General features: G+C 41.2%; 1 protein-coding gene across 2 annotated transcripts; it reads right to left on the bottom strand.

Moving 5' to 3' along the window:
* Positions 1 to 31,625: 31,625 nt before the first annotated feature.
* Positions 31,626 to 59,684, bottom strand: LOC128115850 (zinc finger protein 431-like). 2 transcript variants are annotated; one of them, XM_052746952.1, is made up of 5 exons: positions 59,515 to 59,684; positions 55,917 to 57,943; positions 36,445 to 36,571; positions 36,184 to 36,244; positions 31,626 to 34,436 (listed from the first exon to the last, which is right to left on the bottom strand). In XM_052746952.1, the coding sequence occupies exons 2-5, from the start codon at positions 55,947 to 55,949 to the stop codon at positions 32,807 to 32,809; spliced, it is 1,851 nt and encodes a 616-aa protein (XP_052602912.1). In that variant the 5' UTR covers positions 55,950 to 57,943; positions 59,515 to 59,684; the 3' UTR covers positions 31,626 to 32,806. The 2 variants fall into 2 exon arrangements, with proteins under 2 accessions (XP_052602912.1, XP_052602913.1); XM_052746953.1 differs by lacking the exon at positions 55,917 to 57,943 and having other exon boundaries at positions 59,515 to 59,672.
* Positions 59,685 to 72,089: the final 12,405 nt, after the last annotated feature.

The following is a 72,089-nucleotide window of genomic DNA, read 5'->3' as shown; positions in this document are numbered from 1 at the left end:
GAGGTCCCTGAGTCACTTACCTGCATGGCCCTCAGAAACGAGTGGCCTATTCTGTGTTTTCAAAGTCCAGGATATGGAGGCTGTAAGACAGCAAACATGATGACAGTGTTTGGTGGTGAATTTCAGGACTGTAGAGTGGGCTTTATAAGATGGAAGGCATACAGGCAAAGATGCTGGTGCCTATCCCACATCTATATAACATCACAGTAGGAGAGTGGACATGTGTGATTGTCATCCACCCTTAATCTATGTGGAAATCTCAGTAACACACATAAGTGTCATAGGACAGCAGTGTAAAGACTCATACAGGACATCCAGCACCTTAGCCCCTGTGGGAGTCACTGCCCAGATAAGATCCCCATATTCTCAAAGGTGAGAAAAGTCCACAATAAACTGTTCCCATCACAAGGGAGCTCAGTAACATGCTGATGGCAATAGAACCGACTCCATATTCAGTCTGGATGCTGTGTAAGCACTACCTGAGCAGGCCCGAGGCAATGCCCATACCACAGAGACAGACCTTGGTGTATCCTGCTAAAGGGTTTATTTGACAGGCCCTCCCTGTATTCATAATTCTTTCTCACTTAATTACAAATTTCTTTGCTTTCTTTCGTTCTTTGTTTTTCTTTTCTTTGCCATCACAGAGTGGAGTTAGTTGTTTAATCCAAAAGAAAGTGCCTAAGAGATAAGAATTTCCATGATAGCTTAGAAGTTAAGAGCATTGGCTGTTCTTCCAGAGGTCCTGAGTTCAATTCCCAGCAACCACATGGTGGCTCATAACCATCAATAATGAGATCTGGTGCCCTCTTCTGGCCTGCAGGCATACATGCAGGCAGAACATTGTATGCATAATAAATAAATAAATAAATAAATAAATAAATAAATCTTTAAAAAAAAGAATTTCCATGAAAACTCTTTGTTACCATTTTAGCCAAAGGAAGTTGTGCAGAGATAACTTGATAATTGGTAGGAAGTTAATTGTGAATTCTTTGCTTCCTGCTGTCATCCTATCAGTGTGGTGAAGGAGTTCTATTTAATTAATGGTTGGACTAAAACATAGCTAGCTATTTTGCTGGACTTTTTAGTTTTGCTGCTTTTTATTTTTCATATTGTTTTCAGTTTTCTTTTAAAAAGTTCTGAATTTAGGCCATTGAGACATGTGAACACCCATGCCACAATGAAAGGAAAAGTATCAGGTCAGGACCCCCAAGGCCAAGTTCTCAGCATAAATATTTATTTGCTCCAGAGGGACAGAAGGCAAGGAATAAAAGACAAACACAGGAGATAGAGGATGAGAGAGAAGCATTAGGGAACAAGAGAAAGGGGGCAGAGATATTTGTCCCAAAGAGACAAAGGACTGCCTCTGGATCCAGGGGAAACAGATGTAGCACATAGGAAAATGGTGGTTTATAAGGTAAAGAGGAAAACCTCATGTCAGGATGAGGTGTTTAATTTTAATTGAGCGTTTAAATTACATAAGCCAAAGGGGGCTTTTGATTGCTGGAGTTCAATACTTTGATAGCTGGTCCTTGATAGTCAGCCTCAGGAGGAGGAAGCAGACAAATAATGTGATTGTCAGCTTTAGGAATGTAATCTAGTGGATTTTGGTAAGGCAGAGACAATGGGGAAGAAGGGCAAGGTCTGCCAGAGCCATGTTTGCTATGCTCAAGGTGGCCAGAGTCCCCTCCCACGACACACAAGTGGAGGTCAGAGAGCAAGTTAGAGGAATGGATTGACCTCTCTTGGGTTGACCTCAGGCCCTCAGACTTGGTTGGAAGTGCCTTTACTCACTGAGTCAACTGTCTGGTTCCTGTTATAACACTTCCTTCTAATTTACCTATTTCAGTACATTTTTTGTAGTTGCTCTGTTGTCATTTTTTTGGGTAGAGAATGCTGGGTACACATTCTAGAGCTTTCCCATGCTTGGCCAGCATCTGTCCACTGAGACTTAAGCAAAATTATTTTGAGGCAGGGTCTGGTAAATTACTGGAGTATTTTGTCAACTCAGTCTGTAGCCACTCCAGGTCTTAAATTTGTGATGCTCTTGCTTCAACCTCCATGTAGTGGGATTCCCAGCATGCACCACTACTCTAAGCTAAAAATTCATGTAAAAAATTACCAATTTGAGTCTGCCTTCTTTTTAAAAGTAATATCACTAATGGTGTATCACTTATGGTTTTTTAAAAATAAACTTTTGGTGTCCAAGTTATTTTCTTATTTCCTATAGTGTGGATTTCATCTCTAATCTTTACTAGTCTTTCTAACTCCTCTCTTTGCATGCATTAATCCCTTAGTTGTTGCACAAATCTTTTTTTTAATACTATCATATTACCTTTATTATCTTAACTGTTTCTTACAATAACATTTAATTGACAAAAATTACACATTTTAGTTGCTGAATAAAAGGGTTATTTTTTTTTAAAAAAATAAAGAATAGTTCAAAATTGCATATCACATTATTAAAATCCCATAATATATACATGTCATAACAAATCTTGATTTTCAACTTGACATACCTACAAAGAGGGATCCTCCAGTGAGGAATTCCCAGTTCACACTGGACTGCAGTTAAGTCATTGAGGCATTTTCTTTTTTTTTTTTTTAAATTTTTATTTTGCAATACAATTCAGTTCTACATATCAGCCACGGATTCCGTTGTTCTCCCCCCTTCCGCCCCCCTCACCTTCCCCCCAGCCCACCCCCTATTCCCACCTCCTCCAGGGTAAAACCTCCCCCGCGGACTGAGATCAACCTGGTAGACTCAGTCCAGGTAGGTCCAGTCCCCTCCTCCCAGGCTGAGCCAAGCGATCCTGCATAGACCCCAGGTTTCAAACAGCCAACTCATGCAATGAGCACACGACCCAGTCCCACTGCCTGGATGCCTCCCAAACAGATCAAGCCAATCAACTGTCTCACCCATTCAGAGGGCCTGATCCAGTTGGTGACCCCTCAGCCATTGGTTCATAGTTCATGTGTTTCCATTTGTTTGGCTATTTGTCCCTGTGCTTTATCCAACCTTGGTCTCAACAATTCTCGCTCATATAAACCCTCCTCATTCTCACTAATTGGACTCCCAGAGATCCACCCGGGGCCTAGCCATGGATCTCTGCATCCAGATCCCTCAGTAGTTGGATGGGGTTTCTAGCACGACAATTAGGGTGTTTGGCCATCCCATCACCAGAGTAGGTCAGTTTGGGCTGTATCTCGACCATTGCCAGCAGTTTGTTGTGGTGGTATCTGTCCAGTGGTGAAAGTGGGGTGTTGAGGTCACCCACTATTAATGTGTGGGGTTTTATATGTGATTTAAGCTTTAGTAATGTTTCTTTTACATATGTGGGTGCCCTTGTGTTTGGGGCATAAATGTTCAGAATTGAGACTTCATCTTGGTGGATCTTTCATGTGATGAGTATGTAATGCCCTTCTTGATCTCTTTTGATTGATTTTAGTTTGAAGTCTATTTGCTGGATATCAGGATGGGTGTAGACCCACTTGTTTCTTAAGACCGTTTGATTGGAAAGTCTTTTCCCAGCCTTTTATTTTTAGGTAGTGTCTATCTTTGAATTTGTTGCACAAATCTTAAAGGGTCTTATTAATAAAAACAAACCTGAAGCCAGGTATTGGGGTGAATGCTGGAAGATCAGAGAGACAGAACAAGGCACAGCTACCTCACCCCACCAGTTCCTCAGCTGATCCTGTTTCCTCAGACTGGAAACCTCTGTGTCCTCATCCGAATGGGTCTCAGCTGAACTGCTGCTCAAAAGCCTAAAAGCTTAACCCTCTAGTTCCTGGTCCTCAGGTCTTATATACCTTTCTGCTTTCTGCCATCACTTCCTGGGATTAAAGGTTCACCTCCTGGGATTAAAGGCATGAGTCACCATGCCTGGCTGTTTCCAGTGTGGCCTTAAACTCACAGAGATTCAGACGGATCTCTGCCTCCCAAGTGTGTGCCACCATTTTCTACCCTCTATATCTAGTGGCTGTTCTGTTCTGACCCCAGATAAGTTTACTAGGGTGTACAATATTTTGGGGAACACAATATCACCACATTTTATTTTCATATGTATTTTTGTTTGTTTGGGTTGCAGGTGAAACTTTTGGGAGCCAGGCCCATGGAAGAATTACTCAGAGGCCCTGATGAAAGCACCAAGGAAACTTTACTTTTTTTTTTTTTTTTTTTGGTTTTTCGAGGCAGGGTTTCTCTGTGTAGCTTTGCACCTTTCCTGGAACTCACTTGGTAGTTCAGGCTGGCCTCAAACTCACAGAGATCCGCCTGGCTCTACCTCCCGAGTGCTGGGATTAAAGACGTGCGCCACCACCGCCCGGCTCGAAACTTTACTTTTTTGTCCTGACCAAAGGCTGACTTGACAAGGTCTAGCCAGGTGCTTGTATGAGCATGACTCAAGGGAACCAGCTCTTTAGCCTGAGAGGCTGTGATTATCAGTTTCATTGCCACTGTGAACTCAGTCTGAGGTATCCTGTGTTCTTCTTGCCAGCATTGCTAAATTATCTTTCTGCTGACTGTCCCATTCTCCATCTGCAAATAATGTATCAGAAGTGTATATTTTAGTGAATTTGCTTAGCATGAGCCATCAGCTTATGTTAGACATGCTGATCCCAAACTTTCTGCTTTACTTCTTACCTCATATCCTCACCCTAGTCACCACACCTTTGGGGACCCTAACTATTGTTTCTTGGTGTCATAGAGCAAGCCAATTTAACCTTTGGATGCCTATCCTTGACCTTACAAATGCTGGCATGATAGATCAGTGCCACAACAGAAGGCTGGGAAAGTGTTAGAGTTTTGGCTACCAATGTACAGCTGACAGAAGTGTGAGCATTCGTAGGTGTACCATATTAAAATTGCTGATGCCCGGTGAATAGCCACTAAGTATTTATTAAATTTGACCTGGATATATTGGGTACCTTTTAAACTGTGAGGCAGAGGAATTGCTCCACTGCACACTGAGTAATGGTCTGTATATGCTAGAGACCCTGCACCCAGGAGGAGTAAGAGGAAATGCCCGGGAAGAGTAAGAGGAGTGCAAGAAGACAATAGGGCCAAGCTTTGGGGGCCAGGCAAAAGTTATGTAGCAATACCAATCTCTGCAGGTTGAAGACAGTTCTGTGCCTGGGTGGAAACCAGGACTGAGAACCACTGTGCTGCATCTTTTCACAGCACTATCCCTAAGGGAACTGCTCCTGTTACTTAGGGCCTTGCTAGTCAATCAGGGTCTCCAGTTGGACCTGTTAGGTCTACTCAACATTCAGAATTGGTTGGGGGTACTTCTGGTTGGTCATGCTACAGACTAGAAGACCCAGGGCCTGAGGGGGACTCTGGTGTTTCTGTGTTTAACTGATCTGCTTATGGGAGCTGTGAGGCAAGCAGGGCAAACTCAGAATCCATGCCATGGGGAGTAAGGGGCCACCATACCCATAATGGGAGGAGCTGTTTGAACCCATGTGGGGTTCATGCTGGGGTCAGGAATGCTGATGGGAACCTGTGGCCAAACTTGGAATCCTGTGCCATATTGTTTGGTGCCCTAATGTCCTCAATTCCTGGGCAGAAGCTTGACCTCTGATTTAGTTTCACTGCTTGTGCTCTGTAGAGTGTGGGGACTGGGACCCCTTGTGTGAAAACATCCTTGTTGCTGGTGTCATCATGCAATGAGCTTCAGCTGCCTTTACAGTTGCCAGAGAAGGTAGCTTTACTAACTCAAAGAGCTGTAGTGGCTCTAGTGTCCTCTTGAAGTTCTGCACTTGGCACTTGAAATTCAGGGCACAAATTTTGTGCAGGGCATAAAGTCTCTGTTATTAACACATTTGCATGTAGATGCCTCTGTGGTCCAGTGACATTTGTTAGTAAGGCTGGACTTACTGGGTTTCCTGGACTCATTTGTAAAAATTGACTTTATTTTTACAATTTCTTTTAAAGTTTTTTCTCATGTTCTATTGAGGTATTTATTTATTTATTTATTTGGTTTTTCGAGACAGGGTTTCTCTGTATAGTTTTGGTGCCTGTCCTGGATCTCGTTCTGTAGACCAGCCTGGCCTAGAACTCACAGAGATCTGCTTGTCTCTGCCTCAGAGTGCTGGGATTAAAGGCGTGTGCCACTGCTGGCCGGCAAGCTTTTTATTCTTTCCAAGACAGGACAGCATTGTATGCAATGTTTTGATGTCAGAAGATGTCACTGTGTGTACTGTTCATTCAATCTTGTATTGATCATTTTTCATTCATAATGACCTTTTGTCATCAGTTCTCTGTTAGCAGAATAAATTGTTTTTTATTGGACTTTTTATTGGACTTTTCTTGAATCTATAGCTCAAATTCTGTATTGTCATAGTATAATATTGACATAATGCCAAGATGGCAGGAAATGACATGGTTGCTTTCTACTCAAGATTAGCTCTGTTCCTTGCTAAGGCTAGGACATTCTCCATCAGACACAAGTTGCTGTGGGATCCACACTTCTTAAAAGTTAAGTGTGCTCTGTTACACTCTTAAAAAAAAGACACTTTCATGAGGTTACCATCAATATAGTAGTAGATGATACCTATGGCCTAGGCAGGTAAGCCCCACACCACTAAGGAATAGAGGAAAGAGTTCCATGGCCTCAAGCAGAGACAGTTGAGTCCATCCATGTGTTTTACCACACAGATTGTAACTGTAGAAACCAAGCCTTATCATCAGGTGTTTTTACCTTCTTGTTAGTCCCCAAACACAAGTAGTTACTTGGCTCCATTTTCTACCAGTTGAGTATGGTCTGGACTGTGAACAGGCAGATTTTTGACTCTCCATGTTGGCTGGAATTAATACTTTCATGTTTCAGCTTATTGAAATAGTTAAATCAAGTATTTTTAGTAGCCTTGTGTGTCACTTTTACCCAGTTAGAATTATAGCTTCTGGGTGGCATCAACTACAGCAGTCACGCTGAAGACACCACGAGACTGACTGCATTGCTTCCCCCAGACCTGATCCAAGATTTCCCAGGGTCTCTGAGGGAACTGAGTAGGGAGAGAAATAAGGGCTAATGTCATGAATTCAGAAAAAATAGGGACGTAAACTTAAATTTGGAGGTCTTGAATTGCTTGCTCTCTTCTTAGATGGTGTAGGAAAGGTTATATTAAGGAAGCCTGTAACCCAACTAGAGGAATTGGCTTCCTACTATTTGGAGGAAATATTTCTTCTCTATCATCTATCTGTCTGTCTGTCTGTCTGTCTGTCTGTATCTATCTATCTATCTATCCATCTATCTATCTATCTATCTATCTATCTATCTATCTATCTATCTATGTATTCATCCCCCCTCTCTGTCTCTTTCTCTCTGCTTCCCTCAGTGACTTTCACTCTGCTCCTTTAGAGCTATTAGGTTGTATTCCTGTCATGGTTTATATTTGCCAAACAGTCTAAATTATCCTATCTTTGAGTGCTTGGTCCCCAGTTAGTGGAAATAATTGTATAAATTGAGAGTTATGACCTTGTAGGAGTAGATTTGTCTTGTTTGTATAGGTGAGTCCCTATAGGTGGGCTTTGAGGTTTCAAACACTAGCGCAAGTCAAATATTTCTTTCTGCCTGTCTATTAGGATGTGACAGTCAGCCCCATGCCTGCCCACTGTGATGCTTTCTTTCACAATGATAATGTACTAACCCTTTGTTCCTGTAATTAGTCCCTAAATCAGAAGTATTCCATTATAAGAGTTGCCTTGGTCATAGTGCTTATTCCCAGCAATAGAATTGTCTCTAAGACAGATTGTTTTAGTAATATTTTAGCTTATTATTTCTCTGTACTCTGTGCATGTCCTGTGAAATTGAGTATGGCTAAATGAAAGATTAATGGACTGAATTGTTGACAAAATGTTCAGTCTGTAGCATGGTTATTACTGATGATTCATGCAGGTCTATGGAGAAAAAGAGCAACAATAGAGGCAGAAATTAATGAATCCTGTGTGAGTTGGAAAGAAAAATAACACCAGCTAGATTTGGATGGCAGTTATGTGCTGAAACAGTCAGAAATTATCAGGGCATTAGAGCCACTAATAAAAAGGCACCTGCACTTCTTTGGAAATGTAGAAGAGGGGTTGTAAGGGTACTGCCCCACCCAGTAACATTTTTAACTATGAAAGGAAAAGCCAAGATGATTCCTACTCCCCCAAAGCTACCCCAGAACCTGCTGCAGCTCTCTTCCAATGGGGCCAGGTCCATCCAAAGCTAGAAACCCATGAGGTGATATCATCTATGTGCTTCTTTTTCTTGAAAAAAGAATGATGCAAAATTTATAGATCATTTATTCTTCCTCTCTCAGTTTAGCAGAGTTGACACCATCTGTTTGGCAAAAACATTGTTCCAGTGAGGAGACCGTGAGACTTCATTCATAAAACCATGTAGATAAAGCCTGAGTTGTATTTGAGGTCACAATATGTTAGGATACTCAAACTGAGAAACCCGGCATGAAAAGTGCTGGGGATGTCTTTCTGTATGCTGTGAATGTGTTGCTCTAATTGATTGATAAATAAAATGCTGATTGAGCCGGGCGGTGGTGGCGCACGCCTTTAATCCCAGCACTCGGGAGGCAGAGCCAGGCGGATCTCTGTGAGTTCAAGGCCAGCCTGGACTACCAAGTGAGTTCCAGGAAAGGCGCAAAGCTACACAGAGAAACCCTGTCTCGAAAAACCAAAAAAAAAAAAAAATGCTGATTGACCAATAGCCAGACAGGAAGTATAGTATAGGTGGGATAAGCAGAGAGGAGAATTCTGGGAAGTAGAAGGCTGAGTCAAGAGATGCTGCCAGCTGCTGCTGCCATGAGAAGCAAGATGTAAAGTACCAGTAAGCCACAAGCCGTGTGGCAATTTATAGATTAATAGAAATGGGTTAATTTAAGATATAAGAACTAGATAGCAAGAAGCCTGCCATGGCCATACAGTTTATAAGTAATATAAGTCTCTGCATGTTTACTTGGGTCTGAGTGGCTGCAGGCCTGAGCGGGACTGGAGGAAACTCCAACTACAGAAAAGCTGCATGTAGAAAGTGGTAGTAGCCAAAGAAAGGGAGAGATGTATGAGAAGTTACAGTGAAAAAGAGCCAACTGAAGCCCCAGGTGTCTAACACAGAACTGCAGGAGTTGATGTTTGCCCTGAAGATTTTCAGATTTGCCTTCTTCTAGTATTTCCTTATTTATTTGAAAGAGAAATATGTATTTTGTGCCACTCTTTGAAGGGTAGATATAATTTGTGTTTTGATTTCACAAGCTGTGATAGTCAAGATCTTGCCTTGAGCATTGGCAGAAACTTTGGACATTACATCAGTATTGGGACTGTTACATCATATGGGAATCTTTGAAATCAGACTAAATAAATGCTTTTTTTGCATCATGGGTTGACTATGAGCATATCATGACCTGTATCAAAATGTGGGTTGAATGAAAATTCTCCCATGTAGGATGATGAATTTAAACATTAGTTTCTGGTTTGTGGCCTTCATTGGGATGCTTATGAAACCCTTAGAAGTAGGAGCCTTTTTAGGGGAAGTTAGTACCTGGGAAAGGGCATTGAGTGTTTATACCCTCACCACACTTCTTTGTGTGATTCAAACTGAGCAGCCCCTTCCCTTCTTGTGTAGCCATGTAGGCACCTCCACTATAGGATCCATATGTATTTAATGTAAGGTAAAATAGCAGCAATTATTTTTCCTCATTAATCCATTTTACTGACATGATATTTTTATGTTCATATTTTTGGCTGATTGAATTAGATTTTTGTACATGTCAAGCATTTGCTCTTGTGCTGAACTTTATCCACATCATGACTTTTGAACTTTGGCAGAAGTTATCATTTTTTTTAACCAAGATGGCATACATTCATGACATTAATAGTGATCTCCTGAATCACTGAATTGCTGGTATGTAAAATTGTCCCTACCTTTGTGTGCATTTTTACATTTTTTAATTTTTTAAATATCTGAATCTTTTGCCTATATACATGGATGTGTACCACTTGTCTGACTGGTATTTAGAGAGCACTGGATTCTCTTGACCTGGAGTTAAGAAGAGTTAGGAGCCTCCAGTGAGTGCTGGGCATTGATCCAGCATCTTTTCAAGAGCAACATGTGATCTTATATGTTGACCAATCTTTATATACTCCATCATTTTATTTTTTGTTATTGTTTTATTGTCTTAGGATCAGCATTTACTTTACTAATGTCTTTTGTGAACTCTTTGATCTGTTAGTGATTAATTTATTAAAAATGCATTCCTTCATAGGAATATTATATTCCCCTTACCATTTAAAAGAGGTCATTTCAGTTTTCTGATGGGCAAGTGTCAGTGAATACCAAGTGAGAAACAAATATCAAGTGAATGTTTACCTTTTTGTAGGAACTTTGACTGAACCCCTGTGTTCTTTCTATTTGTTTGTTTGTTTGTTTTAGACAGAGTCTCACTATGTGCCTTTGGCTGGCCTGGAAATCTCAACACAGACCAGGCTGGCCTAGAAATCACAGTTTCACTCTTCTCTGCCTCGTGAGCTTTGAGATTAAAGGTGAGAACCACCACATCCATACTGTCCATCCTTTTTGAAGTTAGTGATTTTGATACAATTTTGATGATGTATATTAAGTAATGTTGCTCTGTTTGTATGTCACTCTATATATGTTAATAAGCATTTCTCCTCCAATACTGTATTCTATTCAGTTGGCACAGAAATGGGAGGTGTCATTCTTCTTTTGTGTTCCCTTCTGAAATGAGTCAGTGACTGCATTTGAAATTCTTCAACATGGAATTAATGTATGAAGCACAGAATTATGAAAATAAATTCTCAGTGTTGGGTACTTTTTAATGCACTTACTCTCACCATTGATATTATATAGATATATGGGATATTTTGAGTTTTAGTGATCTATAAGGATGTGCATGTGAACTTCACTCACAAAGAGTGGGCTTTGCTGGATCCTTTCCATAAGAGTCTCTACAAAGATGTGATGTTGGAAACCTAAAGGAATCTCATTTAATAAGTAATAGGTATGAATGTGAGTTGTTCATTTTTTAACTTATGGGGACAAGCATTCCTTGGAGATCAGTGATCTCCAACTGTGAAGTAGAAATACTTTGGTAAATAAAGCAGGCATTGTCCTAAGGTTCATCAAATATAGTAATTTAAATTTTGCATAATTTCCAGTAATACATCATAAATTTTCTGGTACTGTATTTTAGGCTGCAAATGGGAAGACAGCAATATTGAAGGACATTTTTAAATTTTGTAAGACATGGAGAATAATTTTCATGTGCATGCTGTTACATATGCGCCCCTGAAGAAACTTCAATGTACTCTGAAGATTTAATGAAAAGCAACAGTGCAAATTAGCCCAACTTCATGATGATTATTAAATCCTCACAAAATGTTTCATGCTCAGGTCGCTGATCACTGTTCCCAAGATATTCCCTGGGGTCCTGAGCACAAACTCCCACCAATCTCTGAGCTTTCCCCAAAATCAGGCTACAAAAACCCACCAATCCCAAGCCACCCTATAAAGCTCTGCCCCCATCTACAAGAAACCCCATATAAGCTCTGTTCCCTGTTCAATTTGCTGCTGCTTCTCACCCTAGAGGCAGCCACCCTCCCGGATTCTTCCTTCCCAATAAATCTTTTGAGTGAGTTTTATTGTACCATGGGATATTTTTGCCAGAGTGGAGCCCAGCTGTAACAACTTTTGCTGGAGTCAGAGCAGAGCAAAGTGGAGCAGAATCGTAGCACTTTCGCTGGGGAAACTTTGCCCTCGTCAGTAGAGTTGTTACACTTTGGGGGACCTGAACAGAGCTGTAACACTTTGCTGGAGCACAGCAGAGCAGAGCTGTAACAACTTTGCTGAGGAAATCCTTCCCTGCCAGAGCAGAGTTGTGATACTTGCATTGTGGAAACCTTTCCCTGGAGCAGAGCTGTAAGCTGCTATGCTTACAGTGACTTTGTGATATTCCTTGGCTCCAGACTGCCAGGATACCTTTTCATCCAAGTTGCAATGCTTACATTGTAGAGAGCTGGGCTATCTTGGAATCCACACCATAATAAGCAAGAGGCCACCATTTCCATGTGGGGAGGAGCCATGAGAGCCAGTGTGGGATTCCAGGGATATGGGACCAGGTAGCTGGACTTGGTGGCCTGTAAGGTCCATGAATTCCTTAAGGTCCCTACTTTCCCTGAAACCTGTGTGTCCAGACAACCACTGAATATCTTTTATCTGTGGTTGTGGCTGTGCAGAACGTAAGGCTAGGTGTACTGTGACTGGATATTTTTTTACCGGGATGCCACCATGCAGTGCACATTCATAATCCATTTTCATCATTGCTTTGGAAAGCAGATTTGTTAACTTGCAGATCCTTGTGTTTTTTTTAGGGTCTTCTAAAAGTTCTGCAATTGGCACTGAACTTTCAGGTGTAGGATCCATCTGCAGTTAATTCTGTTCAGGGAATAAACACATTTGCATGTAGATGCCAGGGTGGCCCAGTTATGTGAGTTACTGGGTTTCCTGACCTCACATGTCAAAATTGACTCTATATTAATTGTGTTTTTGTTTCTAAGTTTTCTCTTATGTTCTGTTCATCTCTTTACTGTTTCCCAGACAGTGAATCTTTATTGCAGTTGTATGCAAAGTTTTGAAGTCAGATGGTGTCACTGTGTTGGCTATTTACTCAGCCCTGTATTAATTATTTTTTATTCCTTGTTTGTAATTTGTTTTCTCATCAGTTTTCTGTTAGTGATAACAAAAATTATTAGACTTTTCATTGAACTATTGTTGAATCTACAGCTCAAATTTTGTACTGGAATAATATTGAGATTTTCTGCCCACAATCATGGAAATTTTCTCCTTTTATAGAGTTCCTTGATACTTGTAATTACAAAGTTGTAATTTTGGCTACAGATATTTGTCACATTTCGATGTATTTCTGGATGTTTTATTTACAGTGACATGTAACATTTTTTGTACATTTATTTATTTTATGTGAATGGGCGTTTTGTTTGCATGTATGTATGTTCACCTCGTGGGTGTTTGGTGCCCACAGAAGACACAGGGCATCAGATCCCCGGTAACAGGATCTATGGATGATTGTATGTAGCATGCTAGTGCTGGGAATGAAACTCATATCTTGTACAATAAACTGCCTTAACTGTTGAGCCTCTTTCCAGTTCTAAACATAATAGATTTTCAAATCTTTATGCACACACTGAAAGGCAAGTGTTAACAGAGTTGAGGTTTGCTTAAAAATCTGTCTTAGGGTCAGCTTGACACAAACTAGAGTCAGATTCACCTGTAGGCATATCTGTAGGATATTTTCTTGATTAGTGAATGATATAATAGAGTTCATTCCACTGTGGGTAATACCACCCTGGACAGGTGTTCCTTAGTTGTTTCATAAAGCAAAATGAGTTAGCACATGCTTCTTACTGCCCTTCTGTTATCATTGCTTACTCATTTGCTTTATGAACATGGGAATAGGGAGAAACAGAGTGCTAGGGAGGTTCCCAGGAATCCACAAAGATGACTCCACCATAGACTACTGGCAATGGTAGAGAGAGTGCCTGAGCTGACCTACTCTGGTGATCAGATGGCTGAATACCCTAACTGTCATCATAGAACCCTCATCCAGTGACTGATGGAAGCAGATGCAGAGATCCACAGCTGGGTCCCAGGCAGAGGTCCAGGAGTTCAATCGACAAGAGAGAGGAGGGATTCTATGAGCAAGAGATATTGAGACCATGATTGGAAAATGTACAGAGACAATGAGTCAAACTAGTGGAAACACATGAACTGTGGACCAATAGCTGAGGAGCCCCCATGGTACTGAACTAGGCCCTCTAGATAAGTGAGACAGTTGTTTAGCTTGAACTGTTTAGGGCCCCCCCCCCGATGCAGTGGGATCAGGACCTGTCCCAAGTGCATGAGCCGGCTTTTTGGAGCCTAGTGCTCATGGTGAGACACTTTGCGCAGCTTTGGTTCAGGGAGGAGGGACTTGGAACTGTCTCAACTGAATGTACCGGGCTCTGTTGACTCCCCATGGGAGACCTTGCCTTGGAGGAGGTGGGAATGGGGGGTGGGTTGGGGGGAAGGCTGGGGGGTGGGAGGAGGGAGGACAGGGGAATCTGTGGTTGATATGTAAAATGAATCGAAAATCTCTTTTAAAAAAAAGAAGCATTTATCCAGATTGATACATATGTGGAATGCCTAAGCTTATGCTGTATATAAGTTAGCAAATCTGTTCCTGGCCAGCTCCTTCCTCTATGTGTGTTAGGTAGAGCTGGAGATTTGTAATTACTGAAAAGATTTCTTTTTATTAAGCTCTAAGAGTGTATTCTATGGTTGCCTTAATCCCAGTCAGGGCATTGACATTGCTGTCCCCCTGAATCCAATCCTTAATTCTTGGATTAATGGTTTGTAGCACCACACAGTCCTGAAACTACCCATTTGAGTAATGGACTGGGCTCTCCATTGCAGTAACAGGAAAAGGATTTGTGTGTGGAGCATGGTTTCTTCCTTGGGACCACAATAGAATGAATAGTTTATTGTATATACTGCATGGGGCAACACAGAAAGTCACTCATTCTATCCCATCACATCCTTCTTTATAACAGAGACCCTTGCAGCTCATTTGACTTAAACAACTTGTAATCCAGTCATTCATTGCCCAGCCTGGAGGTTAGCTTGAACTCCTCAAATTTCCAACTGGGCCACTCTCTTATGCTGGTATGTACAAATCTGGTAAGAGGATAGACACAGGGCATTTGTTGTAATTCGTTTGTCAGCATACAACATTTATCAGCTAACATTTTACAGGAGACAATCTCATATAGTCTCTTGTTAATGGCATTACCTCTTCCAGGGAAGGGCCTATGGTATTTTAATGCCAATATAGCTAAGTGTCCTTTTAGTTACTTTTATCTCTTTTAAAATGTCTGTGATGAGTCATCACACCCATGGCAACTCCTTTATTTCAACTTGGAAGGAAAGGGTTTAGTTTCATTTTACAGTTGTAGTCCATTATGATAGAAAGTCAGGATAGAGACCTGATTACAGGAACTGAAGCAGAGTATATGGAGGAGTGCTGCTTACTGGCTTGAGCCTCATGACTTGTTCATTCTAGTTTCTTTTTTTTCAACATTATGTGTTTATTGATATTTTTTTTTGGAATTTCATACACTGTGCCCTGATGACAGTCACTTCTCATTCCTCCTAGGTCCACCCTACCACCTTTACACCCTACACCCACCCCCTAAAAAAACAATAAAAGAAATATACCAAGTAGTATTTGTCTTGTCCATATACTCATTGGAACCTGGCCATAGTCCGGCCATCCCCTTAAAGATAATTGAGTCGCTTCCTTACCCCTGCCCACTAGAGGCCATCAACTGTGAAGAGCTAAGTTCAGCATCATTATCACAATTTTTTTTTGATTTTTCAAGACAGGGTTTCTCTGTGTGGTTTCAGTGCCTGTCCTGGATCTCGCTCTGTAGACTAGGCTGGCCTTGAACTCACAGAGATCCGCCTGCCTCTGCCTCCTGAGTGCTGGGGTTAAAGGCATGCGCCACCACCACCTGGCTTCATTATCACAATTTTTAAGGACTGTCTTCAATGGCTTTCTGTTTAAACTGTTTCATTTTTTGAGGTCAGGGAGAGGTTGTTGCTGAAGCCTTCCCATGCCATGAGCAGTGGTGGAAGCTGATGTGTGCTCTTCCTGGGGCTATGGGAACTGGAGGCCAGATTTTCAGCCCCTTGAAGTCCTTTCAGGTCCCCTGTGGTCCTGTGAGGTCCTGAGTGATCCACTGGTGTCCCTTGTAGTCTTGAGGTTCCATGAATCCGGTGTTGTTCCTGCCATTCCCAAGGCATGCTAGGGAACCTGCAGCTTCTGAATGTAGTCACTCCACAGGCTGCACCTGGACAGAGCCTGGAAGACCAGATGTGAAAATATCCTTGTTGTTGACCTCACTCTTCAAAACATGCACATGGGCTGCTTTTATATCATCATGGAAAGGAGATTTGCCACCTCTCAAAGTCCTAGTTTCTCTAGTGTCCTCTACAATAGATGCACTTGGCTCTGAACATTCAGGTGTATTCTGTGCAGGGTGTAAAGTCTATTTCATTAACATATTTGCATGTAGATGCCAGGGTGGTCTAGTCACATGTGTCAGTAAGGCCAGACTTACTGGGTTTCCTGGCCTCAGGATTTGTTAAAATTGACATTGTTTTAATTGTGATTTTTGTTTCTAAGTTTTTGCTGATGTTCTGTTGATCTATTTATTCTTTCCCAGAGTACAGACTTTATTGCAGTTGTATGTAGAGTTTTGAAGTCAGATTGTGTCACTGTGTATGGTATTTACTCAGGTTTATGTTCATCATTTTTTTTATTCATGATGACCTTTTGTCATCATTTTTCTGTTGTTGATAGCAAAAGAAATAGATATACTTTTAATTGGAGTGTTGCTGAATCTATAGCACAAATTGTGCACTGAAATACTATTTAGGCTTCCTGTCTACAATCATGGAATTTATCTCTTTTGATCACGTTTCTTGATTTCTTTAATTACAATGTTACAGTTTTGGTTACAGATACTTGTCACATTTCTGTCTATTTCTGGCTTATTTATCTATTATAACATATAAGAGAAATGAGGGTATATGTTTTTAATTATTGTACATTATTTTATATCATGTGTATGAGTGATTTGCTTCCATGTATGTATGTTTATCACATGTTTGTTTTATGCCCATAGACGACAAATGGGAGCATCAGATTCCCTGCAACAACATCAAAGGATGATTGTGTGCCATCGTGTTGGTGTTGGGAAACAAACCAAGGACTTTTACAAGAGAAACAGGGCATGTTAACTGTTGAGCTATCTCTCCAGTCCTAAACTTGACAGGTTTACAAAACTGTGTGTGCGTGTGTGTGTGTGTGTGTGTGTGTGTGTGTGTGTGTGTGTGTGTGTATGTGTGTGTGTGTGTGTGTGTGTGTGTGCACAAGTATATGCCAAAAAGAAAGTGTTAAGAGAGTTGAGCTTTGCTTAAAAATATGTCTTAGGGTGTTGGGGTATGACTCAGTAGGTATGCTGGTTAGATTTAGTCAGCATGACACAAACTAGAGTCAGACTCCCCTGTAGGCAAGTCTATATGATATTTTCTTGATTAATGATTGGTGTAATGGGGCCCATGTCACTGTGGTTGTTGCCACCCTGGGTAGGTCATCCTGAGTTGTGTAAGGAAGCAAACTGAGCAAGCCATGATAGCAGGAGGGCAGTAAGTAGCATTTCTCCAGGTTGAGAGCATGTGTGGAATGCATAGGCCTATGGTGTATATGTTAGCAAATTTGTTCCTGGCCAGCTCCTCTTTGAGTGTTAGCCAGAGCTGGAGGCTTGTTATTACTGAACATATTTTTCTTAATTAATCTCTAAGTATATGAAATGATTTCTCATTGGGAAGGCACAGCAGATGGAGAGGAAGCAACATAGATGGAGAAAAGTTAACTAAACCATGTAAAAAACATAGATTAAAAGATATGGGTTAATGTAAATTGTAAGAGCTGTTTAGATACAAGCATAAGCCATCAGCTGAGCTTTTATAATTAATGTAAGTCTCCCTGTGAAAACTGGGGATCTGGCAGTCTCAAAAAAAAGGTCAGACTACATGAGTATGTGCAATACTTAAGACACCAAACTTGGAAACCAGGGTGCTAGGCATATAGGTCAGGGGTAGAACCCTTGACCTAGCATATACAAAGTTCTGGGTCCCATTGAAACACCTCATAAAAACATCTTATATGAAATAGAATCCTCGATGTTAGTCTGGAGGCTTGCATTACAGGTATATGCCACCTAGTCAGCTTGATATATTGTTTAAAATTTTTCTGAAGAGCCTGGGAAAAGAATTTTCTGAAGAGCCTAGTCAAACAGAAGTACTAACAGCAGAATGCATTTATACTTCTCTTACCCCAGGAGTTAAATCCAGCAGGACATAGGCTCCAGCAGCTCCTTTCTGTGATCTCCATCATCAGAGGTCACTCATCTGGGTTCCCATTTATTCCAATTAATTCGAATCATCACTGTGCTAGCTAGTTTTATGTGAACTTAACACAAGCAAGAGTTATCTGAGAGGAATGAGCCTGCCTTAAGAAAATGCCTCTGAAAGTCAGGTTGTAGGCAAGTCCATAGGGTATTTTCTTAATTAGGGATTGATTGGGAGGGACCAGTGATTATGGTTTAATCTCAATACCAACCATAGAAGACCTGGAGGTTTGTACACACAGGCAGTGATGAGGCGGTCATATGGTTGGGTTTACAACCAATGAGAAGGCAGAACAGAAAGTCTATATAAAGACAAACACACAGGAAGTAGGTCTCTTGGCTGAAGAGGATAGCTGCAGCAGTGACGGGTAAGGCTCTTAGCTCTGACCTCTTGGGCTTTCATCCCTGCATTGGCTCTGTGTTTCTTATTTAATAAGATGGTTGGTTACATCTACAGTCCAGGCCTTGGATTCTGCCTGATCATCATAGGCTGATCTCCAACTGAGAAAGACTGTAGGCTCCAACACAGCTTTAAGCAAATAGTACGAATGGAAATATATTTGTAACTCCATCAACCACTGAGCAAGGACCTGCTGAAAGTAGGGGGAATCTGAGCGTGACTCATTGGCTGCCTTCCGGATGATGGGGAGATCAGCTATGGGGGTAGGAATCCATGGCTGGTCAAAGGCATTTGACCCATATTGACTGGGAAGGCTTCTATGGGCCAACGGACTGACAGTGGCACAGGCTGTGAGGGTTGAAAGACATCTGGCACCGAGAAAGAGTAGCCACCTCCTGAGGCAGGCTGGTATTGGGGTAGATTGCCCCAAGAATACTGTGGCAGAGGGTAGCTGCCAGTGGTGGTGGTGGAGCAGAGGGGGTAGCGGCACATGACTTAATGACAGTTGCCTTCTCTTTGACAGATTTGGCGGGACCGAAACTGACAGCTACACTCTCTTGACAGATTTCAGGGAGACCATATTGAAAGCTGTGTTCACCTTGCCAGATTTTGGGGGGCCCAAACTGACAGTTATGTTCTCCTTGACAGATTTCTGAGGGCCCAAACTGACAGATATCTTGGGACACAAACTGACAGATTTCTCAGGGCCCAAACTGACAATTACATTTTCCTTGACAGATTTCTCAGGTCTCAAAGTGACAGCTACATTCTCCTTGACAGATTTCCTGAGGCCCATACTGACAGCTAAGTTCTCCTTTGACAGATTTCTCAGGGCCCAAACTGACAGTTACGTTCTCCTTGACAGATTTCACAGCCATAAAAATGTAAAGATAATCAGACACCCTCCTTTTGAAAGAAAAAAACAAACCACTTTTTCTGTCCACATCTGTTTCTTCACTAACTATGCAAACAGTAGCAGCAAATCCTATCTCATAGTCAGATACATAAGCAATCAGTTCAAGGCCTGGTTTCTGGGAAACTCTAGTTTAATATTTCTTATCTTGGCGTGGTCACACAGGCCTGAAATGCCAATACGTAGCAGGCTGAGGCAGGAAGATCATGAGCTTGAACACAGCTTGGCTATATGTCCAAGGATAGTCTCAAGAGCAATGGTTAAATATGTATTTCTTGAATTTGACTTTTTTGTGAATTAGGTTTTTGGCATTCTATGGATTATGTGACCTTGGACAAGCTACTTGCCACTATAGGCCTTAGTCTGTTCTTTGTAGATCACCAGAACAGTTAAGTCAGAGAAATGAAGAATCAAGAATGTTCTAGCACTGTAGCAGGAATCTTAGAAGGTCTTATTAATTATTATTAGTTATTGGGGTGAATGCTGGTAGATCAGATGCAGAACAAGCCACAGCTATCTCACCTTGCCAATTCCTCAGCTGGTCCTGTTTCCTCAGACTGGAAGCCTCTGAGTCCTCATCCAGAATGAATCTCAGCAGAACTGTGCTGCTCCAAAGCCTGAAAGCTTAGCCAGCCAAATGCTTCTAGTTTCTGGTCCTCATGCCTTATATATCTTTCTGCTTTCTGCCTCACTCCCTGGGATTAAAGGCATGAGTCACCATGCCTGGCTGTATCCTTGAATACATGGATTTCTGCCTCTGGAATGCTAGGATTAAAGGCGTGTGCTACCACTGCCTGTCCTCTATGTTTAATACTGTGGCTGTTTTGTTCTCTGACCCCAGATAAGTTTATTAGGGTGCACAATATTTTGGGGAAGACAATACCACCTCATAGCACCATGGACATTAGCACCATATCAGGCCTCTGATCACATGCACCCCCACCCTGCCTTTCTTCCCTGCTTTGAACAGAAACCATCCCTCAGTGTAATATCCTGGAAGAAGGCTCCAGCCTCACTTCACACTTCTACTTTTTGCTGTCGCCAAACACAATTATTAATCCTCTTCAACTCCTAAGGATGTTTTAAGCAAGCATTAAGGTACCAAATCTACAACAAACAGTCTAAGATTTAAACAGCCTGTTCTGTTCAGATTCCCTCAAGAGGCAGATCTCCCCCTTGACACAGATAAGTCTCAATAAACCTCAGCTCTTATTTTGTCCAGGCTCCTCATTCTATGTCACCCCAGCTTTCCTGCTTACTTTGAGCAATTGGCTCTGGGCCCTGGACTTTCAATACACATTCACATAAAAGATGCATAAGCAGTGAGGTATTCATTCAGACAGGAGCTTTTTGATAGTAGGAAGGGTTGAGGGACAGAGAAGAGAGATGGGGAGTGAGTTTTCTCCTATGAATTCTTTCTCCTATGAATAGTTGTATCCCAGCCTAATCTAGATGTTTTATTCTCCCTATGTCAAGCATGTTTATACAATGCTGGGAATCACACTGTGGCCTTATTATTATATGGTACATGTTCCTAAAGGCAAGCCCTTTACCAACCAAGCTATATCACCACTCCTCTTTAAGAAATATAAGTGTTATATGCCTTTAATTCCAGAACTCAGGATGCAGAAGCAGGTGGCCCCCTAAGACGATCCTGGTCTATAGAGTGAGTTCCAGGACAGACAGGACTACTCAGAGAAACCCTTTTTATAAAAGAAAAAAGAGAGAGAAAGGAAGAAAGGAAGGAAGGAAGGGAGGGAGGGAGGGAGGGAGGGAGGGAGGGAGGGAGGAAGGAAGGAAGGAAGGAAGGAAGGAAGGAAGGAAGGAAGGAGGGAAATTTAAGTGCTAAAGCCAGGTGGCTGAACAGATAGCTTAAATTATGAAAAAAGGAGTAAGACTTCCTCTTTGCCCTGACCACTAGCAGGAGTCAAGCAAATAAACAAACATTTCCCTGCTCCCAGAAAAAGACAGGTAGAGGGTTTTTGTTTTGTTTTGTTTTTGTGGGGTTTTGCTTCATTTGTTTATTTCTCTGTGTAACCTGTCAGAGCTTGTTGGGGGCCACAGAGGTTTTTCTAGTGAGATCTGAGCTTGCTTTACACAGCAGGGTTGCATAAGGGGATGGATTGACCACATGCATGGTGAGCAGGTGTTTGGAAGGGTTTGCACTTGGCTGTGCTAGGGGGAGGTCTTTTGCCCCACCCCTTGGCATTTATATAAATAGCCCTTTAACAGAGACAGAAGGGGTTGGTGAGTTTTTACCCAGACCCTCTTAGGCTATCTTGTGTGTCTATCTGTCTCTTTCCTTTATATTCCTATCTAAATCTCTTATCCCTCACTCCACAAGAGTACCCTGGGGGGGGGGGGAATGGGGAGCTGTTCTCCCACAAGAGCCAAAAGGATTTGGGTTCTCAACAAGAGGCAGGTCTGAAGCCAGATGTTTCTCATAACAGTGAAAGCTTCTGGTCAATATAGGGGGAAAGAACTGACAAAAATTCATAGAAACACACACACACACATGTACACACACACACACACACACACACACACACACACACACCACCACCACCACCACCACCACCACCACCACCACCAACAACAACAACAACCAGGGGTGGCCACCACACACTCATATGCCTGAACAGACAGGGATAATCCAGTAAAGTTTCACACACATTCCAGACACTGGATCAGCAGCCACATCCAACTTCTATGTGTCTCTGATGGCCCCTTGAGGTTGTCAACTTGACTATATCTGAATGAACTACAATCCAAAAATGGAGGACACTTGTGATATGGATCTTGAGGTAGGAAGGCAACATGCCTTGTGTCTGGATCTTGAGATTGGAAGACGTAAGCTTTTGATCAGGATCTTGAAGCAGGATGACACATGCCTTTAATCCAGACCTTGAGGTGGGAAGTCACACCTTTAGTCTGGGCTGCACCATCTGCTGGAAGCCTATATAAGGACAATGAAAAAAAGAAGGGTTCATTCTTTGCCTATTTTTGCTTACCTTGTCAGCACATCTATTCCTTCACTGTCATTAAGGCCCACTTCTTAGGGATTCCAGCATACACAGAGAACCAGATGAGACACCCAGCCTCGTAGGACTGAGAAACTACTAGATTTGTGGACTTTCCATTAACAGCTGACTGTTGTTAGACTGCAGCATATAAATCATTCCAAATAAATTCCAATAGATAGATAGATAGATAGATGGATAGATAGATAGATAGATAGATAGATAGATGATATATAGATTCATTCCCTAAGATCTGTGACTCTAGAGAACCCTAATACAAACACAAAAGTGCAGATATCCTTGTCATAGTGTATAGAGTCCCCTGAGTGTATATCTAGGAATGCTAGAGCTGGGTTATGTAGTTTGTTTTTGAGATACCTCCAGACTATTTCCAAAGTAGGTACGCTAGTTTACAACCTTACCAGCAACATATAAGAATTACTCTTTTGCCATATCTCCACCAATATTTGTTGTTATTGTTATTCTTGATGAATAGCTACTCTGACTGGGGTGAAATGGAATTTTAAATGGATTTACCCTGTATTTCTCCAGTGGTAAAGGATGCTGAACACTTTTTAAATATCTCCTAGACATTTGTATTTTTTAAAAAAGAAAGTTCTGCTTACTCTGTAGTCTACTTTTAAAATTGGGTTGTTTTCTTGGTGTTTAGATGTTTTAAGTTCTTTGTATAGGCTCCTCACCAATCCCCTGTCAGATGTACAGTTTACCCACTCTCTTGGCTGCATTTTGACTCAATTGCCAGTTTCCCTTGTTGTATAGAAGCTTTTAATTTCATGAGATCCAATTTATTGGTTGTTTTATTGTTTCCTGAGCTATTGGACTCCTATTCTGAAAATGGATACCTATACTTACATTGAAGTATACCTCCACTTTCCCCTCTAGCAGTTTTAGAGTATCAGGTCTTATGTTGAGGTCCTTGATCCACTTGGAGCTGAGTTTTGGTACAAGATGAGAGATAGGGACCAAGTTTTAGTCTTCTGTATGCTAATGTCACACTTAGGGTTTCTTTTTGTTTTCAGAGACAATTCCTTTTATTTTTTCATATGCTCTTATCTTCTGCTTGTCAGGTGCTTATTACTCAGGGAAGATATTGCAGCTCTCAATTACCAAATTACAAACCAATAGAAATGTGAGGATTTCCGCAGTTCTGTTGTTTGCACCTAAGTCTGGCCAAAATCATTAAAATACGCAGAAGCACTCAGAACATGCAGAGTACAAAATGTGCTGGAAACCCAAGAACCACTCACATTCCTGAGCCAGGTGCTACCCCAGCACACAACTCAGCACCAGCAGCCACATCCTCACCAGTGGCCAAATGTGACACATTTCCACTGTAGTCCCTAGTTATGTACCCTTTATAAGGCCCCCACCATCACAGATGCCCCCTCTTGTTTTCTCCCTCTTATTCCTGCTCAGAGGTGTCCCCTCAATAAATCCTTTGGGTTAGGTCTGTTGCATGGTGTGATCTCTGTGGCATTCCTTGGCCTTCACATCTCTGGAACTTCACTTAATCAGAGCTCTTTTCTCACTGGAGAGCCACCTATACATGAAAGTACTATCTCCACCTGGGCAGGACAGGTCCCAGGTAGCAGGCATGACATTGGAAAAATGAACCAGAGTGAGGTTAGTGCAATAGACACACTTTATGTGTACAACCTCTGCCAAGCAACCTGTTACAGTTGCTATTAGTATTGTTTCACTTAGGGTTTCTTTTGCTGCAATGAAACACCATGACCAAAAAGCAAGTTGGAGAGGAAAGGTTTTATTAGGCTTACACTTCAGCAATGCTGTTCATCACTGAAAGAAGTCAGAGCAGGAACTCAAACAGGGCAAGGTCCCAGAGGCAGGAGCTGATGTAGAGACCAGGAAGGAGAGCTGCTTACTGTCTTGTTTCTGATGAATTGCTCAGCTCACTTATAGAACCCAAGACCAGCATCCCAGGGAAAGCACCATACAACATGGGCTGGGCCCTCCCCTATTGATCACTAAATGAGAAAATACTTTATAGCTGGATCTCAAGGAAGCATTTCCTCAGCTGAGGATTCTTCCTCTGATGACTCTAGCTTGTGTCAAGTTGACATACAAAACCACCCAGTACAGCTGATACCCAGATTTTCCAGTATTTAGTGAATTCATTGTTGGTATATAATAGTTACCGACTTTTATTTGTTGATTTTTGTATCCTGCTGCTTTTCTGAAAGTGTTTGTCAGGTCTAAGAATTTTCTGTAAGAGACTTTATGGTGTTTTAAGTATTGATTCATGTAATTTGCAAATAGGGACAATACATTTATTTTCTTATTTGTATCCATTTACTTACTTTTCTTGTTTATTGCTCTAGCTCAGTCTTCAAATACTATATTGAGTAAGAGTGAAGAGAATGGCCAACCTTGCCTTGTTCTAGATTTTAATGGAAATCTGTCAATTCCCCCTCCCATGTGCTGGCTAATTTTATGCCAACTTGACACAGGATAGTCATCTGGGCGGACAGAACTGCAATTGAGAAAAATGTCTCCATTAGACTAGGCTATAGACAAGCCTGTGGAGCATTTCTTAATTAGTAATTGAGGGGAGAGGCTCCAGCCCATTGTGGATGATGCTATCCCTGGGCTGGTGATTCTTGGTTCTATAAAAAGCAGGCTTAGCAAGCAATGGAGAGCAAGCCAGAATGCAGTACCCCTCCATTGCCTCTGCTTTAAATCCTGCCTCCAGGTTCCTGCCCTGTTTGAGTTCCTGGCCTGACTTCTTTTAGTGGTGAGCAGTGATCTGAACATGTAAGCAGAATAGATCCATTCTGCTGTGGATATCGCTCTGTATGCTGTGAATGTGTTGCTCTGATTGGTTAATACATAAAGTGCTGATTGGCCAGTAGCCAGGCAGGAAGTACAGGCAGGACAAGCAGAGAAGGGAATTCTGGGAAGAGGAAGGCTGAGTTAGGAGTCTCCATCCAGACACAGAGGAAGCAAGTTGTGAAGGCAGAACTGAGAAAAGGTACCAAGCCATGTGGCTAAACATAAATAAGAATTATGGGTTAATTTAAGTGTAAGAGCCAGTCTGTAATAAGCTTGAGCTAATGGCCATACAGTTTGTAAACAATATAAGTCTCTGTGTGTTTACTTGGGCCTGAGTGGCTGTGGGACTAGCGGGTGAGAGAGATTTGTCCTGACACCTTTCCTCCTCAAGTTGCTTTTGTCGTGGCATTTTATCACAGCATTAATAACCTTAAGACAGTATCCAAACAGAAGATAGTTTGACCATACTTACTGCTAGAGGTGACAGACAAGACCCTTCTAAGCATTTGACAGCAAGTGATCAAAGAGAGTCTTGATATGTAACTCAGGTTTTACCCCCTACAAGTTTCTAGACCACCAAACTCTTCCTAACTGTTCTAAGAGATTCTGAGACCTCCCATGTTTCAAGGTCTGATCTCTGGGGATCTTGGAGGGACCTCCAGAAATATGAGTTATCCACCAGAAAAGACTTCTCAGTCATGAATTTAAGCCAATATAAAGTCTTTATTAGCCGGCCAGTAACTACAATGGTGATCGGGATCCCACTGTAACCCCAAGCCCTTCTCAGCCTGAGCTTTTAGGCACAAAACCCATATTCTAGGTTAGCATGCTTCAGTTAACTAGAACAGTTAGCCAGAAGCAGAATTACAGAAGCTAAAAAGCTAAGTTAGGACACTTAGAGACTTTCACAAAACTTTGGACTTTGCTGGAGTATGCCTTTGTTTTAGTTTTGGTGGTAGTGTTGTCTACTTGCTGAGTTTTACATGCTGGATTGCACTTACTTCATGGAGTCAATTGTGCCTAAGGTCTGGGGCCATATTACACCAAAAGTGGTTTTAGAGTTCTGGTCTTTGATGCTAGGGGATTTAGGAAGATGGGAAATTAAAAGTAGTAATGAAGGCCTGTTAAGAAAAACAATGTGGCCAGGAGAACTGAATCTCCAGCCTGCAGATCTAGCATTCCAATAAGGACAGGCCAATGTTTTGGCCAAGGAACAACCCCAGAAAGCAGGGAGACCCACTTTAAGACATACTACTTGTACTGGCTGGTTTTGTGTGTCAACTTGACACAAACTAGAGTCATCAGAGAGGAAGGTGCCTCAGTTGAGAAAATGCCTCCATGACATCCAGCTGTAAGGCATTCTCTCAATTGGTAATCAATGAAAGAGGACACAGCCCATGGTGGATGATGCCATGATTCTATAAGAAAGCAGGCTGAACAAACCATGAGAAGCAAACCAGTAAACAGCACCCTTCCATGGCTCCTGCATCAGCAGCTCCTGCATCCAGGATCCTGCCCTGATTTAGTTCTTTTCTTGACTTCCTTCAGTGATGAACAGCGCTGCTGTGGAAGTGTTAGCTAAATAAACCCTTTCCCACTCAACTTGCTTTTTGGTCATGGTGTTCTGTGATAGCAATAGTAACACTAAGACACTAATAAAAAAGATGCAGCCGGGTGGTGGTGGCGCATGCCTTTAATCCCAGCACTCGGGAGGCAGAGGCAGGCGGATCTCTGTGAGTTTGAGGCCAGCCTGGTCTCCAAAACGAGCTCCAGGAAAGGCATGAAGCTACACAGAGAAACCCTGTCTCGAAAAACCAAAAAAAAAAAAAAAAAAAAAAAAAAAAGATGCAATAATTAATTAATTCCTTGTACTAATGACCTGGCTCAGGATTATTGATCAACTGTTATGAATAAGTATTCCCTTCCCCACTGCAGTCTCCATTCCATGATAGTATTAATCCCAACAGTGAAAATAAGAACACTACCACAATTTGAGCCAAATTCGAAGCAAGCTTGATTTTTTTTTTTTTTTTTTTTTTTTTTTTTTTTTTTTTTGGTTTTTCGAGACAGGGTTTCTCTGTGTAGCTTTGCGCCTTTCCTGGAACTCGCTTTGGAGACCAGGCTGGCCTCGAACTCACAGAGATCCGCCTGGCTCTGCCTCCCGAGTGCTGGGATTAAAGGCGTGCGCCACCACCGCCCGGCAAGCTTGATTTTTTTTATTAGGGTGTATCCAAGTGCTAGCCAATTACTGCCTCCTAAGTCAGGCTAAAGAGAGAGCCCTGAATCCATCTCATGGGCCCCTTTTAAGGCGTGGAATCACAAGTAACATTACAGAAGAGAGACAAGGGGACAGACAACAAGGAAATACAAAAATGTTTAAAAAATCATGAGGTCACCATGTGATTAGGGAGGGTCAGAAAGAGTAAAAGTATTCTCAAAACACAAATCAAGGTCATGGTTGGGAGAATGTCTGGTTCCATGAAACAGAGAGCAACTCAATTGTCACAGTAAATAGAAACTTATTTTTAACAGTACAGCACAATGGCACTTGCCTTCAAAATGAAGTCAGGCATGTTCCTCATAGTACAGAGTGCTAACATCTTAATGAGTTTCAAGAAAAGTGTTTTAGAAAAGAGAGAAAAGGATTTGTGAAATAAATACCAAATATGAGCCTTTTCCATCATATACTATTAAGCTTATTTTGGGAACAAGGAATTTAAATCTTTTTAAACTACCCACCCTTTAAAATCTTTGTTTACTCAAAAATCTACTTCTCTATGGTGGGAATTTAATGACCTGGAGCAGGGACCATTTTTCTCCTTAGATCAGTGCCTCTCTCCCATGTTGTTGTAGGTTTTGTTTGTTTGTTTGGTTTTTCAAGAAAGAGTTTCTCTCTGAGTAGGAGCCATAGCTGTTCTGGAACTTGCAATGGAGACTAGGGTGGTCTTGAATTCAGAGATCCTCCTGTTCTGCCTCCGTAGTGCTTGGGAGAAAGGCACACACCACCAAAACAGGCTCACAAAACAATGTTTAAAGATAATTTAACACCTGAGTCCTGCTACATTGTGTATTATACATAAAGTGAAATCTGACTGATATACCTCCTAAAATGTATTCCTGGGAAAGCAGTGTAGCTCAGGTACTCAGATATGTAGCAGTACATATTAGAAAGAATCAGCACACTGCTCCTTGCTGCTGCTCCCAATTGCAAGTCCTGTTCAGAGACCTACTTTGGCAAGTACCACCCAGCTAGAGAGGCCTCACTAGAATAGCAACACCCCTACATTATGATCTGAGATGAAATGACTCAGAGCACAGACATTCCCAGTTCTATCCAGGACCAGACAGGGAACCTGTACTGGAAATTTGCATTTAAAGTAGTATTTGTTCCAGTCTCCCAGAATATTGTTTTTTCTCCTTAGGTATAGGGTCCTGAGTATGCACAGTCCATTACACACTCAATGTCTAGTGCAGTATGTTTGCCTCAGACCTCAGAAGTTCTCAAAAACCAACCTTAGGTCAAATTCAAATAGGAACAATAAAAGTGAAATGAGGCCATAAATTGGAAAGCAAAAAGAGATATATGAAAGGCTGGGGAAAAAATAGAAAGGCCAAATGATGTAATTGTAATTACAAATTTCTTAAAACATTCAAACAGGCTGCATGACCCTATGTAATCAAGGGACTAACAACTTATATTGGAGCACACCAAGAATTACTCATACTGTAATATATAAATCAAAACAACCAGTTCCACTTGATAAGCTCAGAAAGAGAAGTATTAATAGACTGATGAATATCTGGACTATGAATCCTTCCTAATCCATTAGATAAACCATCAATAAAATAAGTTTCTGCTTGTGTAATGAGAGAAGGCTGAAAAATTTTTGTAATCATAAATTCAGGTCATATGAGAAAACCCCTATCTTGCCAGGAGGATAATGATTTTCTATCTTTCCATAGCAAATTGCAAATGATTTGAAAGTCCATAAAGTTCTTTAACATACTTAAATACTGATTGTTAGTTAAGGGTAGTAAAAATACAGCAACAATCAAATCCATAGTTTTTGATATTGAGTCATGCCCTGATTTACTAATTGAGCAACATGACTAAGGAAAACTGGTAGTGGTTCCCCCACATACACACACACTGGTGTAAATAAATCCATTCCAAAGGTTTATACTTTTGGCTCTAAGTGTATGAGACAATTTAGTGTGGAAAATAAGTAAGTTTAAAGGAGCCAAGAACCCACATAATAATAAAAAAAAAATGCCTCTTTTAGTCTGGATTCAAATACCTGTAGTTTTTACTTTGTCTCTGGGGGTAATATGTGAGAACTATCCAATGATGACTATCCTTCTACAGTTTTAAATAGAATGTCTGGGGCATCAGCAGGTACTCTTATGGTGATATTTTATTTGTATTAAAATGTTATTTGTATGTTAATAAATAAAGTTGCCCGGGGGTCAGAGCTATTAGCAAGCCATAGGAAAGCAGGGCAGTGGTGGCGTATGCTTGTAATCCCAGCACTTGGTAGGCAGAGCTAGGTAAGTCTCTGTGTGTTCAGGGATACAGCCAGTATACAGCCAATCATAGAAAATCTGGAGGTCTATACAGACAGGCCATGATGAGGCGGTCATGTGGTTGGGTTTACAACCAATGAGAAGGCAGAACAGAAACTCCATATAAAGACTTTAACACAGGGGTAGCTCTGGTTTGGAGAGGTAGGACCACCGCAGGAGGAAGGGTAAGGTTTTAGCTCTTAGCTCTGACCTCTTGGCTTTCTTCTTTGCATTGGTTCTGTGTTTCTTATTTAATAAGACGGTTGGTTACTTCTATATACTCTTCATGGAGAACATAGGCAATTAATACTCCCTAAGAATTTCTGAAAGTCATTAAGTGTTTTTAAGTTGTCTAATGGATTTTTTTGTGTTTGTGTAGTTAAATGGTTGTTGTAGTAACCAGTTTTTCTAAACACTGTACAGTGTCTGATCTTTGTACTATTTCAGTGCAATAAGTCCACTGTTTTGTTTGGTAATTCCTGAGTCATACCATATATGAATTGTAGCTCCTCCTCTTTAGAGCTAGCAAACAGGATATCATCTATATATTGAATGATATAACCCTAAAGGAAAGCCTTCCTCTCAGACTCTAACACCTTTCCTATATAGTAGTGACACACAGTAGGGGAGTTTTTCATGCATTGATGAAATATACTCCATTGATATTGGAGCAGAGGTTCTTTATGATTGAGGGAAGAGAAACAGCAAAATACATGTTATCAGGATAAATAAGTATACTTTAACAGCAATCTTTTAAATCCAAAACTATTGAAGGCTTATCTTGAGGAGTACCTGTGGGTCTAAGTAAACCTAGCTGTAAATCTGCCCTTGGCCAGGTAGTAGTTTCTGGCCTTTATGGTATAAATCAATCCATTCCAACGGTTTATCCTCTTGTGCTATATCATGTCTGTAGATGACAATTTAGTGGGGTAAATAAGCAAGTTTGAAGGCAACAAAGGATCCACAGGGTACACATGTGCCTCTTTGGTCTGGATTCAAATAGCTATAGTTATTTTTTGCCTCTCAAGATAGCATGTGAGGACAGTCCAATGCCATCTCCCCTTTTAGAGTTTAGATCAATTGGTTAGTGCATAATTAGGTGCTAAACATTTTGATTTTGCTGAAGCTGCAATGGAAATACCAATCACACCTCATGAGGCCAGAAGGAATTTGTAAATGAAGTCAACTTTATCATAGGCTGTCTTCACCCAAATGGAGAGAATTTAAGATTAGATTGATCAGTAAATTACTCACCCCATGCTTCAGGGTTATTTTCAGAAAATGGAGGATATGTATGTAAAGGAGGCTCCAGTAAAGTAGCTGAAGGAGTTGTCACCAACATACATGTAGGTGATGACATTTTTACTTTTGATTTTTCCTGAACAAGGAAAATCACCTTTTTTTCTTTTTTACAAAATTTAAAGTTTGATCATAAAATTTATATTCATTCAAGGAATTCTCTGTTAGTCCTTCATGATTAATGTCCTCCTTATCTTCCTTAGTTTGATAATAGTCCATATTAATGACCAAAAGACCCAAAATTGAGTAAAGGTCTTTTCCTTGTTTATATGTCTTTTCAATATTGTTTTGGGCTCTGTCCCAAAACTTCATCTAAAATTTCTCTTCTGGAAACCAGGAGTTATAATCATATTCAATTTGGAATACTTGTGCTCCTCCTTTCTTTAAAAACATGATGCACTACCTAAATAGAAAGCAAAGCCTCCCATGGTTCCTGCCCCGTAATTCTCACTCACCTCCTTCTATGAGGGTCATCCACCTCTTAACTTGCAGCTGATTTGCGGTTTCTGTTCAAGTGCTACTTTTCACCCCTCTACAGGTGGTGGGACCTGGAATACTGGAGCCAAGAATTGTGGACTAAAGTCTCATACAATAGTCAACTTTATTCCATGCCCCAGAAAATTTATACTTTGCAGGTTATAAAGGTCATATGAGTAGAGTTCTCCTGAGTTCAAGCTGTATACAATGATTAAAAACAAGTCACATGGGACAAAAACATGTTTTTCCATACAAGCATATAAAGGACAGTTCAAACATTTCACTGAATCACAACAGCAAACAATAATGAGTAATCTGAAGTCAACTCACACCTACCTGCTACACCTGGGAGGAGCACAAAAATACATTCCAAGGACAATAATTTCATGGTTTGAAGAAAATGAGGTCATAAGACTTGTGTCTTGTTTGCTTGGAGTGTTAACATAAGCATTTAGAATTCTCAAATGACTCCTTTCCCAGATGGTGTTCTGACAATACACCAAAATTAAACTTATTTTCTTTTAATTATTGAAAAAATTTATAACATATACATTAAGAAAGCTCTTTTAAATATATGGAGTCATACAACACACATATGTGCATGCATATACATCTGTATTTGCTCCACTTCCATACCTGGTGTGCAAGGAAGCCTGAAGAGTACATCAGATCTCCAGAACAAGGCTTTATAAGCTGTTCTGAGCCATTTGATGTAGGTACTAGGAATCAAACTTGTCAACTTGATACACAAACATATCACAACGAAGCCTCAACCTTTCCTTTCTTATTCATTTACAAGACCTTACATTAAAAGAGAAATAGTTTATTAAAAATCACATAATTTCTACAAATTTAAAAACATTAAAATTTCTTTTTAAAAATGTCCAGTCTCACTGAAAACCCAAAACCTTTTTTAAAAGTTTAAAGCTTTTCAACTATTGCTCATGTAAAATAAAAAAAAATCAAAATTAAACTAAATACCTTCTCCCTTCAAAAAGGAAGAAGCAGGGCAGTCACAATCTGAAAAAAGTGAAAACAAACTCCCACAATATGAATAATACCACATTCAATGACAGAAATCCACTAAAAATCTCCCGGGCTTCTCCAAAGGGCTTGGGTCATTTTTTGGGCTGAGCTCTCTGCAGCATATACAGCTTCTCTTCTAAGCAGACTGGTTCCACTTCACCACTGCTGATGGTCTTGCTGGATAGCGCATAGTTCTGGGATCTTCAAAATGATAGAGTCTTTGCCTAGTATAGAAAGCTTTACCTCATTTATTCATGGGATTATTCTCTAGTATGTCTTCTTTCATGATTTTGCAGATGACTGTTACATGCAAAAGCTTTGCCACATTTACTACATCTATGGGGTTTCTCTCTGATATGATCTATTTCATGCTTTTGAAGACTGTTGAGATGTGCAAAGGCTTTACCACATTTATTACATTCATAGGATTTCTCTCCAGTGTGACTTCTTTCATGTTTTTTACAATTACTGGAGTATGCAAAAGCTTTACCACATTGGTTACATTCATAGGGTTTCTCTCCAGTATGAGTTCTTTCATGACTGTGAAGATGATATTTATGTGCAAATGCTTTACCACATTGATGACATTCATAGGGTTTCTCTCCAGTATGACTTTTTTTATGCTGTTGAAGATTACTAAGATATGCAAAGGCTTTTCCACATTGTTTACATTCATAGGGTTTCTCTCCTGTATGACTTCTTTCATGTTGGTGAAGATTATTGCGGTATGCAAAGGCTTTACCACACTGATTACATACATAGGGTTTCTCTCCTGTATGCCTCCTTTCATGCCTTTGGAGATCACCACTACTTACAAAGGCTTTATCACATTGACTACATTCATAGGGTTTCACTCCAGTATGACTTTTTTTATGATGTTTAAGATTACTGGGATCTCCGAAGGCTTTACCACATTGATGACATTCATAGGGTTTCTCTCCAGTATGACTTCTTTTATGTTGTTTCAGATTACTAGGATCTGCAAAGGCTTTACCACATTGTTGACATTCATAGGGTTTCTCTCCATTATGACCTCTTTCATGACGGTGTAGACGACTTTTACGTGCAAAGGCTTTACCACATTGCTTACATTCATAAGGTTTCTCTCCAGTATGACTTTTTACATGCTTTTGAAGGTCACCAGTACTTACAAAGGCTTTATCACATTGTTTACATTTATAAGGTTTCTCACCAGTATGAATTCTTTCATGTATTTTAAGATGACTGGGACGTATAAAAGTTTTTCCACATTGATGACATTCATATTGTTTCTTTGCAGTATGAGTTTTAGGTACTTGAAGATGACTGTGACATTCAAAGGATTTCTCGCCTTTATTATATTCAGAGGGTTTTATTTTCAAATGAGTTTTTTGGGGTAATTGTAAAGTAGAATGAAGTCTAAATGTTTTATCACATTGTTTACGTTCACAGGGTGTCTCTTCATTATGGGTTCTTTTGTGTGTTTGATGATTCTTATGATGGTTAAAATCTTTAGTACATGGCTCTTGTTTATGGCATCCTTTTGCCATATGAATTTTTAAACATCTTTGAATAGAACTGGAAGAACTCAGAGCTTTAAAACACTGATTGCATTCGTAACATTTTCCTTTAGTGTGAGTCACACTACATGTGCAACATGAACCAGGACAGACAGAAGAATTTCCATATTCCTTGCACTTATAAGGCTTTTCTCCATGGTACTTATATTGATGTATTCCCAATGAAGTCGGAAATCCAACTAACTGTACACTTGTATCAGGATTACCATGTCTTCCCATAGTGGGAACTATTACATGTTTTCTAATGTTTCTGGGAGAAAGACAGGTGCATTTCTTCTTTCCATATCCCTTAGAATCACATGATTTGTGTCCAGAGTGACAGATGATATACCTATTAAAGGAATAACAAAAGGTTTTCACATTGTATTCAAACAGTTTAACTTTTTGTTAATTATAGAGTTGTGGTATAGGGATTATGATCTCTCCACAATGATAACATTTTACTTTCATAAACTGCCCTTCTCACTACCATTAAGTCTCTTCAAGCATATGAGTAACACTGCCTTAATTAAGGGACAATTTGCTTATAAAAGTTCTTGGACATACTCTAATCCCATAATCAATCTGAATGCCTTTACAATACTTGAAGGGAATGAAACTAAATGGATATAGTTCTACAAGATGGATCTCAGGGAGATATGATTAATATGGTGACATCTTTTTTTTTTAATGAAAATACTTAAGTTTATTGCAACAGGAGCACAAAAATCATATACTTACACATGACAAAAGTATTCATATAATATTTCAAATAGTGTCTAAAACTTAGCATTACAATCTCAGTAGCTAATATAAATTACTATTTATTTTATGAAAACATTAACTCAAAAAAGTTAACATTAAGTTTTTCAACCACCTTTCATTTAGTTGGTTATTGAGTACACATGAAGGGAGCTAAAAATCTAAAAATGTAAATGTCATTTGCTATCTATTTGCTGAATTCCTCATTTTATTCATGTTTTAAAAGCTGATTAAAATAATTGTTTTAGTATAAAGGTGCTATTAAACAAAAGTAGGGAGAGAAATTAACTAATACTGAACATCTTAAGAGTGCTTCAGGTCAATCCTAAATTGTGTCCCTCCCACTACTTGTTTAGTAAGCTTATACTGAATGTAGCAAGACTAACATTTGTGATAATCTGCAGATACATCTTTGTGAAGACGTACAACATTTCAAATATATATATTTGGTTTGTAGATAGGGTTTCTCTGTGTGGCCCTGGCTATCCTAGAACTCACTCTGTAGACCAGACTGGCCTCCAACTCAGAGATCTGCCTGCCTGTCTCCCAAGTGCTAGGATTAAAATAGTATGCCACCACCACCCAACTAAGATTGGAAATTTATTAGTGTTGAAGCTCTAAGTTTTTGTTTGTTTTGTTTTTTTGTTTTTAAGATTTACTTTATTGGGGACTGGAGAGATAGCTCAGCAGTTAAGAGCACTGGCTGCTCTTCCAGAGAACCCGGATTTAATTCGCAGCACTTTCATGGCAACTCACAACTGTCTATAACATCAGTTCCAGTTGATCTGACACCCTCACACCAATGTAAATTAAATAAATAAATAATATTTACTTTATTATTTTATGTGTATGAGTGTCTTGCTTAAATGTACATTGTATGTGCACCACATGCATGCCTGGTGTTCTTGAAGGTCAGCAGAGGACTTCGTATCCACTGGGCCTGGAGTTACTGATGGTTGTAAGTTGCCATGCAGTTAGTTCAAGTTAAACCCAGGTCCTCTCACATAGGGAAATGAGCAAATGATCAGGGAAGAGCCTTGCAACTTCCTTCACCACTGCTTGAGTTCCAAAGAGGCTGAGGTGACAACAATTACCATTATCACTTCTCCCTCTCTAATATGGTGACATCTTTTAGGGAGTTGTTTCCTTGTCTTGTTTCATAGAGGAACACCTTGTAAACACAGATCAGGCATGTCAAATTGAGGTGCTTGATGTTGTAGGACTTTAATACTCATCACAAAGCTGTTATTATTTACACTGCTGCTTGTCATTAAATATCAAGGCACATTAAAATTTCTTCAGAGGAATAAATATACCAGTTTGCACATGAAAATTACCTTCCATGTCTTCTAGAACCTTGACAATGTTCTTCAATATTCTGGTCTTCCCATTTGTAGCCTAAAATATAGTAACAGAATTGTATGACATATTATTGGAATTTATGCAACATTTCAGTTATCTTCAGTCATCCTTAGAACCATGCCTGATTTATTTACTACATTCTTCCTCTTTTACAGTCAAAATCATAGTGGAACACCAATCTTGAAGAAAGGCTTGTGCCCTTAAGTCAAAAAGTGACAGAAAGCTCACATTCTCACCTATATCAGTGAGGTTCTGGTAGGTTTCAAGCATCACATCTTTGTAGAGTCTCTTCTGGGAAGGATCCAGCAAAGCCCACTCTTCATGGGTGAAGTTCACATGCACATCTTCATAGGTCACTGCATCCTAAAGTATCCCACACACATATGTAATAGAAATGGTGAGACTGAATACATAGCAAATGTACACCTCATTGAGAATATTTATATAACTGTGTGTGCTCAACAAATTTATTCAAATCACAGAATTTCAAATGCAATCACCAAGTCATTTTAGATGGAAACAGAAAAGAAGGATTATGAGTCTCATTTCTGGGCCCTCTGAATAGTATATGGCATTGCAAGAGAAATGTTGACTTGCATATATAGAAGGACATGCATGTGGCGGTATTGTGTTCCCCAAAATATTGTGCACCCTAATAAACTTATCTGGCGTCAGAGAACAGAACAGACACTAGATACAGAGGCTTGAAAATGGTGGCACTCACGCCTTTAATCCTAGCATTCCAGAGGCAGAAATCCGTCTGGATCTCTGTGAGTTCAAGGCCACATTGGAAACAACCAGGCATGATGACACACGCCTTTAATCCCAGAAAGTGAGTCTTTAATCCCAGGAAGTGATGGCAGAAAGCAAAAAGGTATATAAGGCATGAAAACCAGGAACTAAGCTGGTTAAGCTTTAGGCTTTTGAGAAGCAGTTCAGCTGAGATCCATTCTGGATGAGGACTCAGAGGCTTCCAGTCTGAGGAAACAGGATCAGCTGAGGAATTGGTGAGGTGAGGTGGCTGTGGCTTGTTCTACTTCTGATCTTCCAGAGTTCACCCCAATACCTGGCTCCAGGTTTGATTTTATTAATAAGACCATTTAAGATTCCTGCTACACATGCAAGCAGAGCAACAGTATTATATAAACATTAGTAAAATTGTATCAAAATTACTGACATCAAAAACAGTTGGACAATTGTGAGTGGTACAATCCCTGGGCTAGTGGTCCTACTTTCTATAGGAAAGCAGGTTGAGCAAGCGATGATGAGCAAGTCAGTGAGCAGCACCCCTCCATGGCTTCTACATCAGCTCCTGTCTCAAAGTTCCTTCACTGCTTGAGTTTCTACCCTTAGTGCATCTGATGATGAACTATTAAATAAAACTATGAGTGAAATAACGCCCCCCCAAAAAAAGAGATGGACAAGATGGGAAGATGGTGTACACATTTAGTCCCAAAACTCAGGAAGTAGACACAAGTGAATCTCTGTATTAATGTCATGAATGCATGCTATCCTAGTGGAAAGAAAAATGATACTTTCTGCCAAAGTTTAAAAGTGAACAAGTGGGTAAAGCTCAGCATAAAAGCAAAGGCTTCACATGTATGAAAACCTCATTCTATCAGCCAAAAATATAAAAAATAAAAATATCAGTGCAGAAAAAAATGGCTTATCAAGGAAAAGCAATTGCTTCTATTTTATTTTATATTATTTAATGTTGGAGTCTGTAATGGTGGTAATGGTGTGGCTGTATGAGAAGAAAGGAGACTGCTCAATTTCACCTCTGTGGTCAGAGTACAAACATTCTGAACAGACCCCTCATGCTAAAGGTTCCATGTGCACCCTGATGAAACCACAAACTAGAGACAGTCTCATATACATCTTCTTACTTGGAAGATTTTTCATTCAACCCACATTTTCAGGCAGGTCATAAGCTCACACTCAACCCATAATGCAAAATCCATTTAGTCTAACCCCAAAGATCCCCATATTTTGTAACAGTCCAACACTTCTCAAATGTAAAAATTTTCATCTGACACTCTAGGCAGTCTCTTAAAGTCAAAAAATAAATTATATCTAAGCAACACACAAAGGTAAAAAATATACATTTCCATTTCAAAGAAGTAGGAATGATTGTACCAAGGCAAGACTGAAAACCTGCTGGGCCGACACCAAATCCTGTAGCTCTGAATCAGACATCTGAAGCTTCAGTTTCAAAGGGCTTAGATGGCTCTTTCTCTCTGCAACTTTTCACACATCCTGTTCTCTCTTTTTGTCTCCTTCAACTCCCTACATGTAGCTATTCATGGTCGGTGCCTCAAAGCTTGTGCATTTCAACCTTTAGTGGTCTATAAATGCAATCTAGGCTTCATTTTCACACCTTCACAAAATGAACTATCACAGTCTCCTCACAGGGACCTTGACTTTGTCAAACAGATGGCTGTAACAGTGCTGAACTGAAAGCACAGAGGAAGATTCCATGACTTTGAAATGTTACATCTTTCTTCTTTCAAAAAAAAAATGGGACATATAGATGATATGTCTACAAGGGGTTCTAGCTTTGGATTGACAATGCTGCATTAGAACAGATCAGCAGCAAGTTCTGTATGAAGTTGGTTTCTGGGCATAGGAATCTTGTTGCCTTTTCCTTCCCAATTTAAATGCTGGCTGGCTGGGAAGAAACCCTGCAATATCTTTTCTTTTGTTCTTTATTTTCATCATGAGGTAGAAAGTATACCACCACAAGCATTCCATTTGACAAGTCATGTCATCTCTTCATTTGGGTCTACTTGACAAGTGAATATTAACGGCTTCCACTGGTTTTCCTTCTGGTCAGTGCCCAGCATCCCATGATTTGTGCCCATCCTACCCAGGGCACGCTCCAGTGGCACAAACGGTTAGTGCATGGTACTCATATCACAACATCTTTTCTATATTATCAAAGAAGAGCAGGTGCTTTCCCTTTAATGGCCCTAATATCCCTGACAACTACAGCCTGTTTCAGCACATGACTGCCACTTGAAACTCTGTAGTGCTGTTTTTCTTTCCAAACCACACAGGTTTCATTAATTTCTGCCCCTACTGTTGCTCTTTTACTCTTTGGGTCAGCATGAGTCATCAGTTATAACCAAGCAACAGACTACATGTTTTTTCAAGGCTGTCCATAACTCTCTAATTTAGCCTTACTCATTTTCACAGGACACAGGAAGAATACATACATACAATATGCCAAAATAGTACAAAAAAAAATCTATCTTAGTTACTGTTCTGCTGCTGTGAAAAAACACTATTAACAAGGTGACTGTTATAATTCCAGGTTTTAATTTCGAGATTGATTATACAGAGGATTAATCCATTATCATCATGAATGGAAACATCAAGGTAGGCACGCATGGGGCTGAGACTAACATCCTAATACATAAGTAGGAGGCAGAAACACTCTTTTTGGCTTGGGCTTTTGAAACCTCAAAGGCCACATATACCTTAACAAACAAGACACACCTATATCCACAAGGGCATACTTCCTAATTTTACACAATTATTTCCACTAATTGGAGACCAAGCAAAGACAGGAGCCTAAGGCTCGAGCAATATAAACCATGAAAGAAATATAACCTAAGTAGAAAGAGCACTAGAGGAAAAGAGTGAAAGAAATTGAGGAAAAACAGGGAGTAAGAACAAGGAGAGGGAGGAAGAGAGAAGGAAGGAGAGAGAAACAAAAAGAAGAAAGTATTCACCTCAAAGCGGGGGGAGCCAGTACTTCTTGAGGGGTTATAGGCTTTCTTAATATAACCTTCCCTACTCTATCTAAGAAGGGACTAAACAATATAAGATTTCAAAACTTCCTAAGTCCCTGTTTTCTCTCTCATTGCATGGCTTTATCATGTGTTTCTGTCCCTATCCAATTCTCTCAGAGAACCTGGGAAACCTGAGATCAGGTGTTATAGAAGCAATGAAGGCAATCTTTTGGTGTTCTTAAGTGTGACTGTTGGAGATGACTCTATCTGGAGGGTGCATTTCTAACCATGCAGATGTGCCACCCAAGGCTGCTAAGGTTTTAAATTCAGTTTAATTACTTTAGCAAGTAATTAAATTCTGAAGGTCTTAAATTCTAGCCAACATGGAAAGCCACAAATTTGTCTGATCACAATCCAGACCATATTCAAATCTGTCTAATCACAAGCTGGATCACACTCAACTGAGATAAAATGGGGCCAAGAAACATCTTGTGTCTGGGGCCTAAAGAGAAGGTGAAACAACTGGATGACAATGTTTGGCTTCCACAGTTATAATGTGTATGGAAAGACAAACGGATGGACTCAACTGTCTCTGCTTGAGGCCATGAAATTTGTTCCTCTATTCCTTTGATTTTGGGGACCTATCTGCCTAGTCCATATGCACCATCTCCTCCTATATTCATGCTAATCTAATTAAAGTGCCTTTTAAAAGAAGTGGTGTAATAATGCACATTGAATCTTTGAGAAGTATGGATCCCACTGGGACTTGTGACTGATGGAAGATGGGCTTACCTTAGCAGGGAGCTGGACTAACCTTGAGTAGAAAGGAACCCTGTGGTTTGCTGTTATCTTGGCTATTATGTCAATTATGAAAATTCAGAATTTGAGGTATAGATTCAATGAAAGTCCAATAAAAAGTCTAATAATTTATGCCATCAGCAACAGAAATGTGATGGCAAAAGGTCATCATGAATGAAAAATGATCAACATAAGATTGAATAAACAGCACACACAGTGACATCATCTGACTTCAAAACTTTGAATACAACTACCTTAAAGATTGTATTGTCTGGGAAAGAATAAGGAGATCAACAGAACATGAGGGCAAACAGACAGAAGAACACAATTAAAATATAGTTAGTTTTGAAAAATGAGAACAGGAAATACATTAAGTACAGCTTTACTAACAGATGACTGGAACACTGTGGCATTACATGCAAATATATTAGTAACATCAACGTTATGATCTGGACAAAATAAGTCCAAAGGGATCCTACAATTGCTTGTTAAGTGGCAAGTACAAAAGAAGTTTGAGAAGATACTAGAGAAAACTAGGACTCTACAAATTAGCAAATCTGCTTTCCATGGAGACCGTAAAAGCAGTTGAGGTGTGCTCACTACATTGTAAAGTCAACAATAAGTATGTTTCCACACAAGGTCTCCTACTCCCCATGCACAGGAAGGAAGTGAAGACAGGAACTCAAACAGGGCAGGATCCTGGAGGCAGGATCTGATGCAAAGGCCACAGAAGGTACTGCTTACTGGCTTACACCTCATTGCTTGCCCAGCCTGCTTTCTTATAGAATCCAGTACCACCAGCCCAAGGATGGCATAATCCACAGTGGGCTGGGCCCTCCCCATCAATGACTAATTAAGAAAATGCCTTGCAGGCTTGCCTTCAGCTAGATGTTATGGAGGCATTATCTTAGTTGGGGTTCCCTCTTTTCAGATGACTGTAGCTTTTGTCAAATTGACATAAAACTCTCTAGCACACTGATGATTCACCTTAACTGGATTAAATGGGAACCTGGATTAGTGACTTCTTAAGTGGCAAGAAGAGAAAGAAGCTGCTGTAGGGTAAAAGGGCCAGCCAAAGAAACCCACCCTGGTCCTGAAACCAGAGCTAATGAAAGAAACCCACCCTGGCCCTGAAACCAGAGCCAGTGAAAGAAACCCACCCTGGTCCTGAAACCAGAGCCAGTGAAAGAAATCAACCCTGGTTCTGAAACCAGAGCCAGTGAAAGACACTTTAGAGCTGAACCCAGACCCTAAGAAACACACCCTGACCCTGAAACCAGAGCCAAAGAAACACACTTTGGCCCTAGAGCCAGAGCCAGCGAAAGAAATATGTTCTGGTCCTGAAACTAGAGTCAAAAAGCTAAAAAGGACCAGTGAAAGGAATACAGTTTGGCCATGAAACTGGAGCCAACTCTGCCCCTGACCAAAAAAACCAATCAATACCTGAGCAGGAAAGCCAACCAATCCCTGAGCGTGAATTCTAGCACCCTGGTCCTGAACCCAGAGCCAGTGAAAGAAACACTTTAGCCCTGAACCCAAAGCCAAAGAAACACACTTTCACCCTAGAACCAGAGCCAGTGAATATGCCCTGGCCCTGAAATTAGAGCCAAAAAAGCTTAAAAGGACCAGTGAAAGAAATACAGTTTGGCCCTGAAACCAGAGACAACTCTGCCCCTGGCCAACAAAACCAATAAATCCCTGAGCAGAAAAATCTTCTCCCTGGAGAAACTTGTCCCCTAAGAATCCCTATATAAGGCCCTCTGCCTGTTCAGTTGTTAGCTGTCCTTTCCCACGCTGGCAGAGGCAGCTACTCTCCTGGACTCCTCCTTCCCAAATAAATCTTTCATGAAGGAGTTTTGGGTGAAGATCTTTTGCCAGTGTAAAGCAGAAGAACCTTTGCTGAGACGTTCCCTTAGGGGGGCTGAGCAGAAAAAAAAAGCAACAACTTTTTGTCAGAGCCATAGGAGATTGCTATATTTCTGCTGCAGTTTCCCCTTTAATAGAGTGAAGCAGAAGAAGGAACATTTTGGGCCAGAGATGAGAGGAAACAGCGCTCTGCTGGGAAACCCCCTTAAGAGGAGGTGTGGAACAAAGCTCAGCTTTAATGGCTCTCTCTAGGAGAGGAGCAGAGTTGTTACTTCCTATGGGAAGACCATCCCCCACTGCACCCTAGCTTCAGGTATAGCCTGACTTCCTAATAAGCTGGGATACCTTTCCCTCCAGAGCTGTCCCATTGCAGCTCCGAGTATAGTTTGACTTCCCCAAAAGTCAGGATATCTTTCTCTTCAGAGCTATAACACTCACACTTTGGTGTCAAAACCCAGTATATACTCCCTTGGTGCCTGTGTTCTCCCCTTGAGGTCTGAGCCACACTGAGATCATATCCCTTATCTCCAGTCCATCTGTAATGAACTCACCTTACAGCTCACCAATCTCTCAGCATTCCATCCAACAGCAGCAATTAGGTTGGTTCCCCTTTTGGTTAGTGTAAACATTTCCCTGGGTCAGGGGAAGTGGCTGTTGAGGGTTCAGCACCCCTCTAGTACACTTGGAAGGGGAAATACCCCCAGGAATGGTCTCTAAGGCTATAGCTGGCCCTCTTCAGCTACACCCCACCATCCTTGGAGCAGCAATCAGGCAGTTTCTTTAGGCCAAATTGGGTTATAACATTCCCTCCTGTCCTCTCCTTCTGTCTTCCCTTGGAGCTGCCCATAATTCCACAACTTTTCTAGGCCCTCATGCCTTTTGTGGCTCCTTTTCGAGCCCTTTCCTCTAGATGAGACCTTCCCCCTAGAGCTCCATTTTCTATTGCCTTCTCTCCTCTGTGAAAGCCCTGGTACCAGGTACTCGAGTCTCTCCACTGGCTTAGCCAGGCTATGCTTGACCCCCCATTGAGTTGAGTGACAACCCTCTGAATAGCTTGGATCTCATTTGGTTATCCCTGAGTCCAGGGGATATCCACAACTGCAGGTTGCAATGACCTTTTCCTTCACCTCTCTCATCAATGGGAACTCAGCATTCCATACTCTCCCACTCCCCCTTGGGATGCCTCCTAGAAAATCTAAAGCCTTTTACACCTCACACCCAATTTGAAAGGCCTAAAACTTGTATGCTTTTGCAATAACATTTGGCCTCAAATCCCTTAGTTAACCAATCTAAATGGCCACATAACAGCACACTAGATTCCACTATTATTTGGTACCTTTACAACTACTGTGAGCTATTGGGGAAATGGAAAGAGACCCTCTATGTTAAAGCTTTCTCTTACTTTCACTCCAAGCCTCTCTGTGCCTCCTGTTCCCCCACCCGGCTCCTGCTAGCTATGAAGTCAGAATAGGATGAATCTATTGCCTTTGATCCAGCTAATGAGCCTCCCACCTATAGACCAAGCTCACAGCTCCCTCTCCTCCAGTCCCTTCAGTTTCCCTTTCTCCCTCCTCAGTGACAGGTCACCCACCAGGTCAACTCTCACCACCACCCACTTTCAACCCACCAACAGCCCCGAGTCCTCCTGCTACTCATTCCCACTCTTCTATGGGACCTTCTGTACCTCCCTGATCAAAACCAGCCCCAGTTCTCCCTTGTGAGAGGCTGCTGGGGTGGATGGTTTAGTCAGGGTAAATGTCCCCTTCTTGTTATCTGAATTCTCCCAAGTAGAAAAAAGATTAGAGTCCTATACTGCCAATTCTTTATTAATTACTAAATTCCAGTACATTGTCCAATTCTGTGACCTTACCCTTTATGATATTTATATGATTCTTGCCAAAAACTCCTCCCAGAAGAGCATAGGTGAGTCTGGGATCAGGCTAGGGCCTATGTAGATGAATTCCAAATGGATAACACCTACCTAGTGGGGGTTATGACAATCTCTGATCAGGACCCTCTTAACATTTCAAATCTTCTCCCCCCAACTAATCCTAAATACTCCCTATCTCACTCATTCATTGAGATCCTAGAAGAGTTATTACCATATCCTATACATATGCAGGAAGGAGCACTACCTCAGGCCACTTACACATGGTATACAGATGGCAGCTTCTTCATATATGAAGGAGTATGTAAAGCAGGATATGCTATTTTCTCAGACACCATAGTGGTTGAAGCATGGACCCTCTGAGCCCACAACAAAAATCAGCAGGCTGAATTAATAGCTGTAACCCATGCCTATCAATTAGCAAAGGGACAATCCCCAAACCCATATAAAGACTCCAAGTATGCTTTCCAGACTCTCTTGTCACATGCAGCTATCTGAAAAGAATGGGGACTATTAACAACAAAAGGAGGATCCATAACCAATTCAGACCAAATTATGGCCCTATTAGAAGCCTCTCATCTTCCCACAACCATAGGAATTGTCCACTGCCAATCACACCAAACAAACAATTTCATCATTTCCAAGGGAAAAAAACCAAGGTAGTGAAGCAGCTAGAGCTGCAGCTCTTGGAAGCCTGGGTCCCTCTCACACACCATGAGGTATTTTCATCTTAAAACCCACTGCTATGGGATAGTCTTTCTGTTATGAATATGTGTTGCTCCCATTGGTTAATAAATAAAGCTGCTTTGGCCTATGGTAAGATAGGTTATAGCCAGGCAGGAAATCCAAGCAAAGATGCAGAGAGAAGAAGGGCAAAGTCAGAGCAGATGTCAACCCACCACCCAAGGGGAAACATGCCAGCAAACTGGTAATGCCATAGCCACATGACAAAAAGAGATTAATACAACTGGATTAATTTAAGAGATAATAGCTATCTAGCAAGAAGCCTGAGCCATAGACTAAATAGTTTGTAATTAATATTAAGCCTCTGACTGGTTATTCAGGTACTGGTGGGCAGGAAAGATTTATTCAGCCACAACCCACCTCTTCATTATCATCATCAGCTACTCAACAAATTTTGTCCTATTTACATCAGATTTTTCACTCCAATAGCCTGGTTTTGTCACACTTTATCAAAACTTATCTACAGCCTACCTCTGAGGATCTGTCCTTTCTAAAGACTATCATGGCTTCTTGTAAAATTTGTCAAACCTCTAATCTAACCTCTGGGCATCCAAGCCCCCTTTTCCTCACTCACCAAGCCAGGGGATCCCTACCTGGATCAGAATGGCAGCTCAATTTTAGATACCTTTAATTCATTGTAGACACATTCTCAGAATGGATAGAAGCTTTCCTACAACTAATAAAAGATCACAGTTTCTAATTTCCTTTCCAGGGAAATCATTGCCTGTTTTGGAGTTCCAACTTACCTTCAACGAGATAATGGCCCCGAATTTACTTCTCAAGTCTCTCAAACTCTAGCCAAAGACCTTGACATCCCATGGTGCTTCCACATCCCCTGCCATTCTGTCTTTAGGTAAGGTCAAATGAACCAATTGTTCCCTCAAAAATATTCTTATCAAATTCTCCCAATAACTCCATACTGATTGGATAAAATAGCTACCATTGGTTCTCCTTCAATTAAGAGCCCTTCCAAAGAAATCCTTCATAATTGCCCCCTTCAAGCTCATGTGTAGATTATGCCTCCTGGTCTCACATCTCATCCGTTATCTCTCCCTGATCATCTCCTTACCCCTTTGTTGTACTATCTTTGCACTCTTCTTTGGAACTTCACCCACCATCATTTGCTTCAGCCTGTCCTAGATCCTCTTCCCTCTTGAATCAACATTGGGAACTTAGTTCTCCTCTCTCCTCCAGGTCACGATCATCCTCCTCTTGCTCCAAAATGGAAAGGCCTATTCAGGGTAATCCTTACTACCCCAACTGCTGCTAAGGTTAAGGGCTTCCCTCACTGGATTCATCTTTCCTATCTCAAACTTTTTATACCACTAACTCAAGATAATCTTTCTTCTTACGTTTTGACCCCAACAAGACTGCTCTCTTAAGTTTCAGAAGATACTAAAATCAAACAGGCTGCCTCCAGTCTCAGAAGAATGAGGCCTCACACATCCATAAAAATTCAAGCCCAACCCTATTGGGTCATGCCCTACTTCTTCTCATTCTATTTCTTTCTACTCACCCCTATCACTAGCGAACTCCACATATGGAAATTTGACATTCAGGAAACATATACACAACAGTTCAACCAGACCACTCATGTTATAGGGTTTCAAGACTGCTCACCAGTCCTGAATGGGAATCATGTCTTTGACTGGCCAGTGCCAACAGTAATCTTTAGTTTGATTATAGAGGAAGCAAGCAATCTCTGTCTTTTATGAAGAATGGGGAATCTTTTACATCCTGATTAAGGATCCATGGCACCCTAGATGGGAAATGGTAGTCATTGGAAAGCTCTACAAAAACACTTATCACAGCCACCCATGAGGTACACTCAAAATATAGAGGGTACACATCCCACACTCTCAACCTCTAGGTATAGACAAAGTAGAAGTGGTCCAAAGCTCCTCAAATGTCCTTATGTCCTCAATGTCACCTTTTTTTGATGATATTGACCCCACCTCCCTGTCACATCTTCTGTTTCAGACCTTAACTACTTCATATCAGCTATTGAATAATGCTCAGCCTGACCTCTTTGGAAAATGCTGGCTGTATGTCTTTCCAGGGTCAAACTCTCATCCACCTTTTGTGGCCTCACCCATTATCCTATTAGATTCTCTTACTTTACCACTTGTTAATTGCTCCAAGCCAAATGTCACTACCACCCCTTATCTCTCTCACATTCCTCTCTTTGGTATTACAGACTGCTTTAACTTCTCAGGAACACACCTTGTGGGCACCCTGGATTCTGCAGACTGCAATAATACCATTATCCTTGGTACTATTATGCAGGCCCTATATTCAAACATTCACAATGCCTCTATACTATGTGGTATTCAAGTTTATCACTGATTACCTGCTAGGTGATCTGAGATTTGTGCCCTGGTATTCCTGTTTCCTAACTTAGGAGTGGTATCTGGTGAAAAACCCTTGCCAATTCCCTTCACCAAATTCATAGCAGCATGGCATGACAAACAAGCAATCCAAGTAATACCCTTTCTAGCAGCCCTGGGCATAACTGCAGGTGTATTCACTGGAACAGCAGGACTAATTCCCTAGCTATTTACCACTGGTTTTCCTCACAGTTCATCCAAGATTTCCAACCAGTAGCTCAGACTACCCTTACCTGTCAGGGACAAATAGACTCACTGGCCAACATACTACTACAAAATTGAAGAGGATTACATTTATTAACAGTAGAGAGAGATAATCTTTGTCTCTTTCTTGGGGAATAAAGTTTCTATGTCAACCAATCAGGTGTAGTGAAAGATAAGCTCCAACAGCTCCAGGATGCCCACATGGCCAAGAGCTAGGGTGTGTTATTTTTGGTCTTTCAATGGTTTATGGATATTTGCCATTGTTTAGGGTGGTTGGTTACAAGTTGTTATTGGTAATGACTAAAAAAAGCTAAACAAAGGAGATTAGATTCAGGGTTCTTGTTTTGAAAAAAGGAAAAAAAAAGAGAAAAGGGATCTAGTAATGAAGGGATAAATGGGTAGGCGATTGAATCTGCTTTGGAAAGAAAAAAGTGGGATATAGATATGACAGGATAAAAGGGTAGATTATTGAATCTACTTTTAAAAAGCAGCTACTTGTTTTAAATATTTTACATTGATATGGATCTTTATATATTGACACAAATTTGGGGTTATTTTTGTCAGAACATACAGTACATACATCTTGTTCAAGGTATTGTACCCATACAACTCATTTAACAATGTAATGCAAATTTCTAGTCCTTGAAAGTTATTATTACCAACTAATTAGGATGCAAAGAAATGCAAGTAAGTAGTTATTATAAGAACTTGTAGTCATGTTAACTATATTTTCAAGGTTAAACAGATATATTTTAGATAAATAGGTCATCTTCAAATATTTCAGAGAGCTACAGAGTATAACATTTAAAATGTTTTAATAACATAGATTAATTTTTTTCATTATAATGAGACATGTCTTCTGGCAGCACCAATCTACTTCAGAGAAGATGATAGGCATCAAAGAAAATCCATACAGAATTTACTTTTTTTGTGGCAAAAGTTAGTCACTGGCAAGAAAATCAGCCAATTACCAGAACCCTTGGCCATTCAGGACAAAAGACAATAATGAAACAGCCAATAAAGGAACAAAAGACCCACCCAACAAAGACATCAACACTTGTTCCTATAATTATCTCAAACCCAGAATGTTAAACAGCAGTGTAAGAATACATTCAACAACATAAGGAGCAATATGGTACCACTAGAACCTAGCAATTCTACAACAGTAAGACCTAAACATCCCAGCACAAATGAAGCAGTAGAATATGACCTTAAAGATAACTTTATGAAGACGCTAGAGGCCCTTAAAGTGAAAATGAAAAATCACCTTGAAATGGAGGAAAAAAACCAAAAAATTGGAAGGAATAAAACAAATAGGTGAAGGAAACAGTTCAAGACTTGAACTGAAAAGAAGCAAAGCTCTGCTGGGAAGCCCCCTTGGGGACAAAGAGCAAGGTTCAGCTGTAATGGATTGTTATATCCTTCAGGGAGACCATTCCCCACTTTACCCCAGCTTCAGGTATAGCCTGACTTCCCAAAAAATCAGGCTACCTTTCCTTTCAGAGCTGTAACATTTGTAGCTGCCAGAGTCTATATCCTGCTGGTTTAACTCCTGGGGCAAGAGGAGTGTAAATGCATTTTGCTGTTAGTACCTACGTTTGATTAGGAAGTCTTTCCAAGACTCTTCAGGAGACTTTTAAATAGTATATCAAGCTGGGTGGTGGTGGCACACACCTTTAATCCCAGCATTCGGGAGGCAGAGGCAGGTGGATCTTTGTGAGTTTGAGGCCAGCCTTGTCTACAGAGCGAGACCCAGGAAAGGCACAAAGCTACACAGTCAGTGAAAAATCCTGTCTCAAAAAAAAAATAGTATATCAAGCTGAGTAGGTGGCACATATCTGTAATCCCAACATTCAGAGTAGCCTGAGCTACACAGGGAGGTAAGATCAGGGACAGCAAAGAGGGAATCTGTCTCAAACAAGATGTGTTTCCTTGAATGCTATGATGGGACCCAGAGCTTTGAATATGCTAGGCCAAGTGTTCTACCCCTGACCTACATCCCTAGTATCCTGTTTTGCATGCATGGTGACTTGAGTATTGCACACATGTGGAAGTCAGAGAAGTTGTGAAGAGTCAGTTTTTCATCAAGTGGTTCCTGGGGATTGAGCTCAAGTCATCGGACTCAGAAACAAGCACCTTAATCACTTGCAGGTATTCTTTTGTTCATTGGTTATGACATCATTTGTTGTTTTGGTATCAGGGACAAGGCTTCCTCATATAGGCCTAACTGGTCAGGAACACTATGCAAACACTAGGTTGTACCTGCTTCCATCCTTCTGCCTCTGCCTCCTGAGTCCTGGTATTACATTTGTGCACCACCACACACAGCTGCTTTTGCTTTGGGAGGACATTGTATCAAGTAGCTCAGGTTGGCCTCAAGTTCAGTAATATCTGAGTTTAGCCTTGCATTTTTTCCCTACCAAGCTACATCTTCCAGGTATTGATATTTAAATAATAAACAATGAGGCTGGGCACAGTCACATACATTTTTAATATGAGCACTAGGGAAACAGAGGCAAACCTGCACTACATAGTAGTTCCAGGGAAACAAGCAAGAGTTAGTAAGACCAGTCCTGAAGAAAAAAAAAAAAAGAAATACACTGATAATATTTTTAGGCTTGTTTCTCAAATATGTAATTACATTTATTTATCATGCCTGTGTATGTGTGCCCTTGTGCACACGGATCATAATGTGGGTGAGTTTGTTACCCATATTGTTACAGCCATTACCTGGGTGTTCCCCAATAAGACTGCAATGCCTATGGGTCAGTAAAGGACATGGAGAAGAACCACTAGGGGATGGTTTCAGGGAATAGCATCTGCTTTACTGCACATGAGCAACCACTTACATAGTGGAAGCCTATCGACTATGATTGGTTAGCACATGACCTTAGTTTGAAAAGTCAGCACTGTCATACAACACACCAGAGTCTCTCAGCAGAAGTAGCTCATAAAAGGAGATGTGAAGAGTAGATACCTCAGCAGGCCTGCTACTGGCTACCCATGCTACTTCAATGTTCACACTTCTGGGAATATTCACGGTGGACCACGCTTGTGGCACAATGTACTAGTTGGGCTGACTGCCAGGACAGGCCTGCATTTTCTCCTACAGTTATCCCTCTGTATTTTACTTTCCTGAGTAGAGTCTCATGATCAAAGAATACGATATTCCAATCAATATTATTACTAACTAGAAAGACAATAGCATATATAGGTCAAGTAAGAAGAGCCTTCCTGACAACTAACCTGATGACAGTTCCCTCAGCTCCCTTACTGGAACTTCCTTTAATTACACATCCTTCATTATCTGAAAATGGCCCGGATGGGTAGTGAGGAATTTGACAATCTGTTTAATCTTAAATTCCCTCCATTTCCTGACTGATGAGGACTTACGAGAAGTTATGAAAATTCTAACGTTACGACCTAGGCAAGCTAGGTCATGGTAGGTGTTAGTTTCTGCCGCAGCAGCAGCCTGCCCCTGCTGCCAAAGCAGTTATGTTAGCACCTGTCACCAAGTGCCTCTCCACCATGAGCTATGCAACAATGTGTACCCTTTAAAAGTGCCCAGCAGAGCACAACTTGTGTAAGACAAGGTGCTAAATGGTCTAAATTAATAAGAAACCTGGAGCCAGATATTAGGGTGAAAAACTGAGAGATCAGGGGAATAGGACAAGCCACAGCCAACCTCATCTTACCAGCTCCTCAGCTTCCAAAAAGACCTACTTCCAGAATACCCATGCCTATATGCCTTTCTGTACCTGCCATCTCACTTCCTCTCTCCACCCAGCTACATTACTTCCTCTTTCTGCCTAGCTCTTTCACTTCCTGTCTGTCTGTACAGACGTCCAGACCTTTATGGTTAACTAGTGTTGGAATTTAAGGTGTGTGCCACCATGCCTGGCTCTGTTCCCAGTGTGGCCTTGAACTCACAGTGATCTGGATGGATCTCTGTCTCCTGAATGCTAGGATTAAAAGGTGTGTGCTACCATTGCCTGACTTCTATGTTTAATATAATGGCTGGCTTTTTCCTCTGATCCTCAGATAAGCTTTATTAGGGTGTACAATATATTGGGGGACACAATATATCACCACAAACTTGCTCTTATCTCTTGGCTCTCTTCCTCCTCCTTGCTTTCTTGTCTCTCTTGCCTTTTCTTTCCTCTCTTCTTCCATTGTTTTCTTCCTCCTGTCTGTCTGCTTCTCTCATGTCCCCACCCTGACAGGGCCTTTCACTCTTTTGCTCCCCCTCCCCCAATAAACCTCTTGCATTAACTCTGCTGCAAGTGATGTTTGCTTAGTGGCATACCTTGGCAGGGCCCACCAAAAGGTACCACTTTGCTTTGCATTCTTTATCCTTACATTGGTTCCAGGACTCAATAGGCTCTCCTGGCATTTGGTCTGGCCACACTGGGATTCTACCCACCTGCTCCATCCACAACAGATCTGCTTTCTTGATCACCAATGGCTTTGCCTTCCATTCAATACCGACAATTGGCTCTCTGGTGGGGCTACCTGCCTCTACCATTTTCCTAGATGTGAGACTTTCCTTACTGAGGACAATCCTCGCCTTCTCACTTTTCTCAAAGTCCTGTTACCAGGTGACTCACTCAGGCTCTTAGCCCTTGGCCCTTATTCTTGCATGATGATGCACTGAACAGTCTGTGCCTTCTCTTCACTGTTCAGTACTCCATGTCCTGGGGATGCCCAAGGCTTTCACATTCTGGACTTCTCTCTGCCTCATCCTTGGGAACTGTGTCAAAAGCCTCCTTACTCCTGTGGGATGTCTTTTGGAGACCTTCTGACAACTCTTTTCAAATCAAATCTGGCCTTAGTATACCATGGACCAGGGGGAACTGAGGAAGAATTCTCTATTTTCTTTCTCTTTGCTCCAAGACTCTCTAAGTTTTGTAAATGTTCTGTGGGTATGTTTATTGCAACATGGGAGTTAGAGACAGGGAAGCCAGCTTCATCCTGCTCCGTATGCACCGGTTCTCCCCTGCAGTATCTGCTGATCTAACCCTCAGTAATGGATGCATGGATCATTTGTCTAGGAGTGAATCTAATTCCAAATTTTATAGAGTCCAATTCTTCCTGCATTGTTTTCCATGTGGATACATGTGTGTAGCAGGCTGCAGGAGCCCGATAAGCAGCCTGGGAACAGCCTACTGTATTCCCCACTTGGCTCTGGCCTTTGCGGCCTGATGACCCATGTGGACACCTCCCTTTTCTTCTGCTCCTTCTGGGCTTTCCCTCACCTTGTAGCCAGACTGCAGATCCACTGTGCTGTCTCTCAGTTTCCACATGCAGCCCTGAAGCTCACTTTCACTCTCAACTTCCCCTTGGAACTTAAGAACACACTCGCACAATGTTCCACTTTATGACCCTCTCTCTCTTCCTCCATAGACTCAGATTTTATTAAAATATCTTGGCCTCAGTACAAATCAATGGCCAAAGTTGGCAAATGTAATTTCTAAATTCTCAACAATTATTAATAACTGCTACTGCCACAAACAAATGATCCACAAATACCTTATACATACACTTGCTCTGCTATACTTCCCTTACCTCTTCCCACTCCTAAAACTCTTTTATCTCTGATTTCTTTGCACTCTGTTCTCAAAAGAAAAAATGTTAAGATTATGCTGTAAACTCTTATCTCAGGATTTGTAAATTGCTCATTGGATATGGTTTAAAATCTGTATCATGTGTAACAAAATTTAACTTTAAACTTATAATGAAAGGCTTACAATTAAAATTCTACACATGGACATATATATGTGTGTGTGTATGTGTGTGTGTGTGTGTGTGTGAGAGAGAGAGAGAGAGAGAGAGAGAGATTCAACTCTTGTTTAAGTTATATGTATGTATATCTGTACATATGTGACTTAAATTTAACTCTATATATGTCAATGTAAGCTGGATTTAAGTCAGTGTGTATGTGTATCTAACTTGGATTCAACTCTGTGCATGTAACTTAGATTCAACTATTGTTTAAGAAAACATTTTAAATAGTAACCATGTGGCTTTCCTCCATCTTGGCTAGTGACTTTGTCAGGATGTAGGCAGCCACATGACTGGCAATCATCTTTACTAAAGTTAAAGCACATATATCACGTAACACCTCTTAATCCTTATGAGCTCTCTGTTCACAGTATTTCCTTTTAGACTAAGGAAGCAAGAAGTCTCAAATATTTTGGACTGGTACAGACTTTCGTATGATGATAGAAATGTAAGGTTATATTTCTTACAATGTACTGTATATGTGATTCAACTCTGGTTTAGGATATACTCTACATGTTAAAAGTTTTAGGTTATAAAGGTCTATTCAGAGTAACAAAAGCTGATTTAGAAATTTACACCTAAGTACTTATGTCTTTGCAAGTGTTCAACACCAAACTTCTACAGAATTTAGATTAAGTGGCATCATATATTTGATAAATAAGATATATATTCTATAATGGAATGTCTGGTCCCCCGAGGTCCTCTTCCCAGGGCTGGGCATTTGGGAAGGGGCTCCAATGGCTTGTCAAGGACAATGCTGGCCTCTGGGCTCCCTCAGTCCCTGCCCACAGGCCCCACCCCAACTCACATGCCCCTTTTCTCCTGTTCCCATTTGGCCCTGGGGATCTTTCCCCACCTCTTTTCTTTGCCTTCTCAGGAGACAGGCTTAGCAGTTTGGAACAAACTTGTTCCACTTTCACCTACAAAATGGCTACTGTGGTTCCTTTACTGAGTCCATTATCTATGATTTAAAAGTTTTATTTTGATACGAGAAGAACTTCAATTCAAAATCATTATTTTTAAGGCTAAACTTAACAGGGATGGAACATAAAGTCCTATTCTTAAAAAAGCTACTAACTTATTGTAAACAACTAATGATCATTAAGAAATACAGGTTAATGGTCAGTCACCTTTAACAGGAATGGAATGTAAAGTCCTAGTCTTATGAAAGCTGCTAACTTATTGTAGACTGTGAAGGAACACAAGTTAATGATCAGTCATCTCATAAATGATCAAATTCTTTAATTATAGTCATGCTAAGTACAAATATAATTAATTACAGGAATAAGCCTTATTTAGCCCCCTGTATATGTTTCCAAAGTTAAGCTTAAAACAAGTAACTAGAAACCAGCAAAGTTTGTCTACTCAGATATACCTAATAAATAGACAGTTCTTATATGCTTCAGAGATCTGTAGAATATGGCACTTAAAATGTTTAATAAATTTTGTTTTTGTTTTTGTTTTTGTTTTTGGAGACAGGGTTTCTCTGTGTAGCTTTGCGCCTTTCCTGGGACTCACTTGGTAGCCCAGGCTGGCCTCGAACTCACAGAGATCCACCTGCCTCTGCCTCCCGAGTGCTGGGATTAAAGGCGTGCGCCACCACCGCCCGGCTAATAAATTTCTTTTTTGTATGATAGATATGTCAGCTCCTGGCAGTACCCTGTCTCCTCCAAAGAAAATGGATAGGCACAGAAGAACCTCCACCTGGAGCTTGTTTTAAATGTGATAACAATGGCCACTGGGCAAAAAAATAAAAAAACCTGCCTTTCACCTCAACTGCTGCCGAGATCCCGTCCAGACTATGGACAATCAGGACACTAGAGAATTGATTGCCCCATTTTGCCTAGGTAAGGTAGGCTGGTCGCCCTATCCCCAAGTTCCTATTCCACAGGAAAGTCTGTCAGATCTTCTGGGTGTGGCAGCCGAAGACCGGTGCTGCCCTGAAAGCTCTGCCACCGATGGCCATGGCGGGCCCTGGGGTAGCAGTCTAGGTAGCCAATACGCCTGCCATTTTTAATATATTTGGAAGCTGCTTGATCTGCACTTCTGCTTACTCGGGTGAAATTTATCCTCAGACCTCTGGTGTTTGACGACTAGGCTAGTCATAGCTTTGTTAGCTTAACAGCTGCAAACAAGTCATCAGTTGCCTTCTCAGTTCTCTTTGTATATAAAATTCAGGCCACAGGTCTCTCTCTCCTAGAGCCACTACTCACAATTTACCTTGTTACCAGACTCAGAAAAGAGATAAACTCACAAAACAGATTTCAATGTAACTTTTTACTATTCCTTTATTTAAAAGAACTCACTTTATAATGATTGGCCGCAGCAATCAACCACATGTGTCTCCTGGCGAATTAGATAGAAGAAGGTGTTTTAAGGGGTAAAGTTTATGTAAGGAACTGAAAGCTTAAGATGTGAAGATCTAAGAAAATGTTTTAGGGTCTAAGGTGTTTTAAGGTGTGTAAATTCAAGTTATAAAGGTCTGAGGATGAAAAAGCTTAAGTGGTGATAAAAAAAAAAGTGACTTAAGGTGTATAAAAAACATGTTTCAGATTTCTTTCCCTCACTACTCTGTTGTATTAAGGCTCCAAAAGTCCTTAGTCTGAACATTGGAATTCTGATAAGCTATGGATCTAGCTCTAGCAAAGCACCACTACTTTTATCATAGTCACAGACTTAAGATTTTAAATTCCCTTTGGTTGTTTTTTAAGTGTAGACTTAAAAATGTTTCTCATTGTGCTAAAAACATCTGTCTCATCTATATACACTCAGTCTTCTGGTTAGAGGAAAGTGTTCATGCTTTTAACCAGAATCACTTTTGGGTCCCCTATGACTCAAAGGCATGAGTCTACTGCCTTATCTACAATGTGGATTTCAGTACAGATTACAAACAGTGGGAATGCTAATGTGTCCAAAACTTATCTCTTTGTGTAAACTCAAAAAGTTCTTGTAAGCTCCAGGGAGTTGGCTTGGATCTACCTCAAACAGGTAAATGAACTCCACATAAGAACTGTCAATCAACAGCCTAAGTGTCCCCACCTACTGCCTGTTCCTGAGGGTGGAATCTCTCCTACCTTTTCCTGGTCTTAGGACTCCCTTTCTTCAATTACTAGGGCTTAAGAAAAAAATTCCCCCCTAAAACTTTTTAACTTTATTTTCTGCCAGCATCCTGCCAGATCCCCTCAAAATCTGCATCCCAGACAGCTTCAAAGTGGCTAGCCCCAAGTGGTCCAACCTCACAAACTGCTTCAACCAGGCCTACACTTTCCTAGCACCAGACAGTACCACAAAGCGTGGACAGTCAGTGAAACAGCCAGCTATCCCAGGACTTGGCCTGCATCTCAGCTTTCTCAGGTCTCCCGTATATGCCAATGTCCCCAGACAACAGGAAGCAGTCTTGAGAACACAGTGCCCTCATTCCCACCTCACCAGCTAAGCCTTCCTCTTTCATCTTTTTATAATAAACAAAAGGGAGGAATGTTTGTTTCTGCTGCAGCAGCAGCCTGCCTCTGTCACCAAAGTAGTTACATCCTCATCTTTCCACTGTCAGATATGACACATGGGCCCTTTAAAAGCGCCCGCCAGAGCACAGCTCACTCTCGTCTCATGGCTCTCTTGCCTCCTCCTTCCTCTCTTGTCTCTCTTGCCCATTGTTTTCTTTCTTGCCTCTTACTCTTTTCTTGCCTCTTGCTCCTCTCTTCTTCCTCTTGTCTGTCTGCCTCTCTCATATCCCCACTCCAAGAGGGCCTTTCATGCTTTCACTCCCCTCTACCCCAATAAACCTCTTGCACTAACTTTGTGGCATGTTTGCTTAGTAGCAAACTTTGGCAGGGCCTGCCAAAAGGTACCCACTTCACCTTTTATTTAAATTTAGCATTACAGCAGGAAAATGAAATTCATTTACCAATTCTTTCTCAGTCGCATGAGTTTCACTCACTATTTCTAGTGCTATTTCAGCAAAACCAAAATATCTAATACCTAATTATGCACTATCTACTCTATTTAAATCTCTAGAAGGTGAGATGACATTGAACAGTCCTTGCCCATTATCTTGAGTAGAATATTTGAATCCAGACTAAAAATGGCTACTCATTTCTACCTGAACTTGGAAAAAAGAAGGTGGAGTCACATGCTAATGGTAATTATATAATGGCTGGACAGTTATTGACAGCTCGTGAATGGGCCCGAGTTGCATGTGGTACTATTGTCACAACTTGTAAACAACTGCTAAAAGGACCAGAAAGTAGAAGGTCATGGTAGGCTGAAGACGACTTTCCCTTCCAAGGTGACACTGCTGGAGTCATGTCTCTTCACATTCCATCACAGGGAGCATCTGGCAATTTCAAAGCATAAGCTTATGTTTATTTACACCATCTTACTTATTAACATAAAAATAGTCATGATAACTACAGTCAAGAATTCTATTGCTCTTTTTGAGGGTGCATCAAGTGGGTTCTATTTGACTGCCAAATTTACGTCATTAGAAAAGTAAAGTTAAGAAAAACCATCTTCCCATGGTACTGGCTCAGCTTCAGAATCCTGCAGTGCCTTCAAACAAGGCTCAGCCATCAAGACTGGGTTCTACTCTTGCAGAGGACCTGAGTCTGGTTCCCAACACACAGGATGGTTAGTTCACATGCCTATAACTCCAACAGATATGACCCTTCTTTTGACCTCTGAGAGAATTCAGCATGCAGAAACACACATTCAGGCATATACATAACAAACATAAACAATAAAGCTTAATAGAAATTGAAATAAAACCATGGAGAAAGAGCCACACAATATTAAAAAGAAGCATGCTATGAACACAGTACATTTACTTGAGATCTAGAAGGCAACTTTTTTTCTTATTAACCTATCACCTTATATTTTATTTAAATGTTGCATAAAGGTTATAAATATGACCAGGTATGGTAGCTTAGGCCTTTAATCCTAGACCTCAGGAGGCAGAGGCAGATGGACCTGTGACTTCCAGGCCAGCTCGGACTACACAGTGAGACCTAGTCTCAAAAATTAAAAAAATTATATTTAAGGAATGGAGGTGACAGACAAATTCTTTGTTCTAGAAAGACTACTTTCTTGAATGTAATTTCTGAAGACTATTAGTATATCATTATTTTTCCCACATAAATGATCCTCATAATTATTTGAGTGCTTTTATATTGATAAAAGAATCAACTTTTAAATGTTTGAAGAAGTAATTCTGTTGTTTTAAAAGTAAAGAGATTTAATACTTGGATTTTTGACTGGAGAGATGTCTCAGCTGTTAAGAGCACATATTGCTTTTGCAGGGAGCTTAATTTTAATTTCATAACCTATATCAGGCAGAGAGAACTTGCCACACACACAAAAAAAGTACACATATATAACTTTCTTTAAGGTTTTTTGAGATGGACTCTCACTATGCAGCATTAGCTGGCTTAGAACTCACTATGTACTGTTTAAGAAAGAAAAAAGAGATCAACAAAACGTATCTACATGCAAATGTGTTAATGACACAGACTTTACGCCCTGCACTGAATTAACTTCAGATGGATCCTATGCCTGAATGTTCAGGGCCAAGGGAAGAACTTATAGAAGACACTAGAGAAACCAGGGTTCTGTGAGTTAGCAAATCTGCCTTTCCTGGCGACAGTGAAAAAAGCGCAATGCACCCTCTATGCATGGTGACATCACAATATGGAAATAACCACCCACAATCCACCCATGCTCGTATTCTCTGCAGGCGCAGCCCGCAGATGGAAGATACTCAGGGGCCACAAGTCCCGGGAGTTGCAAGGACAATAAGGACCTCACGTGCCTAATGGGGCGCCGTGGTGGGCCGCTCCCACAGCCCTAGGAGGACCCCCACACCGGCTCCCGCGGCTCCTCCCTCAAAGGGGAGAGCGGCCCCTCACTCACCATGGCGGGTTCCGAGCTCACCCTTCTCCTCACAGCTCCAAGCAGCCAGTAACAGCTCAGCACAAAGAACAAGATGAGCCTCCTTCACCCGCAGCCTGCAGCATGGGACCGGAAGTATTCTTTCCATTCTGACTGGCAGTCCATCTGGAGACCCTGATTGGCTACTGAGGCCTGAGTGACAGGAGCAGCTGCTTTAGGGAGAGTGTCACAAAGGGCCATACCACAGTGGTTCCCACCCCTCGCTTCCACCCCTGTACAGATCTGTCGCAGATCTGCAGAGATTGGCATTGCAGCAGAACTTCAAAGATCTCCGTATTATGTAACAGTCCCAACACTGTTCCAGTGTCCAAAGTTTCTTCCGAAAACCAAGGCAATGTCTTGAACTCGGCATCCTGTAAAATCAAAACATACAATGGCACAGAATACACTTCTCTCTTTCAAAAAAGGAAAGATTGAACCAAACAATCACAATTCTCCCCTCCAGCCAGGTCCCCAGGCCTGAGTTCCTGTGTGGTAGGTCATAAAGGCAGCTAAGAGTTTCCTCAGGCAGTGATTGTCAGGCTTCCAGGATCAAACTGAGGGGTGATAAGAATCACATAGAGAGGCAATAACCGTTAATTATCATTTGCAACCTCAAAGGGAAGTGACCAATGGGGAAATGAATTAACTAAAGGCTAAATTCGGGTAATATCTAAGAAGAGGGAATCTTACGTGCTCAACTATAATATTAAACGTGATTGGTAGAAAATGCTAAGAATCTATAAGTTGCTAGGTCAATGGGGGGAAATAAAACTGCCTTCTTTTTTCCTGTGGCTCCTATCTGTTCAAGCTATCTGCCATTTTTTTCTGCAGGGTTGGGGGAAGTGTGCTCTGTCGCTAGGCAACCTATGTACAGCTAGATGCCTCTGGTGATAGTTAAAGGGAGATCTGAAACTAGAGGAAAGATTTGGGAAAGGAGGTAGTTAAGCTTAATTGGCACATCCACCAGGCCTTCTCAAACGGGTAGTCTGGACACTTAAGCCTGTTCTTAGAGAGAACAGAGGTATCTCTGATAAGGTACTTTCCTCCATCTGGGGATGGTCCTGGCTGGGTGCTGCCAATGACGATAATTACAGAGAGGCTTGAACTGGGGTTCTGGCTGAGCATAGTTGTTAGCGCACAGGTTATCTAAATACTCCTAGAAGTGGTTAGGTAAGGAGTTAAAGGTCTATAAGTTAGTAGGGCTGTAAGAAAGGAGGGTCCGAGCTAAATTGTGTAAAGCTATTACTTAACATCCACCTGACCTAGGTGGTGTCTCCTTGTGGAATTTACCTTAAATCAGGAGACTAGCATGTGGACTGTTATTACTGTTAGTCCTTGAAAGTGGCTAAGGGAGATATCTGATTCCAGTGTCGAAAGGGGAGAAACAGATGTGCTGGGGGGAAAGAAGTCTTTCCTGAGGCTGTTCTCCAAATACCTTGAATGTATATGTCCAAAGAGTGATCCAGTCCACACTGTTAGCAATTCTTAGGGAAAAATCAATTGGGAAAACTATGAAGACACATGATTTTCATAACAAAAGACAGCTGATATATAACAAGCCAAATAACACCAAATGCTCCTTGGAATTTGGCTTCCTCTGAAGGAATTCCTTGATCCCTCCAGGTAGTGACTTTGCCATAACCAGCTGAGTTCCTATGATATATTCCTCCGGCCTGCAGCATTTTCACCCATCTCTCTTTGTCTACTTCCACTATCTTCATGCATCTATTATTCATGGCAGTGTCTCAAAGCTTGGAGTCTCAAACATGGTATGGTCTCAAAATGCTACCCAGGCTCTGTCATCAGGAATTCATGCAGTGAACTCTCACAGTCTCCTCATTGGGGCAATATCTCTGCCAAACAGGTGACTGAAACACTGCTGAGCTGAAGCACAGAGGAAGAATCCATGACCTTTAAATGTTGCATCTTTTTCTTTCCAAAAAAGCAGTACATAGATACCACCACACGGGTTTCTAGCTTTGGAAGTACCCGGCCCCACTGGAACAGAGCAGCAGCAGACTCTGCATGAAGTTTTTTTCTGGACAGGAATCACCTTCCTTTTCCTTACAGAGTTCAATGCTTGGCTGGGTAGGCTGTTCCCTATAACACATTTTCTATATTTCCAGAAGAGCAGATGCCTTCTCTTTAATGGCCTTAACCTCCCTGATAATTACAGCCTCTGTTTCAGCACATGACCACTCTCTGAAACTGCTTAGTGCTGTTTTTCTTTCCAAAAAACACAGGTTTTATTCATTTCTGCCCCTATTGTTGCTCTTTTACTCTACAGACCTACATGAGTCATCAGTAATAAGTGTACCATAACTATATATTTTTGTCGAGACAGGTCATTACTCTTTAATTCACCCTTAATCAAAATCATGAGACAGGGGCACAATACAGAGAGATAATACACCAAAATAATACACATACAACACATCTTAGTGACTATTCTATTGCTGTGGAGAAACATTATGACCAAGGTGATTCTTACAAGGGAATACTTTTAACTCGGGGCTTGATTACAATGACAGAGGATTAGTCAACTATCATACTGAATGGCAGCATCACAGTGGGCAGGCATGGCACCGAGACTTACATCCTGATACATAGGCAGGCAGAAAGAAACATTTCCCTTTGCATTGGTCATTTGAAACCTCAAACCCCACCTACAATGACATACTTTAACAAACATGAACACGCCATCTCCCAAAAGCACATTCCTGCTAATGTTACACCAAGCATTTAAATATAAAAGCATGGGGGTGTTGAACACAATATAATGTTATGCCCAGATTGCAGGAACCTCCAAAAGACCACCACGAAGACCCAATCCCATATGTAAAAGCAAAGAGCCTTTATTTTCAAGCTCTGAGCTTGGTCTCTCTGTCTGTCCAGTGCAGCAGTGAGAGCTGAGAGCCCTAAGCTCAAGCAGGGTAGAGTTTTTGTTGTTGTTGTTTTTTGTTTTTATTACAGTAGAGTTTGGGATGAGGGTATTTCCAGGATTCAGGACCCTGATTGGCTGGCATTTGTCTAGGGGTACCTGTAAAACAGAAATAGGTGTGTGCTAGACTCAGGGACATCTGGCCATCTTATCTAACCTTATCTAATGGTTGGAATGTTTGGAATGTCAGGTACTTCCCCTTAGATGTAGGCCCTCCCTGGGTAGGGTCAGCTCATGGATCTGGGTGTTGCCTGCCAGTAAGCCTGTCACAGAAGCTGTGTCTGGGCCTCTAAGCCTGTCATGGCAGCTGTGTAGTCAAGCTATTTGGGGCCACCCACATCCCCCCCTTCACAAGTACCAATAACAGGACTCCGTCATGAGTCCTATTTGCACAGGGGTTCAAGGGTATTAGGACCTAAAAACCATTAGCTAACAGATTTTTCTAGGGCAGTGACATCCATATCTATTGCCATTCTTAAGGCCTTATAGTTCTAATCTTTGAGTATAACCAGATTATAATAATACCTCTGTGGTTCTACACAAAGGTCAAGTGTCTTATCTTATTTATTGCAGAACCATTTCAGTTAATTAACTTATCAATTGACAGCTCTGAATCTATTTTTCTGGTATGTCATTGGGCATTATAGTTAGCCATCTTGCCCCTCTGCCAGGGAGTTTCCTTTTGACCCAACATTTCAGTCTTGTTCTGGACAGGGAACATGGGATGACGTATTCTCTTCTGGAACTGCTTTGAGCTGGCATTGGGGCATTGTTGTCAGAGGCCACCCTCAAATGGCTGAAAGGCTGGTCAAAGACTGGAAAATGGGGCATTTGTCAGAAGTATGTAGCCATCTGACCCAGCTGAAGACAGGGAATAGTCACATTGGCTGGGCTGGTCCATGTCAGCTTTTAGCAAGTTCAGAACTCATAGTTGCTGAGAACAGTGTAGTCGGCAACTGAAACTTGGAACATGTTTACCAGCCAAGTGGAAACCTGTTGAGACAAACTGAAGCTAGGAACAAAAGTTAATTAAAAAAAATACCATCCTTAGGAATAGACAAGTGGGGAAAATTTAAGCTGTACTTATCTGGGGTCTTTCTAACCTCTGTGAAGTGGATCCAAGTATTAACGAATTATCTTATGAAATGATATAAAAGTTTTAGATACATTAGTATTACCAATCTGTACTGAAATCCATATCATAGACAAAAGCAGGTGATGAGTACCTGTAAAACAACAGAAGTGGACTCATGTCTTCGAGTCCCAACAAGAAATACAGATTTGGGTTAAAAGCTTGTGCATTTTTCTTCTGTCCGGAGAGCCAAGTATAAATTAAACAGAGATTTTTGGCCTGATGGGAAGCACTTTTAAGTTTATATTTAGATGACAACCAAAACAAATCTAAAATGTTGAGCTTGTGACTGAACAGTAAGTAGTCATTGCCCTACCAGCTTATCTGGCCTCTATTAAATGTTAAGCTCTGAACCGTTATATCACAGAAGGTGAGAACAATCTAAAACATTTCTCATTACAACTTGTATTTATATCTTAAATCATTTTCTGAGATCCTTAAAGCTTATAAGCTTTGATATCCTCAGACCTTTTTTTGACCCATATTTAAACCTTTATGACTTATTTAGAACATTCTCTTAAAAATGAGCTAACAAGCTGCTATAGCCTTATGGAAGGATCTGGTTGTCTGATGCTGCCAATCTGACAGTTATAGCTAACCTAACCCTCAGTACTATCAGAGATCTGAGAAGGATAAATTATATATGAGTGCAGACTAAGCAGCTTCCAATTCTATAAATAACAGGGACCAGTCCATACCAGTCCATACCAGTCCATACCAGTCCATAGTGTTGGAGGCAAAATATTAGAACAGCATCAATCTTCTTTGGCCATCAGGCCCATAAGTCAGAGTTTTTTCCTATAGAAGAGGGACATGGGGAAGACTGATCTTGCTTTGTCTAAGCTAAAGGGGTGCAATCAATTCTAGTGTCCTGCTGCTTGTCCACATTCTAGGCCAGATCTTGGTGGCAGGGCATTGCATTGGGGGTATCTTGTCCTGTGGTCAGTGTTGCCATAATCCAGGTGGAGACGTTGTTGTGCCCCATATGTAATCTTCTTTGGAGACCTTGGGTCACTGCTAGGATCTGGGAGCCTGTCTGATACAATAAACTTTTAGATTAACATTTTAAATGCCATATTCTGCAGTATATACATCTCTGAAGTATGAGGGCTGTCTATGTATAGCTGAATAGACAAACTTTGTTTCTACTTACTTGTTTTAAGCTAAACCCTGAAAATATATGCAAGGGACTGAGTAAAGTTTATCCCTGTAATTAATTACATCAGTACTTAGCATGACTACAATTAAAGAGCTTGATTATTTATAAGATGACTATTTAATTGTGTTCTCTAGCAGTCTATAATAAGTAGCCTTAAAAACAATGACTTTAAATTGAAGCTCCTTTACTATCAAATATGGGTTCAGTAAAGAAATAAAAACAAAATAGCCATATTGTTAATGGAAGGTCCATAAGTTCCTTTTACCAGAGATAAGAAGAGTGACTCGCTTTTTAGCAACTAAGAACTTTCTCCAAGCCCCTGAGGGAATGGGAACTTTGTCTAAATGCCTGACCTTGGGAAAATGACTTTGTAGTTTTATCTCTGCTAAGTATGAGCCTTAAAAATTCTCCAGCCTGGGCTACAGAGTGAGTTCCAGGAAAGGCACCAAAGCTACATAGAGAAACCCTGTCTCAAAACAAACAAACAAAAAAACAAAACAAAAAAATGCAACTGCTACTTGCCATTGATGATCATTCTTCTCTTCCTCTGGAAGCGTGAGAGGGGGAGAATGCAAAACAAAACAAAACAAAACAAAACAACTCTCCATTAAAGCTTTTTTTAGTATTAATATAAAACATTTATATGACTCAAGTTTATCCAAATATCTTAAGATCAATAAATTTAGCAAAGACAAAGAGGCTAGACATGCATTCTTAAGTCTGAATAGACTTTGAGTAAGGAGAAACATTCTCTAAGCCACTGGTTCTTAACTTTCCCAATGCTTTGAACTTTCAATATAGTTCCCCATGTTGTGGTGACCACCATTACAAAATTTTCCCCAATGCTATTTCATAGCTGTAGTTTTGCCATTGTTATGAATCTCATTTGCAAACATCTGACATACAGGTGGTCCTAGGCTACCCCTGTAAAAAGGTTTTTCAACCCCCAAAGGGTTGAGACTCGAAGTCAGAAGCTGTTCCAAGCCCTTTGCTAGACTGCTTAGGTCATTGTGTTGCTACATCACAAGAAATGCACATTCTAGTTTCTAGTTAGTATTTGGTCCTTGTGACCGTGACCCTAATTTTTAGCCTTTTATTTTAAGTCCAGATATTAACAATATAGAACATTTTATAAACTTAAAATGTCCCATAGCCTTATAAATTTAAATATTTTAAAAACTGTCCTTAAAAAGGCTAAGATCACTCAAATGTCTTTCTGCAATATCAAAAATAAAATACCTTCTTTTACTTTAAGAGTGAGAAAACATGGCATAAACACAATCTGTATAAAGCAAAACCAAGCTCCAAAGTGCAAGCAATCCCAAAGTTCAATATCTGGGACTCATTTACAATCCTTTTGGTTCTTTTACTTAGAGGTTTGGCCTTGGCCCTACTCTTAGCAGCATACACATAGCCTGCCTTCTAGATCTCAGCCTGCTGCATTTCATTGTGGCTGGTGCTTCTGGTGACTATCACCTAGGTGACTTTTAAATTATAAAGTTTAGCTGCCAGAGCAAGGTATATTCTTGTGTATAAAAGCATTGAGGTGTAACTTTAATATATTTGTGGAATACTTTATTTATCAAACACATGTTGCCATTTATTTAAATTCTCTAAAAGCTTACTATTGAGCACTTAGCAAAGACATAAGTACTTAGGTGTAAATCTCTAAGTTACCTTTTGTTAATCTCAATAGATCTTTATAACCTTGGTAAAAGATGGCTGCCAGCCTCGTGACTGCCTACATCATGATGAGGTCACCAGTCAAGATGGAGGAAAGCCATGTGGTTGCTGTTTAAAATATATTTTTCTAAACAATAATTACTTGCACACATATGCACAGTAGGATCCAAGTTATATACACATACATACAGTTAAAAACTAGCTTACATTCACACATATAGTTAAATCCAAGTCACATATATGTTCATATACACATATGTATATAGCTCTGTTTTTTAACATAAACATTTTGCAAAATCATCAGCTAATTTTAAAATGAAAACCAATCAGAACTAACTTTTAAATTCAATAGTTGCAGGTATAAGAAATCATAACAAACATAGTTCACATCACATCCCTGTAGCATGAATCTTAAAAGTTCTTATTAATAAAATCAAACCTGGAGCCAGTTATTGGGGTGAACACTGGGAGATCAGAGAGACAGTACAAGCCACAGCTAACCTCACCTGGCCAACTTCTCAGCTGCTCTTGTTTTCTCAGACTAGAAGCTTCTGTGTCCTCATCCCAATGGCTCTCAGCTGAACTGCTGCTCGAAAGCCTGAAGCTTAACCAGCTAAAAGCTTCTAGTTTCTGGTCCTCACGCCTTATATATCTATCTGCTTTCTACCACCACTCCCTGGGATTAAAGGCTCACTTTCTGGGATTAAAGGTGTGAGTCACCATGCTTAGCTGTATCCTTGAACACATGGATTTCTGCCTCTGGAATGCTAGGATTAAAGGCGTGAGTGCAGCCGAGCGGTGGTGGCACAGGGCTTTAATCCCAGCACTCGGGAGGCAGAGCCAGGCGGATCTCTGTGAGTTCGAGGACAGCCTGGTCTACAGAGTGAGATCCAGGAAAGGCGCAAAGCTACACAGAGAAACCCTGTCTCGAAAAACCAAAAAAAAAAAAAAAAAAAAAGGTGTGAGTGCCACCATTTTCTAGCCTCTGTATCTAGTGGCTGTCTGTTCTCTGACCCCAGATAAATTTATTAGGGTACACAATATTTTGGGGAATACAATACTACCACACATCCCCTCTGACTTTCTACAACCTTCCATGTACCCTTAGTCCATTCCTTTGATTCCTCAAATATTTCACATTTCTCTTTTCCTTTACTTCTCTTTATTATTTTAGTCTCCTGCTTTCTTTCTTTTTTTAATGCAAGAACTCTTCCCAAAGTCTTTCTTGTGATCCCACTCAGTAGTCTAGAATATATTGTAAAGCTACAATATTTTAAACAAGAACAGAAATACATGCATATACCATAACAAGAATAACTCTAAATTTGCATCAATACCACTGGCACGCAGAATCTATTGGATCTGAATGATCAAGGCAGCCCTGGGTACAGCATTATAACATAGCAGCCAAAGCTTAGCAACCATAGGCAGTGACATCCTATTCTGCCCTTGGAGCGAAACCTCAGTCAGGTTTACCAGGTAGCCCCAGGGCAGGTCTTGGGAGCCCCGCCCATCAGCATGGGAGCCTATGTGCAGCATGGGGACAGAAGATCACCACCAACCCCAGATTCTCAAGTATACAAGAGGGCAGACTGGAAGGGACTCCAAGCCCCAGACAGGCCCCTCTGAAGCTGTGACCTCAGAGGGCCAGTTCTCCATCAGCTCCACAGTCTGTCAGTCCCACAGCATATCTGGGTCAGGTGCTTCCAGCTATGAGAGGCCCTACCTGTTCCTCACTGCTCCACCCCAAGGCTCCCAGCAGCCTCGAATCTCCTGGCTGCTCCACAGCACCCCAGGTCCCCACACCAGCCCCTGGGCTGCTCAGGCCATGACTGCCAAACTCACTGCACAAAACAGTGTGCTCCCCTGCCTGCCACTGTCTGTGTTCCTGGTCAGACAGCAAGGAACTGATGGGGGGAGTACTATCAGTCTGTCCCAGTTCAACCAAAGGAACCCTCTGTCCCTTCTGCGGCCACCCAGCCCCAAAGGCTGTCCATGTACAGTTTCTATCTGGAGTCACAACACATACATAAGCCCAGGCATAAAACATGCACACTGTGGCCACACTTCTCACACATTCACACATTCATATAGACAGGACACAGAAAGGCAAACAATACGTTTTACAACACACAAGACAACAAAACAGCTCTTCTGGTGCCTGGAGACAAAACCGAAAAGGAAGACACCGGCCTCATGCCGGCACCATGGGAGAACCCACGTCATCTATACAAATCAAATTCAAATACAAATCAACCAAAGGGATCCAAACTCATCCAAAGGACCTTCTCCAGGTACTTATAAGTTTTGGGCTCACTCACAAAAGGGTATCCAAATGGCCAAAAGGACCACTTATATGTTACTTATCCAAACAAAAGTAAACACAGACACACAAAAACATACTGGCAGGCTTCAGGCTCTATAGGTGATGGTTCCAGTTGTCTTGGGGGATCTGAGATAAGCCCCCAAATGTTATGCCCAGATCACAGGGATGCCCAGAAAGCCACCACGGAGACCAAATCCCATATGTAAAAGCAAAGAGCCTTTATTTTCAAGCTCTGAGCTTGGTCTCTCTATCTGTTTGATGCAGCAGTGAGAGCATAGAGCCCTGAGCTCAGGCAGGGTAGAGTTTTTATCATAGCAGAGGTTGGGGTGAGGGTAGTTCCAGGATTCAGGACCCTGATTGGTTGGCTTTTATCTAGGAGTATCTGTAAAACAGAAATAGGTGTGTGCTAGACTCAGGGACATCTGGCCATCTTATCTAACCTTATCTAATGGTTGGAATGTTTGGAATGTCAGGTACTTCCCCTTAGATGTAGGCCCTCCCTGGGTAGGGTCAGCTCATGGATCTGGGTGTTGCCTGCCAGTAAGCCTGTCACAGAAGCTGTGTCTGGACCTCTAAGCCTGTCATGGCAGCTGTGTGGTCAAGCTGTTTTGGTATAACCTAAGTAGAAAGAGCTGTAGAGGAAGAGAGGAAAAAAAGGAATTGAGAGAAAGAGAGAGAGAGAGGGAGAGAGAGAGAGAGAGAGAGAGAGAGAGAGAGAGAGAGAGAGAGAGAGAGAGAGAGAAAACCAAAAGGAAGCAAACATTTTCCAGAAATAGATGGTGGCAGTTCTTCTTGATAGGTTACAGGCTTCTTTAATATAACTTTCCCTACCTCACCTAAGAATTTAAACAACATGGACTCTCTGAAATGAATGATAAACAGCCCTGGTTACGGCACTGGTTACCTTGTGAAAAGGTCATGAGCCACAGCCACACTACTTGGTAGCAGAGAGCTTTATTAGGAGGAAGTGGGGGGAGAAGAACCAGGCCTGGAGAGACAGAACAGAACAGAAAGAAAGATGGTGGGGTTGGGGGAGATGGAGCAGAACAGAGAGAGAGGGTGGGGTCTGTGTCCAGCTTTTTAAGGGTTCCCAGTGAACATGCACAGGCGGGCTTACAAAACTACACCACACATGCGCTGATTGCAGGATCATGCCATGCACATGTAGCACACACTGATGACATAAGACGCAAGACCCTTTGCTTAACTCCTGAACTGCGTATGTGCAGTCATGCAGCTGGAGTGAGGGCAGAATTCTAACATTCCAAACTTCTTGCTTGTTATAAAAAAGTGAGTGAATAGGAATAGGGGCATCATTTCTCCCAGAAAAACTGCTTAAAGCTGACTTGGTGGGCATTGGTTGGCTCTTGGAGGAGGGGATAGGGAATGGGGCTTCCAAGGTAGACAGGCATCCTGGGATGGTGGTGTAGATGTAACTGTCTTTTTAAATAAGAAACACAGAGCCGATTCAGAGATGAAAGCCAATAGCTAAGAGCTGAGATTAAAAACCTTACCCTTCACTGTCGCCGCTGTCCTACCTCTCCGCAAGAGACCTACTTCCTGTGTGTTTGTGCTTTTTGTTGACTTTCTATTCTGCCTTCTCATTGGTTGTAAACCCAACCACATGACCTCCTCATCACTGCCTGTCTGTACAGACCTCCAGGTCTTCTATGGTTGGTATTGAGATTAAAGGCGTGTATCTCCATGCTGGCTGTATCCTTGAACACACAGAGATCCGCTTAGCTCTGCCTCCCAAGAGCTGGGATTAAAGGCATATACCACTACCGCCCAGCTTCTGCTATGGCTTGCTATTAGCTCTGACCCCCAGGCAACTTTATTTAACATACAAATAAAATCACATTTTAGTACAATTAAAATATCACCATATGGTGGGCTGTCCCACGATGGTGGGCTATCATCTGCTGTCTCGGAGCTGTTCATCTTTCTTGGCTTGGCACTCTGGCTGCTTTTGTGTCTGACAGGATGCTGGTGAGACAGAGAAAAGCTTAGAAGAAAGAATTATTATTATGAAGGAGTTTCCAGGGTGATAGAGAGGGGTCCCAAGACTGGGAAGGTTTGGGTTTGGTACTTATCTTGAAGTAGATCCAACCTGTCCAGGTGGATTTAAACTGGTTTCTGTGTCTCTGCACATGGGAAGCACTGCTGACCAGTCTGGAGTGAGGCACATGGAGGGAGCAAATGAAATGAAAGCTCCTATCTTAGCTAGAAAATCTTTTCCCATTAAGTAACTCTGAAAGTACAATTAAGTCTGGTGAAGTGGGTAAGGCTGTTCTCCCTACCCCAACAATAGGGAAATGAGGAGAGGTGAGACCCCAAAACTCCAGGACTGGGTAAGTGGCTCTGGTGTCCAGAAGGAAGGAAATGGATCACTTCCATGCTGCATTCTGGATTCCCTGCAATCAATCCTGTGGCCAAGGCTAGAGGTCTGCTGGAGGTCTTTGTCTGTCCCCATGCCACTCAGTGCCTGGGTGCAGTCAGCTGACCAGTTGTCTCTTCAGATGGCACTTTGAACAAGGCTCAGTTGATGGCCTGGCAGGGCATACACTAGCCTGTGTGCCCCCCCCCCCCCCCGCACTTAAAACAGGAACCCAGTGGCTTTCGGGAGCTGGTTGGACAGCATGTCCCAGCACTTGGCAATTCTGTTCTCAGGCTTTTTCATTTCTCCCACGGAGAAATGGTACACCTTAAAATACCACAGCTGAAATTTTTGCCTGTGGGGTCAGGAGCCTTGCTCTCCAGATGCTTAAGTTTTAGCCCTAAGGTCAAGAAGCCCTGGGAAACAAGAGACTGGTTTTATTCCATTTCTTGAAATTTTTTTTTAACCTAGTCTGCTGGCTTGAAGGACAGCTTTAGGAAGACCCACCAGGAGGCAGGATGTAAACTGATCTCTGGCTAAAGAGCCATCCTGATTACTATGATCCCCATGTGAGTCCTGATTATAAACTTATTTGCATGCATCCTAGCCTGCTACAGACCTGTCTGTGCTTCTCAGGGCAGCTTGAGAATGCGTGAGAGGAGTTAAGGTTAGAGCCTGATACTGGAGAGCCCACCCAATACTGGAGAGCAGAGTGGAAGTCAGATAGGCGGAAGTGGTTGCACATGGCAGAGAAAGAATCAGAAATGGAGAGGGAGAAGGTTTCAGAGCTTAGGTAGAAAGCTTGGGGATAAGGTAACTCTTTTCATTTGCCCATTTGCTGGCAGAAGTTAGATAATTGCCATGAAATATTGGGGTTGAAGCAGCCATTATGTGGCCAAATTTACTGGTATCTGGGGATATTTAAAGCATTCATCA

This window comes from Peromyscus californicus, unplaced genomic scaffold (assembly GCF_007827085.1).
Source record: "Peromyscus californicus insignis strain IS unplaced genomic scaffold, ASM782708v3 Scaffold_1__1_contigs__length_55948999, whole genome shotgun sequence".
NCBI lineage: Eukaryota > Metazoa > Chordata > Mammalia > Rodentia > Cricetidae > Peromyscus > Peromyscus californicus.
The sequence above is the reverse complement of the archived record's forward strand: the minus strand, read 5'-3'. Positions and strand labels throughout refer to the sequence as shown.

Excerpts from the sequence above, each read along its gene's own strand:
- LOC128115850 (XM_052746952.1), bottom strand. The coding sequence starts at position 55,949 with ATGTGGTTGATTGCTGCGGCCAATCATTATAAA. Across the intron at positions 36,572-55,916 it reads CTGCGGCCAATCATTATAAA|GATGCAGTGACCTATGAAGA; the intron begins GTGAGTTCTTTT and ends GGGATACTTTAG. Across the intron at positions 34,437-36,183 it reads GGTTCTAGAAGACATGGAAG|GTATATCATCTGTCACTCTG; the intron begins GTAATTTTCATG and ends TTCCTTTAATAG.